General features: G+C 37.3%; 8 protein-coding genes across 10 annotated transcripts; 5 read left to right on the top strand and 3 right to left on the bottom strand.

Annotated features, from left to right (window-relative positions):
- Positions 1 to 6241: 6241 nt before the first annotated feature.
- LOC106082559 (ankyrin repeat domain-containing protein 13C) lies at positions 6242 to 12175 on the top strand. Of its 2 annotated transcripts, none has more exons than XM_013245144.2 (2): positions 6242 to 8166; positions 10770 to 12175. In XM_013245144.2, exon 1 carries the CDS (start codon positions 6320 to 6322, stop codon positions 7955 to 7957), a length of 1638 nt encoding a protein of 545 aa, XP_013100598.1. In that variant the 5' UTR covers positions 6242 to 6319; the 3' UTR covers positions 7958 to 8166; positions 10770 to 12175. The 2 variants fall into 2 exon arrangements, with proteins under 2 accessions (XP_013100598.1, XP_013100597.1); XM_013245143.2 differs by having other exon boundaries at positions 10767 to 12175.
- Positions 12176 to 20877: 8702 nt separating this feature from the next.
- LOC106082565 (glycerol kinase) lies at positions 20878 to 28304 on the top strand. Its single transcript, XM_013245155.2, has 8 exons — positions 20878 to 21124; positions 21233 to 21361; positions 21433 to 21559; positions 21671 to 21885; positions 21959 to 22171; positions 22251 to 22696; positions 23560 to 23921; positions 27206 to 28304. Exons 1-8 carry the CDS (start codon positions 21053 to 21055, stop codon positions 27421 to 27423), a joined length of 1782 nt encoding a protein of 593 aa, XP_013100609.1. The 5' UTR covers positions 20878 to 21052; the 3' UTR covers positions 27424 to 28304.
- Positions 27943 to 31745, bottom strand: LOC106082529 (gustatory receptor 10a). Its single transcript, XM_013245095.2, has 2 exons — positions 30621 to 31745; positions 27943 to 28104 (listed from the first exon to the last, which is right to left on the bottom strand). Exons 1-2 carry the CDS (start codon positions 31692 to 31694, stop codon positions 27943 to 27945), a joined length of 1236 nt encoding a protein of 411 aa, XP_013100549.2. The 5' UTR covers positions 31695 to 31745.
- Positions 31746 to 32454: 709 nt separating this feature from the next.
- On the bottom strand, positions 32455 to 33431 carry LOC106082543 (essential MCU regulator, mitochondrial). The gene has a single exon (XM_013245112.2). The coding sequence runs from the start codon at positions 33278 to 33280 to the stop codon at positions 32984 to 32986; it is 297 nt and encodes a 98-aa protein (XP_013100566.1). The 5' UTR covers positions 33281 to 33431; the 3' UTR covers positions 32455 to 32983.
- A 773-nt stretch (positions 33432 to 34204) lies between these two features.
- On the top strand, positions 34205 to 39679 carry LOC106082562 (WD and tetratricopeptide repeats protein 1). Of its 2 annotated transcripts, none has more exons than XM_013245151.2 (4): positions 34205 to 34562; positions 37089 to 37576; positions 37639 to 37871; positions 37933 to 39679. In XM_013245151.2, the coding sequence occupies exons 2-4, from the start codon at positions 37104 to 37106 to the stop codon at positions 39114 to 39116; spliced, it is 1890 nt and encodes a 629-aa protein (XP_013100605.2). In that variant the 5' UTR covers positions 34205 to 34562; positions 37089 to 37103; the 3' UTR covers positions 39117 to 39679. The 2 variants fall into 2 exon arrangements, with proteins under 2 accessions (XP_013100605.2, XP_013100604.2); XM_013245150.2 differs by lacking the exon at positions 34205 to 34562 and adding an exon at positions 36250 to 36288.
- Positions 39680 to 42960: 3281 nt separating this feature from the next.
- Positions 42961 to 45122, top strand: LOC106082546 (putative gustatory receptor 59b). The gene is made up of 3 exons (XM_013245116.2): positions 42961 to 43119; positions 43224 to 43475; positions 45081 to 45122. The coding sequence occupies exons 1-2, from the start codon at positions 42961 to 42963 to the stop codon at positions 43374 to 43376; spliced, it is 312 nt and encodes a 103-aa protein (XP_013100570.2). The 3' UTR covers positions 43377 to 43475; positions 45081 to 45122.
- On the bottom strand, positions 45077 to 46353 carry LOC106082544 (putative gustatory receptor 59b). Its single transcript, XM_013245114.2, has 2 exons — positions 45307 to 46353; positions 45077 to 45226 (listed from the first exon to the last, which is right to left on the bottom strand). The coding sequence occupies exons 1-2, from the start codon at positions 46351 to 46353 to the stop codon at positions 45077 to 45079; spliced, it is 1197 nt and encodes a 398-aa protein (XP_013100568.2).
- Positions 46354 to 49532: 3179 nt separating this feature from the next.
- Positions 49533 to 50824, top strand: LOC131997691 (putative gustatory receptor 59b). Its single transcript, XM_059368975.1, has 2 exons — positions 49533 to 50543; positions 50672 to 50824. Exons 1-2 carry the CDS (start codon positions 49533 to 49535, stop codon positions 50822 to 50824), a joined length of 1164 nt encoding a protein of 387 aa, XP_059224958.1.
- The last annotated feature ends 5580 nt before the right edge of the window (positions 50825 to 56404 follow it).

The following is a 56404-nucleotide window of genomic DNA, read 5'->3' as shown; positions in this document are numbered from 1 at the left end:
ATTTCTCGTCTTTTATTGCCAATAAAATTGAAAAGCTTATGCAAACCTGTGGATGGGGTACATGACATACATAAACCGGAAGAACCTAACAAAAGTTGTACTTGTTTTTGATGAAAAAGAGAAAAGTAATGTCCGTACATAATAAATTGTTCGGGAGTAATAGGTAGTCGCATCATTTTTTTACTTATGATATCATTATTTCGGCACAAATTCTGCACCACTATCCCCTCTAGACTAGAAAAGGAAGAGGAAACTACGGAGGATATAGACATAGTGGTCAAGCGGATCACGAAGGCCCTGAATGACTTGCTTGTGTCAGCATGCCCTAGTGCCAAGCCAAGGGGCAGACAGCGACCGCCATGTTGGACCTCAGAGCTGGTTGGTCTAATGAAGGACTGCAGAGAACTCTTCAACAGAGCAAAAGCCACAAGAGCACCAAACGATTGGGACATCTATAAGGCTGAGCTAAGAAAATATAAGGGCGAGCTTAGAAAGGCTCAGAACAAATCCTGAGTAGAAGGAGGATACATCTGAGGCCTCTAGGCTAAGAAAGATTCAGTCCTCGAGGTCTATGGGTGTATATCCAGAAGTCAAAGAATTTATGGACAATGTCTAGTGAGGAAACACTAGAACTACTCGTTGATATACATTTCCCGGGAAATTCTCCAACGGACAACGTGGCGCCAGAAGAGATTTTCACTGATATACATTCGTCGGAGGCCATTAGGAAAATTGTGTCTGAGCCGAAAAACCTTTGGGCGATAATAAGATTTGACTCCCTTTAAGTCGCCAGGCCCTGATGATGTATCACCGGTTGAATTACAAGCTGTGTCTGATAGACTGGTTCCCTGGCTTAGGGAGATATACTCTGCTTGTATCAGAATGTCATATATACCTGTGGGATGGAGGGACACTAAGGTCGTTTTCATTCCGAAAGCGGGAAAACCCTACCACCCGAAGGAGAAAGATTTTCGTCCTATTAGTCTGTCATACTTTATGCTGAAGACTCTTGAGAGATTGATAGAAACATATCGTAGAGCAAATATCCCTGAAGATCGTCTGTCGCGGCAGCAGCATGCATATAGTAAAGGCTAATTCACTGAAACAGCCCTTCACGGCCTAGTTGGCTACATAGAGGTTTGTCTCGCTGTCAAGGAATAAGCAATGGTAGCATTTCTTGACATTGAAGGTGCATTCAATAATGTAAAACCGACGTCAATCATGAAGGAGTTGTAGTTTCTAGGCATCAACTCTACCGTAAGAAAGTTTATTAATAACTTACTTACCAAAAAATGCATTACGGCAGGCTTGGGATCTGTGGATCAAAAAGATGGATCAGCAGAGGAACTCCTCAAGGAGGTGTACTGTCTCCTCTACATTGGAATATATCCATTAACAATATATTATTGTCTTTGAAAGAAAAAGGCGTAAAAGTGGTCGCGTATCCTGATGACCTGACAATTGCGGTTAGGGGTAAGTTTCCCAGCACTCTAAGAGATATACTTTAGGAAGCTCTACGTGCAAAGTGTTCTGGGTATAAATCCGTGCAAGACAGAAGTAGTTATTTTCAGCAGGAGATACAAGTTGCCCACAGAGTTACCTGTCTCCTTGGGTGGAGAGAATGTTCCATTTACAGAAAGCGCAAAATACCTGGGAGTTTTTCTGGTCAGGAAATTGAACTTCAAATCCAACATTTTGGAAAGGGCAAGAAAGGCCACTTGCCCTATACATCTGCAAGAGAGCCGTTGGCGAAAGTTGGGGATTTAGACCGCGTGCCATGCATTGTCAGACCTATTATGCTATATGGTGTTGTGGTCCGGTGGACGGCGCTTCAAATATGCACCTACTGCTCAATACTTAACCGGATCCAAAGGATGGCTTGTTTGTGCATCACAGCCGTACTGAGGACGACACCATCTGATGCACTGAATTTAATGCTACATCTTATGTCTCTGGACATTGTTGCTACCCACCGCCGTGAGGTTAAGGCAGCTTTCCAATTGGTCATGTGGCGGCCACGGACACTGTGTTATGCTTGATATAAATAACCGATGTCCCAGGAGGTGTGCATTACACCCTACCTGAGCCGCTTTTTGGTAAAAATTACTGTACCACTATGCTGATGGAACCGATTGGAACTACGATATCCCTGGTAACAGAAGTTAAAAGAACATCCCAAGAAGCATTTCACATAACTTGAAACACGGTCCAAACGGCGAATATTAAACAAAACGTACAATAGAATTTACAACCCTTTTCAGTGTGTTCAGAAAAGTTACCAAATTTCCTGATATAATCTCGAGGCCATAAAGAATTTGAGACAATAAAAGAGAATGTGCCAGCAATCGCCTGAAGCGAAAAGGTAAATAAGCATAAGTTGAATAAATTCGGTGCATTGCTGCCCAAAGTTTGCCAGAGAGTAAATCAATGTGAGATTTCAAGCTCAGTTTACTATACAAGAAAAGACCCAAGCATGTGTGGTGCCCCACTATTTCAATTCCATCGCTGCCTAGGAAAAAATTGAGATTTGGCAAAAAACGGCCAGTTGGACCATTTACAGCCACAAACTGAGACCTCCCACTCGGCAAGCGGTCTTTGAAAATTTATAATCATTTAAAAGTTTAGACACTGTTCTATAAAAACTCACAGAGTTGAAAGCTTTTGATAAATCCAGGGAAGTTAGTGTGATTAACTTGCCTTTGTTAATGTTATCACGGGTAGAATCTGTAAGTTCAAGTAGTGTTATATCCAGAGCGAAAAGCATACTGAGAAGGATAGATCAAATTACACGTAGACTCCAGAATCTGAAACTTAAGAAGGTGCTCAACAACTTTCAACGGAGCTGGCAATATAGAGATTAGTGTAAGATCATAAGCCCCACATACGTTTCTCGATTTGGGAATAGGAACGATACGAGCCTTTTTCCAGGCGCTGGGGAAAGTCTAAGATAAAATGAGATATATGAGGAAAAGTTATTTTAATAAAACACGCCAGAATTTCGTCAACTCCAATAAAATCAGATCTTACTTTGTTAAAAGCTACCAGAACCTCATCTATTCGTACACATCGAAAAGAAAATGAGTCGTTTGATTCAAAAACATTATCTATGTCCACGTCATCCAAATCATAAGAATAATCTCCAACCAAAATAATTGTTCATCTCGTTCACATCCTCATTGACACATAAAGCGCAAGTGCTTACACATCCTGAGCTACGAAGATTACGCCATAAAGGGGCAGAGTCCAATACCCAGAATAGATTACGATAATATTTTCTCCTTTCCCTTCGACTCACCCCTTTAGCAGGATTTCTATATTTACAAAATGTCTTCCAAGTTTCGTTGTGAACGGTCAGAAATGAAGGCAGAATAAGATAAATCAGGAAGAGATCTTGCCTGTTCGACACCTTGAGAATTCTTCCAAAGGGCTTTCCCGCAAATAACTCTCTCGAAAAAAAAGAATAAACCAATCTCTTTGTAAAAAAGGTGATCCGAAAACTTTAAAACTTTTTTTATCGAGTATGGCAGTGACTGGAAGAGTAGACGTTTTTTTTATTTGTGATGCAAACACATTTTCTCGACAAGCTTTCAGTATAATTAGCGATTTTTGACATTGTGAAAGTTTTGGGATCCACCCAGGACTCCTTGTATGAATAGTATAATAATAGTTTGGATGTCTTCATTTGGTAGAAATATATGAAGTGGAGTAATTTTCTTTCCTGCTGCTCTACAAATGAAAATGCTCTTAGGAGCATAGTTCCAACCTAGAAAAAATACCTTTTTGAGAAATCCTACCGACAAGTTTGGGTGGTACTAAACGAAATCGCTATCTAGGAAAAAAGTCAAACAAGGGTTTTTATTTTCAATTTGTAATAGAAACATATTGCCCTTGGGTCTGCAGCCGAACAATATCCGATGGTTATAAAACGCTTATAAATAATAAAAACTAAATTTAATTTCTTGAATTTTTATTTTTTCCTTTATGTTTTCGGGCGAACCTATGTATATTTCGCGCACTGTATTTAGCCGGAAGTTTAACAACTTGTCTTCGTTCCTTCAACATTTGGGTCTATGCTCAGTAACGACCTTGTTCCCTTAAGGAAGCTAGCCTAAGATCGCTGCCGCCACATGCAAGTATGTGGGTACGACAACAACAACTTGTCTTAAGTTATTCTCTACATGGAAAAGAGGCAAACTACGATTTGCATAAAAGCTCCCTTGGGTCTCCAGTTTGCTTCTGTTGTTGTTGTTGTAGCTGTGTGTTATACACTGAGGCGGCAGAACTTGCCGATGAAGAAGTCCATCGGTTCAATCCGGTACGTACAACCGGCTGCCATGGAATTGTTCCTTAATGGAACGTTAATGGGCAAATTTGCATTTGCAAACTCTCATGAGGCAAAATTTCCAAGCAGATTAACGTTATAAAACAAGTCAAGCAGCACGAGCCCATAGAGAACTTAATCGGGAAATTAGTCGGTAACAACTTATAAACTGCGAAACAGGCTTAGCGGCTATTATTTTATAGTGGACGATCAAATCTTTGACCAATGCGCTGCAAAACGTAAGGTGGGTTCGAGCCTTTGAATTCACAAGACCTTGCCGGATATACCTTTTATGTGAGTACCAATCACATAGCAATATTTTTCCTACAGGTTATTTGGTCCTTTGACTTCATATCAGATTTCGTGGGATCAACATTAAAAATTGGAAAAAAATCGAGGTCATCATTTGTGAGGTTACTATGCCATGTAAAACTTCTCTCCAAAGAGGTGTCGCACGCCGTTCAGACTTGGCTATAAAAAGGAGGCCCCTTATCATTGAGCTTAAACTTGAATCGGACTATACTCATTGATATGTAAGAAGTTTGCCAGTGTTTCTTAGTGGAATGTTCATGAGCAAAATTTCCAATTTCGCATCCCTTTAAGGTGCAGGTTTATTTTCAGTTCTTATCAAGTTAAATTTTATAAATTGCTCATTAGATTTACTTACCTTTTCGCTCCATTAAGGAATACTTTGTTGTTGTTCTGGCAGTGTTTTACAATGATGTGGCAACCCTTGCCGACGAAAGGATTTTGTCGGGTCAATCCGGGAACTGGCTGCCATGGGATTGCACATACTGCTATTTTATTGTTTACATCTACTGCGTTAATGCTTTAATTTCCAGCTTTATCTTTAACCCTTCAAGATGCAGGATTATTTTCAGTCTTTATCAAGTTAAATTTTATAAATTTCTCTTTGGATTTACTTACCTTATATTCTCTTTTCGCTACATTAACGAATACTTTCTTGTTGTTGTTCGGCAGTGTGTTTTTGACACTGAGGTGTCAGCCCTTCCGATGAAAGGATTTCTTTGGTTCAATCCGGGAACCAGCTGCCATGGGATTGCTACTACTACTACTTTATGTTGTTGTTGTTGTAGCAGTGCTGAGGCGGCAGCCCTTGCCGATGAAAAGCTCCATCGGGTCAATCCGGTACGTACAACCGGCTACCATGGGATTGACTACTTTATTGTTCACATCTGCTGCGTTAATGCTTAACGTTCAGTTTTATCTTCAAATTTATCAAGTTACATTTTTTAAAGATTTCTTAAGATTTTAAAATTATATTCTTCCTTCGCTTCATTAACGACTACTTTCTTATTCACATTCACTTCTGCTACGTTAATGTTTTACTTTAAGTGCAATTACATGCCATGTTGTTTTTGTTGTAATAGTGTGTTGTACACTAAACGCCAAAACGAAAGTTAAAGAGTTTTCAATTTTGACGACTGCATTTGATCGCCATTCTATGTTGACATATTTGAAGTGGTTTTAGGCGTCAAAGTTAAAAATTGTTACTAATTGTGTGTTGCCATGGTACAAGAACTTAAGTTCTAAGTTCTTGTACCATGTGTGTTGCATTTGTGGGACACATTCGCACATTCTGTTTTCGCCCTAAAGCCTAGCCGGCTCTGTCATGGGATTGACTATCATTTTCTGTATCCACATGACTTTTCTTATTTATAGACATTTGTCTATGCATATGTTCTTTTCGGTATGATTGCCAGTTTTAAAATACATATGACATATCGTCTAACATCACCTTTACGATTTTTGATTATTCGATTATTTGACTTTTCGATTATGTCAATTTTCATTCACAATGGAAAAAATTCATCCCATCGTGAACCCGAGTTCACTTAGAGTGAATTGACCATTGTGAATGAACATCGACAAAAATCTTTGGGAAAATAATACGAAAAAAGTTATAAATGACGAACTTGTAAATTAATATTCAGTTAAAACAAAATATCAAAATATAAATAAAAAAAGTGCAGCGCAATGAAGCTTTCTAAGGCTGCCAAGGAGACAAAAAAGAATAATAAGTTATCCATAAATGGAAAGGAGGACGACAACAAGCAAAGGAAATCGTCGTTGGTAGTGGCCCCATCAACAATAGATGAGAAAAGCGAAAATTCTGAGAATGTCATACAATTTCCCAAAGAGGAGGACACCGAGGACGACGATGAAAGTGATCAGTTCCATTCAGCACCTACAACACCAACGAAATCTTATTGCTCTCTGAAAGATTTTTGTGCCCAGGAGGAGAAAGGAATCGAGAAGAGTAAGGACGACGAAGAGTTGCCCTTGCATAAGAGTATATTTCTAAATGACCATGACATGTTGAAGAGATTATTGGAAAAGGGAACGGAAAATATAACACTTAAAGACAAACATGGTAATACCCCCCTGCATTTGGCCTGTATGTTAGGTCGCAAAAAATGTATCAAATTGTTGTTGGACCATGATGCCACCGTCAAAGTAAAGAATAACGAAGGTTGGACTGTGTTGGCCGAGGCGATATCATATGGCGATAGGGATACCATTGGGGCGTTATTAAAGAAACTACGACAGCAATCGCGGGCTCATTTGGAGTCGAGGCGTGCTTCAATGATTAAGGGTCTGAAACAAATTCAAGACTTCTATATGGAACTTAAGTGGGATTTTACGTCATGGGTGCCATTGGTATCTCGAATGTTACCCTCAGATGTTTGCCGCATTCATAAGTGTGGCACTTCGCTACGATTGGATACAACATTGGTGGATTTCAATGACATGCGCTGGGAAAGGGGTGATATCTCCTTTATTTTCCGTGGAGATCATCCCATGAATCATTCCATAACGGTGCTGGACAACGAATATCAATGTTACCAACACATACATTATGAGGACTCCGACATTGATGATGAGGTCGACATATTAATGTCAAGTGACATACTGGCGGCACACATGTCCACCAAGAGTATACAATTTGCCCGCGCCCAGTCAGGATGGATATTTCGAGAGGATCGAAAAGAAGTAGTTGGTGGACAATACCAATCGGAGTTGTATTCAGTACAGGGTCTGGTGCTCAAACAAAGAAAACGACGTGAACATCTTACCCAAGATGATATACAGAAAAATAAGACCATGTTGACCACAATGTCTCAAGGACGACGTTCTAGCCTCTCCAACAGCAATAGCAATTCGACGGATGCGTCTACCAATGGCTGCAATCATATAGAGATAACCAGACGCTCGTCCCTACCACCACCACCAAAGCCCTCCATATCATGGGAACAATATATAAGTGCGGAGACTGGCAAATGTCCGCTTTTGGGTCGCACACCCGTCCATAAACAATCAAATAAATCCCTAAAAGCCACTGTTGCAATGTGCAAAAATTTCCCTCTATCAGTCGATATGTTACTGAATATTCTGGAAGTTATAGCACCCTTTAAACACATCAATAAATTGCGAGAATTTGTCACACTAAAATTGCCACCGGGTTTTCCCGTCAAGGTCGAAATACCTGTCCTGCATACAGTCAGCGCCAAAATAACATTTCAAAAATTCGAATTCCGTGACAATATCTCGCCAACACTCTTTGAAATACCCAAACATTATGTTGAGGATTCACGCCGCTTTCCAGACTTATGACCAGGTGGCGAACAACAGCAGCAACAGGCGGAAGCGGCCGATGTTAACCGAAACAAACAGTAAAACAGAGAATATAAAGACAATCTTCAGGAAAAAATTTAACAGAGAGCGCTGAAACAAGAGGGAAACATATTTATATCGTATACAACAACAACAATCCTTCAAAATGTAAACAGGGATTTCTTTAATATCACTGACAAAGGAAACAAGTAAGTCGCAATTTCTCTTATGTGGTTATGCATAGCCAAAATCGGCTCGATTTGAAGTAACAACATTTTGGAAAGTAAAACTTTTATTGGTGGGGTTGGTATGCGCAATAAAAGAGTGTATGTATATTTATAGCTTATCTCTTTTTGCTATCACATCGGCCTGCACTTTATTTTATCAGGTGTCATACAATGAATTATTCATATACCTTTGGCAATGCCTACAAGTTATCTTTGTGACAAAAAAAAGAGTTTGTTACTAATCTCCCCGGATATGAGATTGAATATATTGTTCTAATCAGTAACCGTTAATTTTTGATGAAGCATAGCAATAACAAATTTTAACTTTGGATTGCATAACTGTATGTTATTGTATTCTAGATCGATAATAAACTATTATAGAGTGAGATACTTAAATGGTCTTGTCGGTTCGATATGTTAGTTTCGATATGATCTTTTCAAAGGAGTTTAGAAAATGAATAAGAAATGTTTCCATCTTTTATCCATTACAGAAGAAGAACTTTTTTGTTAGAAAACTTCAACATTACTAAAGCTTTAAGCTGTCATGAGAGCTGATTCATAAAGTCTGAAACATGCTAATAATCAAATAAAAATAATTCTCCCCTCTCCCAGTAATCTCAAAGCCGCTTGTACCGTCCAAATAAGTGAGCATCACTATGCCCAGAGTCCATAATTATTTTCTGTATATTTATTCCGGTCTATGCACCGTAAATACCTTGCTACCAAAAGGGAGCTTGTTCAAGATCGCCACTTCCACATGCAATTATGTAGCTACAACAACAACGATAGCCTTTGACACAGTTGTGGGCACATAGACACATGTGCACACTGTTTCCAAGCCCATGGGCTTAAGGTTTTATGCACATGCACAACATGCAATTGTACTAGTATGTGGGACCGTCCTATGACGTCTAATATTTTTTCGGTAATGTATTCATTGTCGTAAATTACCCATAGGTCTGGCAACCAGACAGATAATAGGTCGGCCCAACTGAAGTTGGGTTGCCAATGGTCAAATTTGTTATAGAAATGTCCATTTCTGCATTGAATTGAATACTTGTTTACAATTTATTTAGTTGTTGAACGTTCGTAACACTGATATCGAATGAATCTGACAAAATGTTCAACTTTATACTATTTTTGTTTCATGTTTTTATTTCTTGGCAACGCAACTATAGTTGAGTTTCCATCCATAATCGACCTCTAAAATTCGCGATTCAAAGTTTCAGGCAGTACTTAAAGCAGATTTTAGCAATGTTTTCCAAAGCCTTGGATAGGCCAAAAGCCATGAAGACTGCCTTATGGTATGGCTAATATGTGCGCCATTGGCATCCAAAACAGTTATTCTTGTTGTAGACACATTTTCATGTGGATGTAGCGATTCTAAAATCCCCTTTACAATGCTGTTTAAAATCTCTCGTCATTTATTTGTAAAGAAAAAACAGTTGATTGATCCAACAAACAGGATTAAATGGTTAGTACCATTCTTGGCACAGATGTTGAAAGACATCCCCCAACAATATATGCAAAATTTCAGCCAAATCGAATAAGAATTGCGCTATCTATTGTAGAAGTTCAAGAAGTCTAAAGGGGAGATCAGTTTATATGGCAGCTATATCAGATTATGAACCGATTTGAACCATACTTAGCACAGTTATTGGAAGTGCAAAATTTTAAACAAATCGGATAAGATTTACAATCCCAATCGCCCCAATTTTAAAGCGCCTAGCTTTACTCCTTTGAAAGTACGCATGCTTTCGACATGACTTAAAATGTTATGACGATCAAGAATATATATACCTTGTGAGGTCTAGACGCATATTTCGAGGTGTTATCATTGAGCTTAAACTTGAATCGGACTGCACTCATTGATATGTGAGAAGTTTGCCCCTGTTACTTACAAACGGAATGACGAAATTAGTTTATCCCCATCCTATGGTGGAGGGTATAAAAATTTATCCGTTGGCTATACTCGCACTAACGCTGGCGAAATCTCTGCCGTGTAAAAATGTACATAAAATGTACAAAAACACGACATTGGCTTCAACAATATTTGCATATTTTATTGCTTCTCAAAGGAAATTTTTCATTCTTTATGAAATTTTCATTAGCAAATTTGCAATTTTTACCTCACCTGCCTTTTGAGAATACTGTTGCATATAAGAGTTTTTAGTTTTGTTTAGAGTGATTTTTATCTGTGAAGAGCCTGCTCATAAACTTTTTAGGTAAGATTGAAAAGAGGGTGCGGATATTAATGCGACCCATGCCACTATGGAAATACACCTAAGCCAGTTTCGAATTGTTGTGCGCTCTAAATACTAAAAATTAACTTCGATTTCTTTCTTAATCCAAAGAAGCTTCTATTCACAAATATTATTCGTTTTTTTTATTGTTGTTTATGGGAAACCGAGGTTATTAAAATCTTTGGCTATTTCAAAGTTATAGTTATCAACTTTGGTTTTATTTCTTTACACCTCTTAGGGCCTTGGGCGAAACAATTTAAACAAAATAATCATATTCTTAAAACAGTAAAATCTTATTTATCCTTTTCTATTCTTCTACTTGTTCTCTTATATTTTCAGCAGTAGTAATAAAAACAACAACAAACAATTTGAAGCATTTTTCGTAAATAGTTTGTTTTTTATAAAACAACAAAACAAAAAACAAAAACAAAGAAACAATTAAATGTGACGTATTATTATCTCACAACCTTTTATAAGTAAGAACTGTCCTCACTTAAACACCCTCACATAAACCACACAAAAACAACAAAAATTCATTCTGAAATGAATTTCTATTTTAAAAGTTCTCTCAATCTTATTATCATCATCTCAATATGCTGCATTATATCATTACAATACTTATACACTTATATCTTTATATTTAATAATACGTATATACTGTTTTATACTTAATTACTTAAGTCACAAAAAAAGTTATTCCTAAATTTTTATTTTAAACAAAACCAAAAAACAAATAATCAAATTTATTTTTATGACATAAGCATAACCACTAGCTAAAACAACATACCTATGTCCGAGTATGTATATCAAAATCACCAGCTTACAAATTGTGAAATTATTTAAACCGCGAAAACTTCATATTTCATTTAATATTAAATTCATACAAGGATTATTAAAGATGCTATCAGACGACATGTTTTTACATTCTTGTATATCTGTGCCGTCACTTTCTGTATCCTTATGTTCTCATGCATATCTGCCAAATCGGCACAGAATGAGCTCTATTCAACACACCTTTTACATATGTATGTATTGTTTTTTGTTTTATCCATATATTGCCGCATGTATGTATGTGCGGTGAATTACAGCCCACTCTCGAATCGAAATTACGAGGTTGGTAAAAAAACGTTATTCAATAGTTTTTATTTACATTTATTTATTCTTTAATAACTATCTTGTCCCCTTCAAAGCAATACTTACATCGTCCTTCCGTTTGTAACTCAGTAATGATCTGAGACGCAACAAGCTATACGAGGTCTGATCAAAAAATAACCGTTATTTTAAATTTGTTCAAAAAGTATTTATTTATTGATCAATAACTATCTTGTCCCTTTCCAAGTTATCCCCCTCAGATATTTTTTCCCGTCCTTGAAACACTTTTGAAACGCGCTTTTTGGTTATACAAAACTTAATACAATTCCTTTGATCCATTTTTTCGAATAGTAAAAAAATCGAAGAGCACACCGAAACAATCCAAAATGGCTGATATTACCAACATATAACAGACATGTGTACCAACATGAAAGAGTTAAAAGGTGTAACCAAGGCGGATTTAAATAGGTGATCTCACGCGAAAAGCTGTTAACAGCCAGCCAGCTTTAACGGTATTAAGATGACATATTTTTGTTTGCATTCTCTTTGTTGTATCTTCTTTCTCTCATATTCTCCGCTCATGTAAGCACGCATATACGCACACGCCCACATTTTTTTTGTGTGTGTTGGGAAAACGTCGATCAGCTTGATGACAAGATGGCGGATTGCACTATATGATTTGTGGTTGTTGGACAACTGCCGCTACCTGAAAATGAATATATCTTGGGGCGTCCCCATTGAACGTTTTTCTTTTGACCGTCCAGCTGTTGATTTGATTAACCCATCAGATCGTCGAGAATCAAATACTGGGTTGACCCTCAGAAAACACGTTCAGTTGAAATTTTCCCCTCGTAAATGTTGACGACATTGCTCATGTATTCAGCCATTTAAAACTTTTTCTCTAAAGATGTCTCGTTAAGTTCCGCTTTGCTCGTACTCGGCAAAAATTGGTGGCTGATCATTAGGCTAAAACTTTAATCAAACTGCACTCATTGATATGAAACAAATACATGTCAACTATTCCTTACTTAATGGAATGTTTGTGGGAAAATTTACGTAAAATGAACAATGCTAGTATAAAGCTACCGTGACATAAAACGAGAAGACAAAAAATTCAAACTTACAAAAAGGCTAAAAAGCACTAACATGAAATGCAAAAAGCGTTCACTTAGTGCCTTTTTTCGTTTTGCACTAGGTGGTAATTTTTCGAGTTTTTGGTGACCTAAAATGCACCAAATCTAGTGCGAAAAAGCACTAAGTTGGCATCCCTGATTTTTTGATTAGACCCCGTATATAGGTACATCAACATATTTAATACAACATACTTTTTACACATTCGATATTTCATACATACTATACGATGTGTTAATCTATGTATGTATATGTAAAATAAATGATAGTTTAAGAGCCAATGTGTTGCATTCAGCTGTTAGTCAAAGCTACAGTTAAAAATACTTGGCGCCAAATTTTTTCTATAATGTTAGTCGCAAAAAATATGGACGATTTATAATGAATTTTCTTTGGGAATTTATGGAATTCAACTTAATTATAATTGCGCATCGTGTAGACGCATGTGGTAGCTCTCAGCAGAGATTTTCATGCTAACGGTAAACAACACAAAAGTTCCAACATGTGTGGTGCTCATGGTTATCCCGTGATGAGAGCTGCACAAGTAATGTCGGCCAAATGATTTAACGTGTGTGGCTTTGTGAGTGCAATCCATGTTGTGATGGACGCAAAATTTGGATTATTACAGTGGTATGGCAAACATCCTCACAGCTAACCTCTGTCTAATTCTCTTTTTGTATGGAAATCCATTTCTACAATTTCATTTTTAATTTCCATTTACAATTTTCATATCACTACAATTATTAATCTTTAAAGTAAGAAGCCATTTAACATGCCGATTTTGTTCCTTTTCGTTTTTTTTTTTTTTAAATCCTAGTATGTAATAGTATTTTTCTAATGTTATATAGCCTTAAAACAATTCTACATAAAACAACTTCATAGAAAACTTGCATTATCTTAAAAAATTCAAAGCCTTCATTTATATGATTTTGAAGTTAATTTAGAAATTTTCTTTATTTGTGCAGTACAGTAAAAATATCAATGAAAGTGTAACAAGAAAGTATGGGCCAGAGATTTCAAACAGTAAAATTAGACCGCCAATAAAGAGAACTCGAGTGGAGAGTTTCAGTGAGAGCTCGGGCGGCCCGGATTTTGCTTAAATATTGAGTGCTTATGAAGCTCGATATGACGATGCGAGTTATTGGTGCCCTTAAATAACCAATGGTCACCATTCCCATGGCGATCAATCCTTTAGACCCGAATGAGCTTGCACGCCTAGAGGAGCTTAAGGTTCGCCACCTTACATATAAATTTGACTACAACAACAAAAACTACACCAGTCAGACAAATAAACACTTCTGTATAGAGCTGCCAGATTAATTTGGAGGAAAATCAGCAGTTTTGCCGGAAAAGTATGGCACTTCAATTTAAAAAATCTGAAAAACAATAGAACGCATAGTTTGAAGAGGAAAAAGTAGAAGCGCCTAATTACAGTCGAATCACCATGGGTAAAAAAATACGCGAGATCGTCCTTATGGCAACTATGCTTAAATATGTTCCGATTTGGACCCTATTTGGAGTGGAGTCTACACTAAACCGGGTAGCTTTATCAAGACATAATCTTACGTAAGCTACCTATTGTAAAAACATCCAGTCGAGAGCGAAAATCGACAGCAGTGGTAGTCGACGGCGAATATCACATTTCATGGTATTCTGTAACTTATTCGCCTTCGACATTTTAATAATAGAACAATAATAAAGTTTAAGTTAGGTTGAAAAGAGGGTGCAGATATTTATCCGCCCCATGCTACTATGGAAATACACCTAAGTCAGTAATTGGCTTGGTGTGCTCTTTAAATACAAACAAATCTAAGTTGGGAATTTCGTGCTACTTAAAAAATTCTTAATTGTTTTCCATGCCACTCCCCGAAGTTAGTTTATGTCTGGTTTAGTGTTCCCACCTAAGTACCGGTATCTTTCGAGTCTAACAGATACCGGCACTTAAAACAATAATATAAAAGTAGGTTCCATACTCTGGTGCAATCCGCCACTAGTCATCAAGCATTTCAAAAATGACATATTGTTCTCAACACAACCAAAGAAACTTGCGCTCCTGTGTGTATGTGTACAGGTAAAATGAGAGAAAGAGAAACACGAACAAAAAGAGAGAGAAAACGTGGAAGTGACGTCGGCAATTATGGCGCCCTGCTTGTGTGACTCAAACGATCGTTTTCTTTTTCCTTCAATACTATACACCATATTTGGGATCTCTCTCTCTTTCTCTATCTCTCTTACTTTATCCCTATTACATCCTCAATAAATTATTTTTTATGTGCCATTTGGACATTATTTGCAATAATGAAGGCCTTTACCAAATCCCTACATATTTGTCAATTTTTAACAGATGTGATACAAAGAACAAAATTATTATAAGTTCTAAAACTAGACTTAAAACAGCACCAATTTTCAAAGCTTTAGAAAGTAATAGCCTATTTGTGGACGTCGAACAATGGTACAGACGAACAAACGACGATCGCTGGAAATCGAAATTGTATACCCTACACCACCACTGTGGTACAGGGTATTATAACTTTGTACATTTGTTTGCAACGCTAAGAAGGAGAAGAGCTAGACCCATTGATAAGTACACCGATCGGATTAGAAACACTTCCTGATTTGACTTAGCTATGTCCGTCTGTCTGAAATCGGACTATATATTTAGATAGCTCCCATATAGATCTATCTTCTAATTTTACCTCCTGAGGACACAAAGATTTTTTAGCATTAGATGGCCTTTAAATTAGGAATAATGAGTTGCATTACCACCTCCTATATCTCGTTCATAGATCCATATTCCGACGTAGCCCCAAATAAACCGAATACCAGATATTACTCTTGGGGAGGCGTATTTTTCATACGATTTTGTTATAGTAATGAGTTATATGAGCTCCTCCTAAACATGTTTCAAATATTTTGTATAAAGGCTCACATTTCGATAAAGTGGCCGATAGCCCTCACCCCCCTGGTAACGCCTCTAGCATCAGTATAAGGTTCGCCGAAAATCTATAGACATGGGTATACAAAAGTTTGTTGTTGTTATTGTTGTAGCAATGTGTTGTACACTGAGGCAGCAGCCCTTGCCGATGGAGGACTCCATCGGGTCAATCCTGTACGTACCGGCTGCCATGGGATTGACAAAAGTTTGTAAGTGTCCGATACTGCAAGTAAAATCACCATCTCTGGAATTGAATCATCTAACCCTTGAAGGAATTTCAAGATTTATATCAAAAATAATATTTGGGAAATACTTGAAGAATGAGAAATTAACGTAGATAGCTAATGCTGCAGCTACCGTAGCTTAGATGTAACCATGTACGCCTTTGAGGCTGAACGCCTTAGTTGAACGCCCGACGAGAACATCAGAAAAAATTTTCACCCGTGGTTGTCTCCTCCTAGTGCTGCCTATACTTGTGAGGTAGTTACCATAGGTAATCAGCCGAGTAAACTTCTGTACTAATGTGGTATCGCTCTAAAAGGAGGTCGCTTATTATTGAGCTTTAAATTGAATGAGAAGAGAGAAGTATGCCCGTTGTTCCTTAATGGAATTTTTTTTTTTGGGCAAATTTGTAATTTTGCGATAGGTAATGCCAATGCCAATTATAGAATTTAAACTCCCCTTTGTTGAGTTTCGAATACATATATCGCGGGGATACCGTGGTATTTTCCATGTTTAAAAAGTATCAAAAAAAAGTACCAAATTATCAGAACTAGCATCCCATCCACTGCAATGGCCATTAAGTTCACTTATATTTAAGTTCATGTTTGCCTAGACTACTGACTAAAATCAAGTAGCCTCTACGACGAAAAATCGTGTTAACCTTACCTGTAACCTGGTTACAGTTTCGAGAGGATCGCTGAACGACTGCGTTCGAATACTGGACGTGCAATCGGGTTGCTGCCACTGGCACAAAATCCTCTTCAATCTGCAATATAAAGAAAATATCCTTCTGAAAAACTCCGTAGCTGACACACAGCTACTTTGTCAGATGCTTCGGGCGGCAAATGGTCTCTAAAAATGGAATTCATTAGGTAGCTGTTGACAGCTTTTAGTGCCCTATCCTTATAAATGTTGTTGACTTTCCTGCTACACGACTTGATTTCAATACTCTCTTTTATAGAGTTGAACGTCTCTGGTTGTCCATCCAATTTATCGTTTTCGATGGTTGTTATGCAGGGGGAGGATCTTAAAATATAGGTGGTGCACGTTTTCGATGGCTGTTATGCAGGGGGAGGATCTCAAGATATAGGTGGTGCAAACTGAGAACTTAGGTGCCAATCTGTAGAAAATTGTAGAGTAGCATTTTGTCAGATCTGGTTTTTATTGCACTGCTTCGGAATAGCCACAGTAGCGACACACCAAGGCTTCTGGTGGGAATCAAACCCACGACCCCTGCACTGGTAATCCAAGCACGTTACCAACTCGGCTACCGGGCGTGTTATGTACTGGGGACAAATGAAAATCATTCTTTCACTATCTTATAGAAAATATAACTACTTTTCAAACCGTTACTCACCGCCTTTCACAGACCTTATTTTGTAAAAGTTTATTTAAATAATCGTTTTTTAATTAATTCAAACTGTTTTTTAAACATTTTGTAAATGTTTCAAAAGGTTAATTAAATTCGTTTTTTGCTTATTATTGTAAAACACTTATTATGTAATAATTAAACCTTTTTTATTTGTTTTTTTTAATATTTTACATTAAAATTTTAAGATATCAGCAAATTTTAAAGCTAAATTGTAAAAAAAAAATATTTTTGGTTGTATTTTTTTATAAAAGATGATGTCAGCTAACTAACATATTAATTTAAGTTTTTCGTAACAACTTTGAAGTTTTTAGAATTCAAAAAAATGATTTTACTGCCTTATAATCCTACCATTTTTTCCGTCACAAATACATATAAAATGGGCATCTTTTGCAAACCATACAATTATATTATTATTCCCATATAAGTAATGTCAAATATCATTGTGTAGTTAAATGTTTATTTGCTGTTTATCATATAAGTTGATCAAAACTAAAAATCATTCATGTACTAACATAAACAAACAACATATAATCAAAGAAATACCTTAGAAAACAATCGTCGCCCTCCCCCCTCCATCATTATTATTGTTATAATTGTGCTGCTATGTATAGGTGTATTTATGTAATGTATGGGTACTTACAACCTACATACATATAAACGAAATGACATTTTCATTAAACTGTTAAAGAGAATTAAATTTATAAGAGGAATGTATATTCTCTCGAGATGAGAGAAAGTCATATGTCAAAATTTTAGATGAATAACAGTAGCTGCTGAGAACAAAGTTAACGGCATTATGCCGACTCTTAACAATAGCTTGAACAACAACAACAAACTAAACCTCTTATGCCTTCATTCTCTTGCCACTATTTCTGTTTTTTTTTTTTAAGTACATTTCGATGCCAGTTTTGTATTTTCCTATAATACTTCTTGAGTTGTTTCAAACTGAAAACTGTGATTTAAATTTTTTTACTATGTAACAACAACATTTCTTATATATATATATATACACATACATATATTGCAATGCAATTCTCCCAAGAAGCCCAAGCCGAAGATAAAGAGAAGTGTATTTTTGTTTCAAATGAAAATGCCAACAAAATCCTAAATACGAATACTACGCTGCCATATTAACTTATTTATGAAAACAACATACATACATACATAATATACACACCTACTTATTTAATATAACGGCAAATCATTATTATTGTAACTATTACTATTATGATGATTATTACTATTAGAAATTATTTTGTTTTTATTTTATATATTTTGTTTTTTATTGTCTTAGTTCTATTCTAGCTTAATTATGAAAGTAACACAAAAAAAAAACAATTATTTAATCAAAGAAATATCAAATGTTTTAAATGTTTAGAAATAAACCAATCAACCAACCAATAACACGAAAGAAGTAAAATGCTTGTATGAAACCAATGAAAAAAAATGAAAAACACATATATGTTTTCACAAAAAAGAATAAGAAATAAAAATTTAAATAAAAAAGGTGTGTGTGTTGAAGTTACTAAGAAGTGTTGGGAGTCTATACACGCAAAAATATAACAATAATCAATGAAATATTTAACAGGAAAGCGCCACCCTTAAGATAAAGCAAGCTGTGGCCTACTGTTAAGTCACTCTCGAACCCCGGTGGACGGGATGGCAGGATCTTAGTCGCTTTTGGCGAAGCAACCGTGACTGATGCGAAGAGATGCGCCAGGTTGTTCAACCGTCAATTTATTATGCATCCCAAGAGTGACAGGGCAAGGAGTAGAGCCATTCGCCGTATTCGTGGTCTCCGCGTCGATGGAGAGTCATCACAATTTATCGTGGGCGAAGTGACGAAATCATCCGTGGCTCGAAATCATCCAAGTTTTGGGCCCCCGAATGAATCTCTACATTGATGTTGAAGAATCTGTATTTACCTGGAGTTGAGTACCTTACTACTGTCCTCAACCTGTCTTTGAACACTCTTGTAGTTCCCGATGTCTGGAAAATGGGCAGAGTGATCCCGCTAATGAAGACTGGAAAGGACCCGAGTTTGGGGAAGTCGTACAGATCGATCTCCCTACTCTTACCAGTAGCAAAGACGCTTGAGGCATTACTCCTCCCGAGCCTCGTAGGAGAATTTCCATTCGCCTATCATCAACATGGATTTCAAAGACTGCATAGCACAACAACAGCTTTGCATGCCATCACCGCTCACATTTGCCGTGACTTCAATCAGCCTAGGCCATGTGGTAGGACGGTCTTCGTGGCATTCGACACGGTCACCCATGCCAAATTATTTGAGGACATCATACAACACGTTCCTCCAGCCAGGATTGAAACGCTGGGTCGCGAATTATCTGTGTGGTCGCCAGTCATTTGTGGAATTTAGGGATAAGAAGTCGAAGCACCGTTGAGTGAAACAGGGAGTTCCCCATAGTGAGGTGATATCTCCGGCACTGTTCAAACTTACTATAGGGTTGTATAGTTGATGTCGTTGTTGTTGTAGCAGTGCGTTGTATACTGAAGCGGCAGCCCTTGACAATGAAGGACTCCATCGGCCCAATCCGCTACGACAACCCAAGATATATTCATTTACAGGTAGGAGCAGCTGCACAACAAAAATATTTTGGGTGCGTTATCTCATGATCGGTGATAAGTTTATAACTAGTTCGCGCCATTTTTCGTTGTTTGTGTGTGTATGGTTCTTAACTATAATACACACACACATTCATAACTCGTTGACAGATGGTGCACTTCGCGAGAGAAAATTGTACTCAGCTGTTTGCTATACGCTACTTGGTCATTATGTCATGGTACAACCGGCTGCATAGAATTCCGTTGGGCTAGTGACTTTACCTTGTGTTTAATTTGCCTAGCACTGCACGTTGTACGATAAAACTTGAAAGGCATCCATCTATCCAGCGTCGGTTATCGTCATCGTTTTGCCGTTTACCCTATCATCTGTTTGATTACAATTCTATAGTCGGGGACATCGTTGCCAGATAGGTGGATTTAAAAAGGTAAAGTCATAAGCCCAACAACAACGATAGAAATTCCCACTCCTTTGTCAAACTGACATTTTAGTTTTTATTTGCATTTCCACTTGCAGCAGGCAAAAAATTAAAAGACTTGTGATTAAAACGTATAAATAATAAAAGAAATAACTTTAAATCCAAATAAACCATTTGACATAAGAGTGTATTTGGATACAACTCTGAAATTGGAACAATTTATCAGCTGGGCTTATGCCATACCTTTTTAAATCTACTTAGGTTGCCAGTATTGTTCCGCCCCTTTTCCCAAATTTCGAATCCTTTGTCCCTAAAACTCCCGAATTACATGTGAATATCCCCACACGCACACAAAGAAATTTGTGTGCGTGTGTGTATATGTGTGCGTACATGAGCAGAGAATATGCGAGAGGGAAGATAACAACAAAGAGAATGCAAACAAAAATCTTACATCTTAATACCGTCAAACTTGGCCGGCTGTTAACAGCTGTTTGCGTGAGACCACCTTTTTAAATACGCCTTGGCAAGTCAATTGTTCTGAATAATACACATTTATGTTATCTTAATGTCTATAAAAAATTATTATAAAAAATATTAAAGAAACAACAGAAAATTCCTCCACAAAAAATCATCAAGCCAAAAATGTAGTCCCCATTATCGAAAATAATAATCTCGGGTATTGGCAACACTGGTCGGGGAAAATGCAAATTTTATTTACGCAATCTAGAGCAGAATCAGAATCAAATGCACCCAACAAACACAACACAACATAACATCAACAACAAATTAATTAAACACATTACCAGAGCGCGAAAAAATTAACAAATTAAGCGGTCAAAAATTGTTTTTTTTATCGATTTGGCTACAGCAAAAAATGGCACAGTATGGAAACTTTGGGCCTTTGATTGGTGTTATATATATTAGCAATACTCATTGTACATTTTTGGTAAGTTGTGTAAAAAAAATGACCTTTCTTTGCCAGCCTAAAGAGGTCATATGTCATTGTGTCATTGGGCTCAAGTGATATCCTTCGATTTTGCTTTGTTATCCATAGATTTATTCAACGAGAAATGCTGAAGTATTAACCTCACATGAATTAAAACTCAAACATATTGTTCACCATGCCGGCTGGTCGGAGTATGATCCCAATGAGATTTGGAAATACACGCAGGAGTGTATGGAGGTTTGTAAAATACTTTATGTCTTCTATTAATCACTGGCCAATATATACAATATTTTCTTTTTGTTTCGAAGGTGGCCTACAAGAATCTGGTTATATTAGAGATTAGTCCCCATGACATCATCGCAGTGGGTATATGCAATATGAGAGGGACCATCGTTGCGTGGGACAAAGCGGGTACAATTTTGCATAATGCCATAGGTATTTTATTAAAATTTACTCATGTTTTTACAATATGTATATATTTTGTTGTTATCACCTAGTAATGAACATAAATTGTTAATATTTTTGCTTGTTGTTGGCAAATTTTAGGCTGGACCGATTGTCGGTGTACATCAATGCTAAAGACGTTACTTAACAATGTAAAACAAAATGTTGATTACTTGCGGCCCTTGTGTGGTCTGCCATTAAGTACATGTTTCAGTGCTCTTAAAATAAAATGGTTAATAGAGAATGTGCCAGCAGTAACAGAAGCTTTGGAAAATGATAGTTTATTGGTTGGTACCATTGACACATGGATAATGTGGGTAAGTTGGAAAATTTCTAAACAAAGCCGAATATATTTTCTATTTGTTATCCTTATGTTCTAATATTTTTTAGAATCTTACGGGCTCTGAGACTTGTGGTGTTCATTCTACCGATGTCACAAATGCCCAGTACACCGGTCTTATGAATATTCACACACTGCAATGGGACAAAAAACTATGCGATTTTTATCGTATTCCCATTAATATACTGCCAAGAATACGTTCCAATTCAGAGATTTATGGATATGTTATAGAGGGTTCTTTAAACAATCTACCCATAGCCAGTGTAAGTATTTTTGGCTGAAAGCTTACATAAATCAGTAAGCCATAAGTTTAATTTTTATTGTTTTTCTTTTAATTCCCAGTGCATTGGTGATCAAACTGCCGCTTTATTGGGTCAGCTATCTCTAGAGGCTGGCCAAAATATATGTTCCATAGATGACAGTTGTTTTGTGCTGCTAAATACCGGCGAAGAATATGTGGATTCTGAAAATGGCCTACTCTCATTGGTATCACATAAACTGGGACCTAAGGCCAATACATGTTATGCTTTAGAGGGTGCTATTAGCAATGCAGGCTCAACAGTGCAATGGCTTAAAGATGGCCTGCGTATAAATACCGAAATTAATTCCAATGATAATGTAGTCGAGGTGTTGAATACATTTTTGGGTGAAACCTCTATGATCTCATCGTCGTGTTCCTCAAGCATATTGAATGCTGAGTGTGGTTTGGCAGCACGTAGATCAGAGATAACATTTGTACCTGCATTTCATGGTTTATATTCGCCATATTGGCGATATGATGCTAGAGGGTAAGTTCTTGATGACCTAAAACTTAAAATCATACCACCTGTGAACATTAGCGAAGGGAAGATAGAAGAAAACATCAGTTAACTTGTGCATGGCTAAAGGCAGATGATAAAGTGAAAGAACCATCAAAGTATACAAGATGTATTAAACATGGTGAATCGAATTTATTTACAAAACTATTTAAAGTAATTGGAATGGGAAGGACATTTATTTCTCCGTTACTAGCACGTACTGTCTTATCTCCAATTTTTGACGGAAAATAGTAAGCTGAGGTTCCAATCATCGAATTGTGCTGACAAAATGTCAGTTTGTCGCTTCCGTCCTTAAATAGTTCTGCTGGTAATCCATCGGTTCAAGCTGTCTTTGTATTCTCGTTGCCGCCACTTTAGGATACCAACAGCTGGGAATATGTTATTTCCATATCCTAAGCACACTATCTGTTGTTGGAACCACCTTATCATAACGATCCTCGTCAAGCTCCTGTAGGTGAGCAAGCTCGTTACGGTCCAAGGCCCGATCGCCGAGGGAACAATGTGGAAATTGGTTATTTAAAAGGCGCCAACAACTCGCCTTGTCATATCGAGCATCATAGTATTTGTGCAAAAGCCGGTGTCGCCCGGTCTCTCACTGAGACTCTCCGCTCGAAAGTGCTGATTGTCCGCGACTGCCGTTACAGCTACTCCGTATGGAGCATCCACTATTTGCAAACTATGGATGCGCCCTGTAGCTCGCAGCAATGACGGCATTGAACACCATACAGATCGGACTTCAATGTTTCAGTCTGTGTGGTGCTCACAGCTATCCACGCCGGAATGAATCTGTATCTGTTAATACTATTTTCAATTTTTATTTTTTCTCTTTACAGCATACTTCTTGGTTTAACAAGTCAGACGACAGCCGAAAATGTTACACAAGCCGCTTATGAGGCAACAGGTTTTCAAATACACGAAGTTCTTGAAGCATTTAAGCGTGACACATACACTTGGGATTGGAAAAATATAAAGGATCGTCTAGTCTTTGGTGGTGAATATGCTGAAAATAGCCAGTTTGTACAGTTCATAGCCGATATTGTGGGATTTGTTATGGAAAGGCCACAAACAACATCACCAAATGCTTTGGGAGCCATGATTGCTGCAGGGATAACTATGAAGGTAGTAGATAAGAAATATGCTCGTATTGCCTATATGCCACCCGCAGATGCGGTCAGTCCAACAACAACATCAAATCGTAAGTATAAACATTTGCTTGTATAGAAAACTTTATTTCTATAAATTTTGCATAACGTGTTTCGTAATGACTTCAAACAACTGTGTCAAATAAGGTTCAAATCGTTGAATAACCTGATATAGCTGCCATATAAATCGATCTTGGATCTTGACTTCTTGATCCTCTAGGGGGCGCAATTACTGTCCGATTTGGTTGAAATGTTGTACAACGGCTTCTGATGCAGCCCCGATATAAACCAATGCAAATTTGCCCATGAACATTCCTTTAACGAACAGGGGCAAACATCTCACCTATCAATGAGTGCAGTCCGATTCAAGTTTAAAGGTGCGGCACCCTCTTTTGAGGAGAAGTTGGCATAGTACCTCACAAATGTCCCCAGCATTAGAAGGGCATAACCACCGCGGAAAATTTTAGGATGGTCTCGCCAGGATTTGAACCCAGGCGTTCAGCGTCATAGGCGGACATGTTAACCTTTGTGCGACGGTGGCCTCCGATATCCAATATTACGTCAAAATAAATGCTCTAAATAATGAAAATACAAAATTTCATCCAAATCGGACAAGGGAATCGAGGGTCTGGCGTTAGTCACTTAATGTTGTTATTGCTGTTGTAGCAGTGTGTTGTACACCGAGGCGGCAGCTCTTGCCGATGAAGGATTCCATCGAGACTATCCGGTACGTACAACCGACTGTCATGTATTTCCTTAGAGTCCGCTTATATTGAGACCACTTGGTAGAGAAGTTTTAATATGGCAGGATACCTCACAAATCTAGCCAGCTTTCGTAAGGGGATAACCACAGCTGAATTTTTTGTTTATGTTAACGCCGGGGTTTGACGGACATACTAACCTCTGTTCTGCGGACATGCTAACCCTTGAGCTACGGTGGCCTCCAGAAAATTTAGTAAAAGGTTTATTCTATGGAAAATATTGTCAAAATTTTGTTTCTGAAGAATATTTTGACAACAATTTTGTCTATAATTTTTTCTGTTCAAAATTTTCTAAAAGATTTCATTTCAATGGAAATCGGAGAAGAATTTTTCAAAAATTTTTTTCCACAGATTATTTTTTTTTAAATTTAGTTTTTAACATTTTTATACCCTACACCACTACTGTGGTACAGGGTATTATAACTTTGTGCATTTGTTTTGCATCGTTAAGAAGGAGAAGAGCTAGACCCATCGATAAGTATACCGATCGGCTTAGAGTCACTTCCTGATTCGATTTAGATATGTCCGTCTGTCCATGTATTCTTGTAATCTAGGTACAGTCCGCATTTGTTGTCCAATTTTCACAAAATTTTGCATAAGTCTCTTTTTTGGTCCAAGCACGAACGCTATTGATGTTGAAAAAAATCGTTCCATATTTAGATATAGCTCCCACATATATATTTTTCATCCAATGAGCCCTTTAAAGCTGTAGAAGCCACAATTTTGGTCTGATCCCTACAAAATTTGGCACAAAATATTTTCTTTTGACGTCTCAATATGTATGCAAAATTTCATTGCAATTGCATAAGATTTAGATATAGCTCCCATATATATATTTCTTCCGATTTGATCTATTAAGACTATAGAAGCCCCAATTATGGTCTGATCTTCACCAAATTCGACAAGAAGTGCTTTTTTTGACGTTCCAATATATGTGCAAAATTTCATCGAAATCGGATCTGATTTAGATATAGCTGCCATATATATCTTTCATCCGATTTGATCTATTAAGGCTGTAGAAGCCACAATTATGGTCTGATCTTCACCAAATTCGATAAGAAGTGCTTTTTTTGACGTTCCAATATATGTGCAAAATTTCATCGAAATCGGGTCAGATTTAAATATGGCTCTCATATATATCTTTCATCCGATTTGATCTATTAAGGCTGTAGAAGCCACAATTTTGGTCTGATCTTTACCAAATTTGCCATGAAGTGGTTTTTGTTACGTTCCAACATAAGTGCAAAATTTCATCAAAATCGGATCTGATTTAGATATAACTGCCATATATATCTTTCATCCGATTGGACCTATTAAGGCTGCAGAAGCCATAATTTTGTTCTGATCTTCACCAAATTCGACACGAAGTTATTTGTTTTAGTCCCAATATATTTGCAATATTTCATCCAATTCGAATCAGATTTAGATATAGCTTCTATATATATCTTTCAGCTGATATGGCTTTTAAGGTTGTAAAACTCAAAATTTTGGTCCGATCTTTATAAAATTTTGCAAGAGATGTTTTATTTAACGCTTCAATACGATTGCAAAATTTCATTAAAATCGGGTCAGATTTAGATATATTGGGTTGCCCAAAAAGTAATTGCGGATTTTTTAAAAGAAAGTAAATGCATTTTTAATAAAACTTAGAATAAACTTTAATCAAATATACTTTTTTTACACTTTTTTCTAAAGCAAGCTAAAAGTAACAGCTGATAACTGACAGAAGAAAGAATGCAATTACAGAGTCACAAGCTGTGAAAAAATTTGTCAACGCCGACTATATGAAAAATCCGTAATTACCTTTTGGGCAACCCAATAGCTCCCGTATATATCTTTCAGCCAATATGGCATTTTGAGACTGTAAAAGCCACAGTTTTGGTCCGATCTTTAGACATTTTTGCATGATGTGTTTTGTTTATGTTTTTATGAAAATTGGTTCAAACTGAGATATGGGTTCCATACATACAGGGTGGCTGATGAATATTGCTACAATGATGAATATTGCTACATTTTTTTTTCGGTGTATGGAATACATTTTTCTTTTATTCATGTTAAATTAAATTATTAAATTAATTATTAAATTATTATTAATTAAATTAATTAATTAATTAATTAAATTAATTATTAAATTATTATTATTAAATAGAAAAAAAGTTATTACATTTTTTTTTGGTAGCGGCTTTCATCAGCCACCCTGTATCTTTCATCCCGTATGGCCTTTTAAGGCTGTAGTCGCCACAATTTGGGTTCGAGTTTTAGTGTGAGTTTTTCAATAGGTTTCATATATTGAAAGTAGTATGTATGTTGACACGGTGGTGTAGGGCATTATATAGTCGGCTCTGCCCGACTTTTGTCTTTCCTTACTTGTTTAATTTTAATTTAATAAACAATTCTGGCAACATATTTTATCAAAATTTTGTTTTATCCAAAAACTCTGTCAAAATTTTATTTCTAAAACTAAAGTTTAAATCTACTTTAATTTTGTCAAACTATTTTGTATACCCATTATATATTTTCTTTTAATATTTATTTCTTAAATATTCATATTTTTCTTTTCTTGTTTATTTTTTAAGGTCGCGCCCTGCTATATAAACGCTGGGAGTATGCTGTGAAGAAATGTTTAAATTGGAACAACTATGAAACTTTTGAGGCAGACATTGCCCTTTTTGCTCAACGTGAACGTGATACAAATCTTCCAATACGTCGTTCCCTGCCGGGCAGTATATTTTTGACCAGTGCATTTGTATTCCTAATAGTAGCCAAATTTCTAAGCCAGCATAATATATCTTAAGAGTTATGTATTCATATTAAGTTATCATATAAAAATAGTTGTTTTCTCTCCTAGCTGTTTAAGTTTTAAAACGCGTACAAAAAATGTTGAATAATTTTATATATATTTTATTATAAATGATTTTATTTGAAATTAGTTAGGTTTTTTTTTTCATTATTTGCAGTTCATTTGTTATCTAGTCATCATATGTTAGAAATTAATAAAATTTGGTAATACAATTTAATTTTTTGAACAAAATGAAAATGAAGAAGATGTGATGATTTATCATACATCTAGGGTACCTTTTATTTTTTTAATGTCTTATTAATTTAGCTTAAAAAACTAAATATGTTTTCCTTAATGACTATTTTTTTTTATCGAATATGCTGCATAAATTGAAAACAATGATCTAGACAATATGTATTGAATTTTTATTTTTTGATTTTCAAAAAGAAGAAAAACACAAATGTATTCGAATTACTCTCATAGATGTTTGATAATAATCGTTAAAGATTTGCAAAGGAAAGGAAACTAAATTATTTATTTAAAATTATTCCAATTTATATCAAATTGTACTAAAGTTATAAAATATGCTAAGCCTGCTGAGGCAGTTAGAAAAGTTAAATGACGATCCAAATAAAACAAGCCACAAATACGAAAACGACCATCGTACGTTAATAGAGAAAAGGACATGTTCTCAATCTGTAAAGAAATTGAAAAAACAAAACAAAATGTTTTTATTGAACATTCAAGGGATAGATATACAGTAGTTTGTAATTGTTATATGCTTAAGTGGCAGTAAATCGAAAAAATTTAGAATGTTTCAATAAACAATGGGACTGCTAACATGATCAATGTTTTGATGCTAAACACAAATAAAAACGATTCCAATTACAAACTTACGTGAAACAGCCAATTAATTGTTATAATTAAAATTGCTTCAATCAAATGATGGTAATCATCATATTTTGTTGAGCAAAGAAATAATAAAATTTGCTTTTAGTAATTATGGAATAAATGGATTTTTTATTCAAACTGCTCCAATCCCAAATAATAGTCATCTTCTTTTTTTTTACAGGCTTAAAAAACGAAATATTTCAAAAAAGTTGTGAGGAGTTAATCCTTTGAACAGAAAACTGGCAATTTGCAACAGTGACGAAAGCCGAAAGAGTCACACATGATTTGCAATAGAGCTGGCAAAATATCGATGGTACTTTCGATACTATGGAGATTTAAGGTTTTTAATGAATTTCGATTGATATTTTTCCGATGGATACTATTGCAAAAGTTATGATACCAATAGCCATACTGACCTCCTTCTTGCTTCCTTTCAGTAATAGCCTCGTCTTCTCACGATCTGGATTCCCCCATAGAATTTTCGCCGTCCTACCGACCGTTTCGCTGTTCCACAATGTTGCATGCGCATTCGTCGCCAACTCCCTTAAAACGGACTGCGTCGACCCGAAAGGCTTCGGGTTAACCAAGTTTATTGACGGCAGTCCTCTGGCTCTGGCCTTCACCGCCAAATCGTCTGCCCTTTCATTTCCCCTTACTCCTCTAGGTGAGATCGACAATATCGCTATTTATTATTAAAACTATCGAAAATATCGATTGTTGCGATTATCGATAGTTTGCAACCAAGATAAATCGGTACAGGTAAGTGTAGTTGTCCAACAACAACAAATCGAGTGCATTATCTGTAAAAATCAGCTACCCTGCAAACATTTTCTATCCCAGGAGTCACGTGACGTGTAGGCGTTAAGTTTCAACGTCGGGATAACTGTTTTTTCGTCGGAAAATTTACTTCAATCGGGAGAAATTGTTCCCCGCCTGAGACAGTTTTTTGGCGTTACTTAAGAGACACTTCATATAGTATCTTTGTAGTGGCTCAAGGAAGGAATCACAAACGATCCTACTAAGAGTGCCGCAAAAAAATTTGTATTCAGACTTGTACAATTTCTGTTTGTGATTGTAAATGGACCATATCGGTCCTTGTTTTCATATAGCTGCCATATAAACCGATCTGGGATCTTGACTTTTTGAGCCACTACAAGGCGCAATTTTTGCTCTGATTTGATTTGGCTGAATTTTTGCATGAGGTGTTTTGTTATGACTTCCAACAACTGTGCCAAGTATGGTTTGAATGAGTTCATATCCTGATATAGCTGCCATATTAACTAATCTTGAATCTTGACTTCTTGAGCCACTAGAGGACGCAATTCTTATCCTATTTGGCTGAAATTTTGCATGAGGTCTTTTGTTATGATTTCGGGTGAAATCGTTAAATAACCTGATATAGCTGTCGTATAAACCTATCTGGGGTCTTGACTTCTTGAGCCTTTAGACTGCGCAAATCTTATCCGATTTTCCTAAAATTTTGCACGCCGTGTTTCGTTATGTCTTTCAACAACTGTGCAAAGTACGGTTAAAATCGATGCATAACCTGATATGGCTGTCATATAAACCGATCTGGGGTCTTGATTTCTTGAGCCTATAGATGGCGCAAATCCTATTCAATTTGGTTGAAATGTTGCATGAGGTGTTTTGTTATGACTTTCAAAAACTGTGCAAAGTATGGTTCAATATAAATCGATCTGGGAATTTGACTTCTTAAGCCTCTTGGTTGAAATTTTGTACATCGCTTCAACATACGTGTCAAATATGGTCTGAATCGGTCCATAACCTTATACAGCTCCCCTTTAAAACGAACTCCCTATTTTACTTTTTGAACCCCCAAATGTTGAAATCCTTATTCGATTTGGCTGAAATTTTACACAATGACTTCTACTGTGGTCTCCAACATGCATTCCATTATGGCCCGAATCGGACCATCACTTGATATAGCTCCAATAGCATAGCAATTCTTTTCTTTTATCCTTTTCTTTCCTTTGTTTTTTCGGAAAAAGAACTCGACAAATGCGATCCATGGTCAAGGGTATATAAAATTCGGTCCGGCCGAACTTAGCACGCTTTTACTTGTTTTCTTCTATCTTCTTCTCAAGCGAATACAAAGATCTCCGAGTAAAGCGGCCAGCAAGCGAGATTGCTACTCGGCTGCCCTCCAACCTAACCAATGCTCTTTTTCTTTCAGATTTTGTCCAGAGAATCTGACAATCGCAATGGAAACTTGTATAACAGGCGCTCTGGTCGAACATATTTGAACATGTTTTGCTACATTTTCATTTGGAATTACTAATGGAACATTATAAATTATTTACCGTTTCTTCCAATCTCCAATCCAAACGAGGCAGCTCACTAAATTTCTGCACCATTAGACGTATGGCATCCATTTCCATGTATATGCGATCGCTTATCAATGTCACAATATACGTATCGATATAGAAAACTGTAGCAAAAATACAATTGAGCGCAATGTCAGTGAAACGATAGCTTTTATGCTTCGACAGCAGGCTGAATAAGGTAAAAAAATTGGTTAGATTGCTTATCAGAGTGGTTAGAATTAAGCCAAGTATTTGAAATTGGTGCATTAGCACACTGTCCTTGTAGAGTTTACAAATTTGTCCATAACGCTGATTGAGTGAATCCAAATGATCACTTAATACACAACACAAATGACCCACTAGGCCGGTGCGTCTATAATGCCGACGATAGCGAACATAACGCCTGTTCTTCTCGTAGGACTTTTGTATTCGCTGTTTTAATTGGTGTAAAAATTTCAAGGCCGAACAGTTGATGAAGTAAAAGTAATCAGCCATATTCTCGGTATAGTTCCACAGGAAAAAGGTATAGAGCTGAAAGTATACCCTCACCGCATTGGAGCCCATAAAATATTGATATGAAATTTGGGCAATTTGCACCATCATCATGGCATTGATCAAGCCGAACTTAAACAAGAGCATAAATTCGAATTTTGTGCGTGGCTCCTCGCTTAGGCCTTGGCATATACGATTGAATTCCTCTTCCAGAGACTGTCGCCGTTTGGTGACATAACGTATATCCTTGTAGTGCACAAAATTGGCTATGTATGTGACCACCACCATGCAATATTTGATGAAGGTATTGGAAAAATTCACCAGCAACTGTATTTTCCAGCGACGATCTTTGGTCTCGACCAAATACTGTAGGTTCCAAAAGAAATACAATGGCAATAGAATGATTATGGCAAAGCTGAGCACATGGCAATAGATGGTGGCCAAATAATATCTCAGAGATTTGGTTGAAGTAGTGGGTATATAGTTGATAACCATCAGGCCATTGATTGTGGCATAGATATTGCCAAAAATGTAGATATTGACCTTGTGTTTTTCCCAAAAGCTTAGTTTAATGGACATATTCGCGGACCGTTTGTATTGAAGCAAGAAATCAAACTAGAGCGGATATGAAGTCTGCGTTTAAACACCACAGCCACATGCGTGTTGTTGGTATGCATGAAGATAATCTTAGATCTCACATGCTTAGTAGTTGTACATGATGATATATACATGTCGCTGCCATAAGCTGTTTGTATTAGCACGCACCTCATATTGGTTAGTGATTTTGGAAATAATGGAATGCAAGAAGAACCAAGGAATTTTGTGTATTGAATTGAGTTTTGAAACTAACAGAAAACAGGACAGTATTGACCTTGAATTGAATGTTGTTGTTGTAACATTATGTTGTGCCTTCATACATAATCGTTAGATAAGGTTATGTCTTATTTCGATATCTTGGACACTCAATCCTTTGGTCAAAAGCAAGTTGGTTTCTATCCCAAACATCTGCAGAATCTTATATGATCCAAGACTATTGGCATTTATAATGAGAGATTAACTTCCTCCTTTTGCCTTTTCGTTTCGCGCATATGTTTGTGCAGTATGATAAGGTCACATTAATCAAATGTTAAGATATTTTTCCAAACTGTAGTCTCAACACAGCTACGTGTTTGAAAAATATATTTTTTACATTGGTTTCAAAAATTTAATTTTAATATTTTTTTTAACTTTAAATGGTCACATTGGTTACGCATCTATTTGAAAAACATTGTGGAATTTGAAAATTCCAAGATGTGAATCAGTTGTTATAAATAGCACAAAACAACAAATAAACAAACAATTTTAGCTATACATACTAACATAATTCATAATTTATTTGATTTCGTTGATAAGTTTGTTTGCTATTATTAAGGATATAATAGATTGCTGAAAATATATGTATGCACTTTTAAGACATAATAGTAATGATAATTAGTTATAAAGCAGAGCATGTAATAAGGGATTTTAAATCTGAAGAGAGTATAGGAAGATGTAGAGAAAAGGAGAAATTGCTGATGAGCCACAGTGAAAAACAAACAGGTCGTTGCCCATCTTCAAGGTAATTATGGATGATGTTTTGTGCAAAATGTTGTTGTTTTGCCAACATATAGTTTTGGTATAGCCGTTGATGATGCGTTTTCTTTTTCTTCCATCTGTGTGATGTGTGTTAACTTTATTCTGCTTCCTTATGAGATAACTATAACAATTATATATGACTAGTGTTGTGCTTCGATAAAAATTGTGCTGCTGCTGCTGCTATTGTCTTGGGGATGGTGACCAATTCAATTTCAACAATACATATTCCAATATACTTTTATGGGCAAAATGTTTTAATCTTCATCATCATCATCGTCCTCTGGCACAAACAAATCGTTTTCTTCCAGAAAGTTTGCAACACTTTTGCTGATGGCCGCCCCTATAAAGAGACCCGGTAGCACAGAACATAGTACACCAACCATGCCAAATGGTGTTTCTTCTGGTTTAGGTTTTAAAGCACCACTGCGAAAATGTGTCGCCTGACGTCTTTGTACTTCAGAAATAGTTCTTCCCAGCAATTGTCTGATTGTGGGTGAGGATGAAATGCTGGTTGCAACAGCTTTGATTTGTGCGATGCGTGTAATTAACATTTTATGAGATTTTCGCAGAGTTTTTCCTTAATTATAGTATGCTTATGAATATAGTGTAGTTCCAATTATATATATTTCGATTTTTCGTTTTTTCCTCGAGCCTCCAAATATACCAAAAGACAGGTGTAAATATAGATGACAGATGATGATCTTCTTCTTCTTAATTTCAATTCGTAATGGTGCTATCACACTATACATGTGTTCATGTAATCAAAAATATGTGCAATAAGACTATGTGAGAGCAAACTAAGTTTTGAGAGGTTTGTTTTCATAAACAAAAAAACCCGTTTTTTTTTAAATCCAGCGGTTAGAGGGCGGCTCCTTACCATTCTCAGCACCCATCTTTCCTTTTGTGATGGCTATGGCCTTATTATTTATATTTAAAAAGTATTTTCTTATATATGCATCCACAAACACTTTATTTTTTCACCCAAGTAAATACATGTGAGCAACATCACTAACTCTAGCACACACTCAGTAACAATTAGAAGTTTTTTTTTTATATGAAGTTTCAACCCGAAACCCGAATATAGTACCGACCCTAAAAAAAGTTGACGTCTTAAGACAAACACATATAGTGTGATAGCATCATTAGGATATTTCTTATAGAATTGAAAGTTTTTTCAGAGCTGCATACTGGCCTTAATTCCGTTGACATGTCTCCCACATCAAGGTTGCCACATCTATGCGTTTACATAAATTCCTATGCTCCCCCAAAAAAGTTGTTTTTAATTGTTTTAATTGTAAATTACTGTTACTTTATTTATAATTATTCTTTCTTACATCTAATTTCTCTAGAATTTGTATCTCAAGTAATTATTGCATATATGCAAACATGTATATATTGTACATAAAGCTTAAAAGTCAAAGGCGATTTAACTTTTGCCCACTTTACTAATCACGAATCTGGCATTTCGATGTCATAACAAAACAATTTACCTTATCAATCAGGCAGTGATTTAGATATTTGCGAGTTTTTTAATAACAATAGCTTAAGAAAATTCCTTCGTTGGTGTTGTTTATTTGCCCCAAAATTTGGCCAATAATTATTATTTGTTTTATTTGTGGAGTCAGCCAATCAGCAGCTGAATAATGTTATCACGTTTAGAAGATGATTTCACCAAGACAATAAGAAATAAAAAACATTGGGAGTAGCAAAATATATAGATTGCATCAATTCCAGATTGTTTATTAGCGCATAGCTTGCCGGGAGATAAGCTTTCGTTGAAAAAAGTAAAAACAATCATCAGACAAAGAATTGGGAGCATATACAAGAAAAGAGGTAATATTGTGGACCAAGAGATGGTGCCTAAAGTCACTAGGTTTCCTATATATATATGTGTGTATATGTTCTTTTAACAGGGATTAAAAAGAAAAAAAAAAATAAAAGATAATAGTGTTTTTATATACAATTTGTATACAAGATACATATGAATATGAAACAGGTCTTAAACCTCCTTTGAAAGTTGGCAATGATTTCATTTTTTGTTGATAAGATAAGACAAGCCATAGCTTCTACGTGTAACGGCTAGTTCTTACGGTACAAAATTTAGCCGCAGAGTTAAAGAGAAGAGAAAAAAGAAGAAGAATACAGAAAGAGGTATCCATCGATCCATCATAGTACGGTGCAAGGCAATATAACGACATAGGAAATGGGCAGAGTGATGTTGCTACTGAAGCCTGGAAGTGATTAGAGTAAGATATAATCACAGGAATAGATGTGCCATCGCCTCTTTTAAGTACCATCACAAAGATTACACATAAACGAAGAAAATTAAGAGAAGAGAGAATTTCAACATACAATGAGTTTTCAATGGATTGTGGACATTTTCGTTTTCAAACTTTAAATTATTTTTACAAAACACTTTTTAACTTTTTTTTTGTTAGTAAACACGGTATAACTATCAGCACCACACAGGCTGGAACTTTGAGCTCCGACTTGTGTTGTGTCCATTGTTATCACGGGAAGCTTAGCGAAAGCTACCAGGCACGTCCACAGGTTGCGGATGGCGGAAAGCTCCGTTTTTATGCGGAGTAGCTGCAAATGCGACCGCGGGCAGTCAGCGATTTTCGAGAGGAGAGGCTCAGTGAGGAGTCAGGTGGCCACTGGCTCTTAAATAAATACTGAGTGCAAATGATACTCGAGATGACAATAACCAATGACCAACATCAGCTTCCCAGGTTGGGGGCGGCTGGAGGCGAGCGTCGGATCTTGGATCAAGCGGCTCGCCACTACGAGGGATACATGTGCAATCCCACAAAACCCATGCGGTTGGGGTGCTGGGCCAGTAACCCGCTCCCGGAAAACTGTGAGAACTACTACGAGAAACAAAGGAATAGGAAAAAGGGACCTCCCCCAACGTTGACGACCCACGCAAACGATAAAAGGACCATGATTTGCGCCACCACAACACCAAACGGTGACGAACTACACTATAGTTGCCATAACATGGGGCATGAATTTGGCTGTGGATTTGTGGTTAGTCGGAGACTGAAACACCTTGTCTCCAGCTTTACTACGGTGATTGAGAGGCTAGCCACAATCCGCATAAAAGCCAAATTCTACAACATCAGCCTTATTTGTGCCCTTGCCCCGACGGAAGACAAAGACGAGCAGACCAAGGATATTTTCTACGAGCGCCTAGAGAGAGAATATGACCGCTGCTCCGCCCATGATATTAATATCGTTCTGGGAGATTTTAATGCGAAGATAGGCAAGGAAGACATTTTTGGTCCAATAGTCGTAAAGTTTAGCCTCCACGAGATAACGTCCAGTAATGGGTTGAGGCTGATTAACCATGGTAGTTAATAGCACCAGATTTCAACATAAAAATATTCACAAAGCCACATGGCTGTCACCCGATCAAAACACGAGGAATCATATTGATCACGTTGTGATAGATGGAAGGCATTCATCCAGCGCGTAAGATGTACGATCGATCCGTGGAGCGATTATAGATTTGAACCATAACCTTGTTGCAGCAAATGTTCGCACTCGTTTGAACATGGTAAGGAAAGTACGATCTGACACCGAATGGAAGCTGAGCATTGAAAAGCTGCAAACACAACAGATGGCAGCGGCATACTCCACTCGACTGACCCAACTGCTTGATGAAAGCACTCCTTGTTCCGATGATATAATGGCGCAGTGGCAAACCATTGCCCACTACATGGAAATTGCCGCGAAATCCGTACTTGGGTACCGGAAGCCTCCTCCAAGAAACCCATGGTACGACCAAGCGTGTCGAGACGCTACTGAAGCCAAGAATGCGGCATATAGAGCAACCCTGCAATCAGTAGCAAGGGAGAAAAAGAGAGAGGAGAAAGGTCTGTTCCGCAGAAAGAAAAGGAAAATGGAAAGACGTGAGTGTGAGCGAACTGAGTTGTACAGGAGTCAGAATGAAGTCCGGAAATTCAACCAAAGAATATAACATCAAACCGATGGCTTTGGTGCAGGCACATCCTCCTGCAGAGATAAAGAAGGAAATCTGGTAATTGACACAGATAACAAGCGGAGGAAATGGAAAGAACATTTTAGTGGAGTACTTGATCGGGGTCCACAACCTGCCTTTGAAACTTCATCGTAGCCGCTGACTGGAAAATTAACAGTTTAATCTCGCTATTGAAATAATATTGGGATTAGAATAGAATCGTTCCAAGCAGCGTTACTAGCCACTAGCCTTTTTAGGAGAATTTCCATTTGCTGATCATCGGCATGCATTTCACAAAAGTTTGATGAAACATTTTTTAAAAAAATGACATTTAATTCAAACTTTTTTTTCTAAACCTTTTCTCTTATTTTTTACAGTTTGAATTGAGAAGCATGATCAACTCCAAACGATATGAAAACAAAAGCAATAACATCGGTCACCTGTTACACGATCGAATGTTGTACACCGATTTTGGTTCACAAGTACGCCGCCGCTTGCAAGCCTCACCGCCATTCTTGCAACGTCTTGAACTGGACTCTGTGTTGAAGGGGCACGAGGGATGTGTCAATTGCTTGGAATGGTCCAGCTGTGGTCGTATACTGGCCTCAGGTTCAGATGATTTCCATTTGATACTATGGAATCCATTTGCTCAAAAGATTGTGCGTAAAATTCTTACCAAGCACACTGGGAATATGTTTTCGGTGAAATTTATGCCGAAATTTAATAACTTAATAGCCACTGCAGCAGCTGATAAGAAGATACTGATATTTGATATAAATGCATCAGAGTCCTTGTACACCTGTGAGTGTCATAGTTCAAGGGTTAAGCGATTGGCTACGGCTCCAGATTCACCATATATTTTTTGGTAAGTTGAATGAGTTGAGTTGAGCTATTTGGTTATAAGGATTTTTTGTTTTGCTACCACAGGTCAGCTGGTGAAGATGGCATTGTACTGCAATTGGATCATCGTGAGAAGCACATTTGCAATTCTGCCAACAATCGCCTTATAAACTTAACCTCTTTTATCGATGCCAATGCTGAAGCCAAATGTATTGCAGTCAATCCCATAAGAACGGAATACATAGCGGTGGGTGCCAATGACCCCTATGCTAGAATCTATGATAGACGCATGTTAAAGACTTTCTCAACAGCTGCAAATGGTATAGATATTTACCTTGGAGGGAGATTTAAAATCAACCACTGTTTTTGTTTCCTTTGCAGATTCACCCGAAGCCGATGGTAGACCCAAGGAAAGTGTTACCTACTACTGCCCCGGTCACATTAGTCAAAACAATGCCAAACGCATGGAGCATGAGTCGCGGGCCATAACATATCTGACTTTTAATGCCACCGGCACTGAACTACTGGTGAATATGGGCGCGGAGCATATCTACATTTATGACCTCATTAACGCCGAGCAACCTGTATTTTTGAATTTGCCCGAATACAAAACGACAATCAATAACACCGATAACAATGCGGATGGCGCTGGTGCAACTGCAACGCCACAGAACCAAACTCATAGTCGCCGCAAGTTGCCAGAACAAATTGAGGAATACAAGAAATGGGGTAATGAGTTTTTGGAAAACGAAAAGTATTATCTGGCCATTCGCACATACTCGGATGCCATACGTTTGGCTTCGTTCGGTTCACCAGTTTTGTATTTGAATCGTGCCACTGCCTACATGAGAAGGCAGTGGTATGGTGACATTTATGCCGCCCTAAGGGATTGCCATACGGCTTTGCGCCTGGATCCGGCCTATGTAAAGGCTCATTTTCGTTTGGCTCGCTCCCTGTTGGAATTGGGCCGTCCCCAGGATGCCGATGAGTGTTTGAAGGAATTGATAAGGCGCTTTCCCAGCTATGCCAATAATCATGGGGTGCTAATGCTGAACAAGGACATTAGGGAGAATTGTCAAACGAACAGCTCCTCCTCACAGCAGCATGAACAATTTGCCGTGGCCGATTTCTTGGCCAGAGGTGAAATGACCGACGAAGAGTTTAATTGGCGCTGCAAGGCCAAAGACTATAAGGAACGTTTACTGGGACACTGCAATACCACCACCGATATTAAGGAGGCCAATTATTTTGGCAACGAAGGTCAATTCATAGTGGCGGGTTCGGATGATGGCAACTTTTTTATATGGGAACGTAAATCGGGCAATATTCATAGTATCTATAAGGCGGATAGTGCAATTGTCAACTGTGTCCTTCCTCATGCGGAGCTGTGTTTAATGGCCACTTCGGGCATTGACCATGACATAAAAATTTGGTCACCCATGAAGGAGAACGAGAGGCCGAATTTTATTGACCCCCTTGGCCGTTGTGTGGAGGAGAATCAAATGAAAATGCGAACCGATCCATTTGCCATTAGCAATCGCAATGCCTTTTGCTGGAATGGATAATGTTAAGAAAACAAAACAAAAACAAAAACTTTTATAATAGAACTTAGACATAGGCATAAGTAAAACACAATACTTGTGTACAAGTGGATGTGAGAGGGGGGAAGTTATGGGTATTTTCATATAAACCAAAACCAATAAGACCTTCCCTTCTCATCCACAAAATACTATTGTAAAGGAATTATTAAGTTTACCTAGCTTAAAAATTTTACATATTTTTTTTTTGGTTTTATGTTTTTTTTTTACATTTCTTTTTATGTTTAAATTGAAATGCGTTTATCCTAACACAAACCTGCATAAACCTACGAGTACATAGATTATCTGAAAGATTTGCAAAGTCTTCACTCATCTTCCTCTCCACATAGCAATGCCCTAATCCTAATTCACCAACTCTTCCTAGAGACCAACTCAAAGTTTAGCATATTACATATTGGAGCACTAAAGCATGCATGGCAAACAGTTAAGAAAGAAGACAATGTTGATGAGATATAGATATTCGAATATTTTTGTGGAATTATAATTAGAATTATTTTTTGAAATAAATGTTATATTATGTTTGTAAAACATTCAAAATGCCCAGTGGAAAAATCAGGCCTATCCTGCAGTGAGTAGCCGAACGTATTGAGAGAGGAAATCAAAGAGGAAAAAGAGAGAATACTAAAAATTCTAATGATAGTGATAGTGCGAGCTAATTAAGGTAGACAGTTGTCAATATGAAGACTTAGAGGTCGATAATGGATTGCAAGCCAACGGGCCAATTTGTTATAAAAATTTATTTTAGTGAATTTCTTACTTTTTATACCCACCACCATAGGATAGGGGTATACTAATCTAGTCATTCCGTTTGTAACACCTCGAAATATTGATGTATCTTCTGGATCCTCTCGACATTCTGATTCGATCTAGCCATGGCTGTCCGTCCGTCTGTCGAAATCACGATAGAGGTGGAACGTGTAAAGCTAGCCGCTTGAAATTTCACACAGATACTTATTATCGATGTAGGTCGTTGGGGATTGCAAATGGGCCATATCGGTTCAGATTTAGGTATAGCTCCCATATAAACCGATCTCCCGATTTGATTTCTTGAGCCCCTGAAAGCCGCAATTTTCACCCAATTTGGCTGAAATTTTGCACATGGTGTTCTCTAATGACCTCCAACCTCTGTGTCAAGTACGGTTAAAATCGGTCGATAACCTGATATAGCTCCCATATAAATCGATCTCCCGATTTGATTTCTTGAGCCCCTGGAAGCGGCAATTTTTGTCCGATTTGTCTAAAAATTTGCAGGTGTTGTTCTTTTACGACTTCCAACAATTGTGTCAAGTACTGTTCAAATCGGTCTATAACCTGATATAGCTGCCATATACATCGATCTTCCGATTTGACTTCTTGAGTCTTTACAAGCCGCATTTTTGTCCGATTTGTCTGAAAATTTTTGCGATGTTTTGTTACGACTTTAAACATCTGTGTCAAGTACGGTCCAAATCGGTCTATAATCTGATATAGCTGCCATATAAACCGATTTTCCGATTTGACTTCCTGAGCCCCTGGAAGTCGTAATTTTTGTGCGATTTGGCTGCAATTTTGCACATAGTGTTCTTTTATGACTTCCAACAACTGTGCCAAGTACGACTCAAATCGGTCTATAACCTGATATAGCTCCATAAAAACCAATCTCCCGATTTGACTTCTTGAGTCTTTACAAGCCTGCATTTTTGTCCGATTTGGCTGAAATTTTCTTTGAGGTGTTTTGTTACGACTTTCAACATCTGTGTCAAGTACGGTCCAAATCGGTCTATAATCTGATATAGCTGCCATATACACCGATCTTCCGATTTGACTCTTGAGTCTTTACAAGCCGCATTTTATGTTCAATTTGACTGAAATTTTTTTTGTTGGAAATGTTGTTGGAAATGAAATCGGACTAGAATTGCGCCCTCTAGAGGCTCAAGAAATCAAGACCCACGATCGGTTTATATAGTAGATATACCAGGTTATGAACCGTTTTGAACCATACTTAGCACAGTTGTTGAAAGTGATACCAAAACACCACGTGCAAAATCACAGCCAAATCGGAGAAGAATTGCGCCCTCTAGTGGCTCAAGAAGTCAAGACCCAAGATCGGTTTATATGGCGGCTATATCAGGTTATGTCGATCTAGCCATGTCCGTTCGTCTGTCTGTCCGTTCGCGGTCCGTCCGTCTGTCTGTCCGTCCGTCTGTTCGTCCGTCTGTCCGTCCGTCTGTCTGTCCGTCTGTCTGTCCATCCGTCTGTCTGTCCGTCTGTCTGTCCGTCTGTCTGTCCGTCTGTCTGTCCGTCTGTCTGTCGGTCTGTCTGTCCGTCTGTCTGTCCGTCGCTCCGTCCGTCCGTCTGTCCGTCCGTCTGTTCGTCCGCCTATCCGTTCGTCTGTCCGTCCGTTTGTCCGTCCGTCTGTCTGTCCGTCCGTCCGTCTGTGCGCCCGTCCGTCCGTCCGTCTGTCCGTCCGTCTGTCCGTCCGTCTGTCCGTCCGTCTGTCCGTCCGTCTGTCCGTCCGTCTGTCCGTCCGTCTGTCCGTCCGTCTGTCCGTCCGTCTGTCCGTCCGTCTGTCCGTCCGTCTGTCCGTCCGTCTGTCCGTCCGTCTGTCCGTCCGTCTGTCCGTCCGTCTGTCCGTCCGTCTGTCCGTCCGTCTGTCTGTCGAAAGCACGTTAACTTTCGAAGGCTAGGCGCTTGAAATTTTGCACAAATACTTTTTATACTGCAACCAACTCATTTGCCTTCCTTTTGGGCCGCCACCCATCAAGATTTCGTTTCCTTGCATAAATAATTCAAAATTAATTAATTTTACTTTTTAACAGCAAATGAGATACATATCATAGCAGCTACCAAAAAACGTGCCTTAGAGAACAAAATATAGGCAGGTCTATGTGTTTATTAGTTGTTCAACCTTTGACTCATTCACTACAACACTACATGCATGGAAATGGTATACCCTACAACAGCCAAGCAAAGTTTAAGCAACTTCAGCAAACAAATTCTCACTTACTATCACATTTTAATGGGCCTATCATCCTATTGGTATTGCAAGGAGAAGAATAACTATCAACGCAACATGGGTTCACGCCTAATTCTGGTGGTCGTCAATGTTCTGGGTATGGCGGTGTTGTTCTATAAGCTTTACAATTTTTTAGAGGCATTCCGAAAGGCTAATGCCCTAACTCCGCTAATGTCACTTGTATTCGAAATGAATAATGGGCTTAGGATTTTTCTAGTGGCCCATACTGTGCTGCATGTAATCCGTTATGACCGGTTAATAACCAGCATGAAAATGCAGCTTCAGAGGTTAAAAATACAATGCCTGACAAGGATCACTTTGCGGCCAGATATTGAAACAAGATTTAAACATTTATTTTGGGCCAAATTAATATTGCTCTACTACATCTACATCGTATCCTTAGTGACGAACTTTACGGAAGCCACCAACGTTTTGAGTATATGGCAAATAATGATGACCATTGCCATTGTGAATATTAGTGAACTGTGGTATTTTGTATTATTTCAATATTTTGAAATTATTTGGCAAATCTGCTGTCTTTTTTACTACATAGAACAGCATATATGCTATATAGCCAAAGAAGCAGATGCAACAGCAGCGTCACTAGGAAGTTCTTACGAAAATATGGAGAATTTTGCAGGCACCCAACTTTACTGGTCATTGAGAATGCATTCCAAATTGTGTCTGTATTGGCTGCAACTTGAAAATGTTTTTAAATGACAAATACTTTTAAGTCGCCTGGTCAATGTGATCAGCAATAGTACCATTATCTACTATGCCTTTGTCTTTTCCGACTCCATTTACCAGTCTTTGGTTATGTTGGGCATTGGTTTCCTTACCTATTTACTAAAAACCTTGGACTTGTACATCAACGATTATATGTGCGATATGACTGTTAACAGTTTTGAGGGTCTGGCGTTGGCTTTGAAGGAATTTAATGGTGTGCAACAAGTTTGGACAGAACTTCATCAACAGGTAAGCATTTCGTTAATAGTTTAATACATACACTAGGGAGGGCGGTATAAAAATTTCATTTTCAATTTTATTTCTAAAATATATTTAATTTTATTTTTTTTCAGTGCGAAGAATTCTCTTTGTATGTATGCAATCGTAAGGTTAATTTGAAACTTGCCGGCGCCTTAAATATGGATCGCAAAGCATGGTTATCGCTGATGTCTACCTTGGCCACATATTCCATAGTTTTAATACAAGCTCATATGAAATCCCCATAGAGAGAGAGAGAGAGAGAGAGAGAGAGAGAGAGAGAGAGAAAACAAGCGCGGAGAGAGAGAAAGAAAGGGATAGAGAGATACCCTAAAATATTAAATTATGTAAGAAAAAAATAATAAACTTCCTCAAAATTATTTCTGTATAGAAAAAACTTTTAACAAAATTTCCTTAACTAAAATTTTTACCAAATTTTCCTATTCATTCATTAATTTTTACTTTACATTGATAGATTTAAAAAATTTCAAGTGATTATTTTTAAAGGTCAGACCTTTAAAAGTTAACCTTTTTATATTTAGGACAATTTTTAGAGAGAGTGAGAGCGGGAGAGAGAGCGAGATAGAGAGAGAGAGAGAGAGAGAGAGAGCGATATAGAGAGAGAGAGCGCGAGATAGAGCGAGAGCGACATAGAGCGAGAGAGAGTGAGTGAGAGAGAGAAAGAGAGAGTGAGTGAGAAGAGAGAATGAGAGAGTGAGTGAGAGAGAGAAAGAGAGAGTGAGTGAGAAGAGAGAAAGAGAGAGTGAGTGAGAGAGAGAAAGAAAGAGTGAGCGAGAAGAGAGAAAGAGAGAGTGAGTGATAAGAGAGAGAGTGAGTGAGAAGAGAGAGAGTGAGTGAGAAGAGAGAGAGTGAGTGAGAAGAGAGCGAGTGAGTGAGAAGAGAGAGAGGTAGTGAGTGAGTGAGAGAGAGAGAGAGGGCGAGAAAGGAATAGAGAGATATCCCAAAATATTAAATTATGCGAGAAAAAAATAATGAATTGCCTTAAAAAAATGTCTGTATAGGGAAAAATATTTTGAAAAATTTCCTTAACTTTAATTTAAAAAAAAAATTTTCCTTTGAACAAAAATTTCAACAGATTTTTTTTTTATCTGACCTTCAAAAGTTAACCTTTTTATATGTAGGACAATATTTTAGGAATTAAATTGAATATTGAATTTGCTATAGAAAAAAAGCGGACAAAAAATTTGGACCAATAAAATTTGGAAAATTTGTTTAAAAATAAAATTCACATGTTTGCGCTACATCTATTCGGTTTGAAATAATTCATACAATCGGATATTGTCCGGATTGTCGATTTTTTATACCCACCACCATAAGATGGGGATATACTAATCTAGTCATTCTGTTTGTAAGACCTCGAAATATTGATCTAGGACCCCATAAGGTATATATATACTATTTGTCTGATTCTGATTCGAACTAACCATGTCCGTCCGTACGTCCGTCTGTCGAAATCACGATAGCGGTCGAACGCGTAAAGCTAGCCGCTTGAAATTTTTCACAGATACTTAACATTGATGTAGGTCGTTGGGAATTGAAAATATGCCATATCGGTTCAGATTTGGATATAGCTTCCATATAAACCGATCTCCCGATTTGACATCTTGAGCCTTTGGCAGCCTTGATTTTCATGCGATTTAGCTGAAAAATGCATATAGTGTTCTGTTATGACTTCTAACAACTGTGTCAAGTATGGTTCAAATCGGTCAAGAACCTGATATAGCTCCCATATAAACCGATCTCCCGATTTAACTTCATGAGCCCCTGGAAGCCGCAATTTTTGTAAAATTATGCTGAATTTTTTTTTTTTAATTTTTTTATTTTTTAAATTTTAAATGTTTTTTATAGAAAATTTTTTAAGAAAATTTGTTTATGTTTTTCTCTCACACACTGATAAGATTATGTTTTTAATTGTCGCTCTCTCTTTTTAGGTTCCCAATTGGGCTTGTATTAAAACTATGGAATATGTGGCCAAGGTAGACATCAGAGATAACCATGCCCTGCGATCCATATTTAAGGCGCCGGCTAGTTTCAGATTAACCCTACGATTGCACAAATATAAAGAGAACTCTTCGCACTACAAAAAGAAATACAAGGTAAATATTAAAGAAATAAATCGGAGTAGAAGGACAAAATCTTGTTATTTTCTATGCTTGCCAGTTGATGAAGTGTGGTCCATGTTTGCTGCACACCATTAAAATCCTTCAAAGCCAACTGCAGACCCTCAAAACTATTAACCGTCATATCACACATATAATCATTGATATACAAGTCCAATGTCAGCAATAAATAAGTAAGGGAGCCCATTACCGACAAGACCAAAGACTGATGTATAGAGTCGGTAAAGACAAAGGTATAGCAAATGCTGGTACTACTGCTGGTCACATTGGCCAGGCGACTTAGTAGTATTTGCCATTTAAAAACATTTTGAAGTGTCAGCCAATACATGCACAATTTTGTATGCATTCTCAGTGACCAGTATAGCTGCGATCCAGCAAAATTGTCCATATTTTTATGTGAACCTCTAAATGATGCTGCTGTTGCATTTGCCTCTTTGGCTATATAGCATATGTGCTGTTCTATATAATAAAATAGCGAGCAGATTTGCCAAATAATTTCAAAATATTGAAACAATACAAAATACCACAAAACATTGATGTTTACAAAGCTTATGTTCATCACTATTTGCCAGATACTGAAAACGTTGGGGGCTTCTCTAAAGGTCATCACTAACGTTACAATATGAATGTAATAGAGCAAAAAATATTTCAAACAAAATAAATATCTAAATCTTGTTTCAATGTCTCGCCGCAAGGTGAACCTTGTCAGGCAATGAATTTTTAACTCCTGAAGCTCCATTTTCATGTTAGTTATTAGGTGGTCATAACGTATTACCTGCAGAACAGTATGGGCTACAAGAAAAATCCTTAGTTTGATATTCACTTTGAATGCAAAGGACATTAGGGTATTTAGGACATGAACATTTCGAAGTTCCTCTAAATAGTTTGGAAGATTCAAGCACAACATCACTGTACCCAAAACATTGACCACTATAAGAATTAGGCGTGAAAACATGTTGCGTTGATAGTTGTTCTTCTCCTTGCAAAACCAATAGGATGAAAGACCCATAAATATATGGTAGTAAGAGATTATTTGTTGGCCGAATTTTCCTAGACTATCCTTGGTTGTTGTAGAAAATAACATTTCTATAGTTTTGTAATGGGTGCCATGGAAGTTAAAATACTACTGAGCACATAATGTCAGTCTATGGTGTTTTCCAAAGCCATAGGTTTTTTGTTTGTTTGTTTATTTGTATGATACTTAGATATGTATCTTATGCATTGTCAAATTGTTTAATTAATTACATTTAGTTCTATGCTATATACCTCATAGTATGGTGCAAAGCAGTAAAACGTAAAGTAAAGTGGAGAGCTTAATATTGAATCGGACAGCACTCACTGATTTGTGAGAAGTTTGCCCCAGCTTCTTAATGGAATATTTATGGGCAAATTTGCATTTGCAAATGGAGAGAGAAAATCAACGCACTAGAAAATGACAAAAGAAGGCAGTCGGACCGTAGAAAAGTTCTCATCGGTGAGAGTTTGTTTCTGTCAGTCTCTTGAGGCCTCTATTGCTTCTTTATCGAAAAAAAATGTCTACAAAAAATTTTATAAAATTTATTTCTACAGAAATATTTTATCGATTTTTTGTATCGATGTGCCCAATATTAATCTAATCATCCACTTTCCTTCATTTATGACCAAACTGAAAAATATCAATTTACTTTTAGTAGTTATTTGTGATCGATTTGTGTTATACCGTTTTGCCCATGAGCAGAAAATTCCTTATCACATTTGCTTAAGCCACATAGGCGTATGAGTGCCACCATTCACTCTCTGTGTTGTTCATACGCACCAAGGTACTCAAGGCATAACAAGAAAATATGTTAATGCTTATTTCAGCTAGCATATCTCTTATGGCCAAAAATTTGTTTACTCATAAAAGATTTATTGAAATTTTACTTCTAAAAGAATAGTTTTTTTTGTTTTTTTATTTGTAATAGAAACAGAGAACCGTATGGTATGTATGTATGGCCATTTTTTGTGAAAATTTTATTTATTTGAATTTTTTTTTTGTGATTTGTGACTTATGCCATAATTTTCAAGATAAGAAAAATGTTTGATACTTTTATTATCTTAACAAAAAAATTTTGTATAATTAAATTTTTAGTCTTTTTCTGTTAGAAAATATGGTACCATAGGTATAAAAAAATTCTTACTGACAGCTTTCTTTGAAGTTTTCTAGTGTTTTCTAATTGCCTTTTGTTTGTCAAAATAAAATCACCCACGGTGGTCAACCAATAAATAAATTGGACAACCATTGATTTGGTAGTTACCCCTGTGATGAACGCAAATGCAAATTTGCCCATGAACATTCCATTAAGGAACTGGGGCAAACTTCTCACGATCCAATTTTAAACGCTCCACTTTACTTTTCATTTTACTGCCGATTCAATGTTAAGCTCAATGATAAGGGACCTCCTATTTATAGCCAAATCCGAACGGCGTGCCGCAGAGCGACACCTCTTTGGGGAGAAGTTTTAACATGGCAAAGTATCTTACAAATGTCGCCAGCATAAGGAGGGGATAACCACCGCTGAACATTTTTTTGATGGTCCTGCCAGGATTTGAACCCAGGCGATCAGCATCATAGGCGGACATGCTAGCCTTTGCAACTGATTTTAAACGCATAGAAAACAAAAAGAAATATAACAAGTTAAAGCGTGCTATGTTCGGCCGGGCCGAATCTTGGGAAACCCCCACGGCTTATATGGCAGCTATATCAGGTTATAGCCCGATTTGGACCGTACTTGCCACAGTTTTTGGAAGTCACAACAGAACATTATGTGCAAAATTTCAGCCAAACCGCATAAAAATTGCGGTTTCCAGGGGCTCAAGAATTCAAATCGGGAGATCGGTTTATATGGAAGCTATATCCAAATCTGAACCGATATGGCACATTTTCAATCCCCAACGAACTACATCAGTATTAAGTATCTGTGCAAAATTTCAAGCGGCTAGCTTTACGCGTTCGAGCGCTATCGTGATTTCGGCAGACGGACGGATGGACAGACATGATTAGATCGACTCAGAATGTCGAAGTGATTAAGAATATATATATTTTATGGGGTCCTAGATCAAAATTTTGAAGTGTTACAAACGGAATGACTAGATTAGTATATCCCCCTCCAATGGTGGTGGGTATAAAAAGGTCGAATTTTTTTCTAAAAAAAAGCAAAATTTGAGAAATATTCTATTGACATTTTTTTTTCTAGAAATTAAATTTCAATAAATCGTTTAAGAGAAAAAAAAAACCTAATGAAAGTTTTTTTTAATAACATTTTTGTGATTTTTTTTTATTAATTTTATGGTGCTAACATACCCAGATATGCTTGCAGAAATAAATATTTATAAACATTTTTTCTTGTTATGCTTTGAGAACATTGGTGCGTATGAACAACGCAGAGAGTGAATGGTGACACTCATACGCCCATGTGGCTTGAGTCAATTACCTAAATGCAAAAAAGGGACTAACACACATTGATTGCGAACGATTACTAAAAGTGAGTTGAAATTTTTCAGTTTGGTCATAAGCGAAAGAGAGTGGAGGTTTCAATTAATATTGGGCTTATATTTTTATAAGTTCCAACATAACTTGGGCGGTGTTTTAAGTTCATTAATCAGTTGGTAATGTCTCAAAATATTAGTTAACGTCTTGTCAAGGAATAGGGATCTCAGGATGGAGTTATGTAGTAGGGAGTTATGTGCAGCAAATAAGAGAGTCTCCGGTGGAGGTCTGATATGGCATCTGGCTCTGGGCAAATGTGTCCTATACAGGATGATTATCGGGAGTATTCTTGATAGCGCTATGCGTGGGCAGTCAGGCAGCGCTATAGTCGCTAGCTTAGTATCCGGTGGGGTCGACATTGTTGATGAGATGCTAGGAGAGTTTTCGCACTTTGGGGAAGGAAACTGTAGAGGCCTATAGTGGCTGACTGAAGCAAGTTCTCATTGAAGAGAACTTTTCTTCTGTCCTTCTAGCTACTTTTGTCTTTGCCGTTGGCGTTGGCTTCCCCTTCTCTTTTTGCTTTTGGTTTAAGATTATCTTTGCTTTTGGGCCACCAAACTTCATAGCTTTTGCTGCTTTCAATAAAAATTTAATTAATTAAACAATTGTGTTGTCAAATTGTTGTCAAATAAGATACATATCTTGGTATCTAGCAAACAAAAAAAAAACCTAAGGTCTTGGAGAACCACATTGGCTGGCGCACGTGCCTAGTAGTTTTTCAACCTCTAAGGCATCTATTACAAAATTATATAGAAATGGTATTTTCTATAAGGTTCAGCATATACCGCCAACAAATTATCTCCTACTATCACATATTTATGGGCCTAACATCCTATTGGTATTGCAAGGAGCAGGATAAATATGAGCGCAACATGGGCTCACGACTCTTCCACATTATGCTCAATGTTGTGAGTTTGTTGGTGATGTGTTTTAAACTTCAGAATTTTATAGAAGAATTTCGAAAGGCTCAAGCCTTGCATCCGTTAATAACGCTCCTATTCGAAATGAATAATAGGCTAAGGAGTTTGCTAGTAGCGCATACTGTGCTGCATGTAATACGTTATGATCGGCTAATAACCTGCATGAGAATGGAGCTGCAGGAATTAAAAAGTCATTGTCTGAGGGAGATAACTTTACGCCCCGATATCGAAGCAAGATTTAAATATTTATTTTGGGCAAAATTATTGTTCCTCTATTACATTTATATCATATCCTTAGTGATGACACTCACAACAGCCAACAACGTTTCAAGTATATGGCAAATAATGATGAACATTGCCTTTGTGAACATCAATGGACTGTGGTATTTTGTGTTGTTTCAATATTTTGAAATCATTTGGAAAATCTGCTGTCTCTTTTACTACATAGAACAGCATGTATGTCATATAGCCCAAGAAGCAGTTGCAACAGCAGTGCCATTGGAAGGTTTAGCTAGAAAGCTTTACTGGTCATTGAGAATGCATTCGAAATTATGTGTATGTTGGCTGCAACTTCAAAATGGTTTTAAATGGCAAATATTTCTAAGTCGCCTGGTCAATGTGACCAGCAATAGTACAAACATCTTCTATGCCTTTGTCTCTTCTGCCTCTATTTATCAGTCTTTGCTCATGTTGACCATGGGTTCTCTTAGCTATTTGGTGATAACATTGGACTTGTATATCAACGATTATATGTGCGATATGACTGTAAACAGTTTTGAGGGTCTGCACTTGGCTTTGAAGGAGTTTAATGGGGTGCAGCATACTTGGACAGCACTTCATCTACAGGTAAGCATTTTGCCATGGATTTTATATATTAGAAGGGTTCCTTTAATGTGTAGCAAATAAAAACGTAAGCTTTTGCCCTTTCACACAAACTAATTTCTTTTAAAAATTTTTTTTTGTACATTTTTCAGTGCGAAGAGTTCTCCTTATATTTGTGCAATCGCAAGGTTAATCTGAAACTAGCCGGCGCCTTAAACATGGATCGCAAGGCATGGTTATCTCTGATATCCACTTTGGCCACATATTCTATAGTTTTAATACAAGTCCATTTGGCAAATTTATAAAGACAGAAGCTGATAAAAAATACAAATTTAAAGGTAAAAAAAAAAATCTAAAAATTAATTTCAGAAAAAAATTTTTTTAAATAAAATTTTGGAACAATTTTCTGCTGGTAATACTAAAATTTTTAGAAATAACGTATTGCCAAAATTTTTAATTCCACCATGAATCGCATTTGTGAAGTTCTTTGAATGACTTTTTTAAGTAAAAAAACACCATTCACCATCTCCAAAATTCCAGGCAAATCGAGTAATAATTGCATCCTCCATTTAGACCATACTTGTAACAATTGTTGGAAGTTGTACCAAAACGACATATGCGAAATTTCCACTAAATTGGATAAAAATTGGCCTTTTTAGAAGCCCAGGAAGTCTAATCGGGAGATTGGTTTATATGGGAGCTATATAACGTTATGGACTGATTTTGGCCATACCTTGTACAGTTGTTGGATGGCACACCAAAAAGATATGGGCCAAATTTCATCCAAATCAAATATTGAAAATTTAGCCCTCTAGAAGCTCAAGTCAAGACCCAAGATCGGTTTATATGGCAGCAATATTAGGTTATGAACCGATTTGGACCATACTTAGCACAATTGTTGGAAATGACAACAAAACGTAAACTTTCGAAGTTGTAAATCTATATGCTTGAGATTTTTCACATATACTTCCTATTAGTGTTGGTTGGTTGAGATATTAAATGGGCCATATCGGTCCATATTTTGATATAAACCGGATCTTGACTTCATGAGCCTTATTTTTAAATAATTTTAAATAATAACTTCTCCTATAATCTCCAATATACGGGTCAATTATGTTCTGCATCGGTCTTTAACATGATATATTGGGTTGCCCCAAAAGTAATTGCGGATTTTTTAAAAGAAAGTAAATGCATTTTTAATAATACTTAGAATGAAATTTAATCAAATATACTTTTTTTACACTTTTTTTTAAAGCAAGCTAAAAGTAACAGCTGATAACTGACAGAAGAAAGAATGCAATTACAGAGTCACAAGCTGTGAAAAAATTTGTCAACGCCGACTATATGAAAAATCCGCAATTACTTTTTGGGCAAACCAATAGATCCCATGTAAGCGGATATCCCGATTTTACTGCTTGAGCATCTAAAGGAAACAATTCTTAACCGATTAGGCTGACATTTTGCACAATGTCTTTCGTATGACATAAAAAATGCGTGTCAAATATGGTCAGAATCGGTATAAACCCCATACACACCGATCTCCCGATTTCCCTTTTTTGAGACTTCTGAAGGCGCAATTCTTATCCGATTTGGCTCAAAATTTTGCACAACGACTTCTTCTAAGACCTTAAACATACGTGCTAAATATGATCTGAGTAGGTCTATAACCTAATATAGCTCCCATATAAGCCAATACCCCGATTTTACTCCTTGAGCTGCTAGAGGGCGCAGTTCTTATCCGATTTGGCTGAAATTTTGCACAAGGTTGTTTGCTACGACCTGCAACATATGTGATAAGTATGGTCTGAATAGACCTTAAACCTGATATAGCTCCCACACAAACAAATCTCCCGATTTTACTTCTTGAGCCCTTAAAGGGCGCAATTCATAGTCCATTTGACTGAAATTTTGCACAATGACTTAACCGATATGGTTGAAATTTTGGTCTATGACTTCTGCTATGACCTCCAATATATGTGCCAAGCATTATCTGAATCAGTCTATAATCTGATATAGCTCCTATATAAACCGATTTTACCTTTTGAGCCCCTAGAGGGTGCAATTTTTATCCGAAATGGCTGAAACTTTGCACAAGGACTTCTGCTATGACCTCCAATATATGTGCCAAGTATGGTCTGAATCGGTCTTAAACCTTATATAGCTCACACACAAACCGATCTCCCCGTTTTTACCTCATGAGTCCATAAAGGGCTGAAGTTTCCCACAATGTCTGACCTTTAACATACGTGTTAAGTATGGTCTGACTCAGTCTATAACATGATATGGCTCTATGGCAATTCATATCCATTATCGGCTCGGCAGAATTTAGCACGCTTTTACTTGGTTTTTGCAAAATTGATTTTTTTAATAATTTTACGGCTGCAACATACAAAGATGCTAGCTGAAATAAGCATACAAGTTTTTGCATGTCATGCCTTCAGGACCATGGTGCGTATGAACAACAAAGAGGCTAAGTGTTGGCACTCATACGCCTATACGGCTAAAGCAAATGCGATAAGAAATATTCTAAAAATGTGCAAACCAGTGTAACACACATTGATTGCGAGGGCTTGCTAAAAGTACATTGACATTTTTAAGTTTGGCCATTAACGAAAAAGAGTGGAGATTTAAATAAATATTGAGCACACAATTTTATATCCTCCACCATAGCTTGAGCAGTATTATAAGATCATCAATCAGTTGGTGAAATCTATTAAAAAAACTAGTAAGGAAAGGCAAAAGTGTACCACAGTGGTTGTGTAGGGTATAAAAATATGGAATAGGAATCAGATGATGGGATAGTTGTAGTGAGTTATATGGAGCAACGAGGAGAGTTTTTGATGGATGTCTAGGTTTTGGGCAACTGTGCCCTCCACAGGATGATCAGGGAAAGTACAGAGTGCAGGAGCGGCTGCCTTTTCGCACTATCATGATATACGTGGGCAGTCAGGCAGCGCTGAAATCGCAGCACTGCGTCTTGCGTGCATAACAATCCACTCCGTTCATTCGACCTCACTGAAAAATTGCCAGCCAGTCATGGTGGTGTGTATCATCCATTATAAGCCACATGTACACAATCTCTCGCAGACTCGTCCTATGGTCGATTGAATATGAATGACAAAGATTGTTGTCATCCCCAAATGAATAGATTCGATTCGAAGTGTGATTTAATAGATCGTCAATGAAAATAAGAAACAAGTAAGAGTGTGCTAAGTTCGGCCGGGCCGAATCTTATATACCCTCCACCATGGCTCGCATTTGTCGAGTTCTATGCGCGGTATCTCTTTTTAGGCAAACAAAGAATATTGAATAAGAACTGTTATACTATTGGAGCTACATCAAGTTATAGTTCGATTCGGACCATAAATGAATGCTAAACATTGTAGAAGTCATTGTGTAATATTTCAGTTAATTCGGATAAGAATTGTGCCTCATAGGGTCTTAAGAAGCAAAACCGGTATATAGGATTATATGGGAGCAGTATCAAGCTATTGATCGATTCAGACAATATTAGTCACGTATGTTGAATGTCATGAGAGAAGCCGTTGTACAAAATGTCTGACAAATTGGATGAGAATTGCGCCCTCTAGAGGCTCAAGATCCCAGATCGGTTTATATGGCAGCTATATTAGTTTATTTACCGATTTGCGCCATTCTCAGCACAGTTATTGAAAGTCATAACAGAACACTTCATGCAAAATTTCAGCCAAATCGGATGAGAATTGCGCGCTCTAGAGGCTCAAGAAGTCAAGATCGAAGATCGGTTCATATGACAGCTATACCAGATTATAAACCGATTTAAGTCATACTTAACACAGTTATTGGAAGTGATACCAGAACACTATGTGCAAAATTTCGATCAAATCGGACGAGAATTGCGCCCTCTAGAGGTTCAAGAAGTCAAGACCCAAGATCGGTTTATATGACAGCTATATCAAAACATGGACCGATTTGAACCATATTAAGGACAGTTGTTGGAAGTAATACCAAAATACCACGTGCAAAATTTCAGTCAAATCGGACGAGAATTGCACTCTCTAGAGGCTCAAGAAGTCAAAACCCCAAGATCGGTTTATATGGCAGCTATATCAAAACATGGACCGATTTGGCCCATTTACAATACCAACCGACCTACACTAATAAAAAGTATTTGGGCAAAATTTCAAGCGGATAGCTTTACTCCTTCGAAAGTTAACGTGCTTTCGACAGACAGACAGACGGACGGACGGCCAGACGGACGGACGTGGCTAGATCGACTTAGAATGACATGACGATCAAGAATATTTTATACTTTATGGGGTCTCAGACGTATATTTCGAGGTGTTACAAAAAGAATGACGCAATAAGTATACCCCCCTCCTATGGTGGAGGGTATAAAAAGGAAGGAGAACGGTAGGCCTTGTGGTACATCTGCCACCTACAACATCTCGTATAGTGCGATCCTCGAGAAAATCGCTTGGATATATCCAGTGCCACGAGTTTACTCTCACCAAACTGGTATATAGAGCGACTCCACAGTGCCGACAGAAATGCTATCAGATCGCCTTTGGAGTGATTTCTGCAGAAACCATTCTGTCGTTCACTGAGAAAGCTATTGGACTCTAGATACATCCCAAGATAGTGGTTTTCCATGCTCTCCATAACCTTGAAAAGCGCGGAGCTTATCGCAATGAGCCGGTAATACGCAAGGTTGTTCGCCTAACCCTTTTTGGGTTGAAAGTTCTCAACATTCCAACACGCTGGGAAGTCTGCCGCACGATAAGCAACGTTGAAAAGGTTGCATAATGGTCGAGCAAGCCTCGAAGAACACTCGCACAGAACAGACACTTGTTCCCCCTCCTGTGAGGGGGACAATGTTAATGTCGCTTTAGCCAAATTTTCGTACCTTGGGGAAGGTAACTCTAGATGCCTGAGGTAAAAATTGCAAATTTGCCCATGAACCTTCCGTTATACCCTCCACCATAGGATGGGGTATACTTATTTCGTCATTCTGTTTGTAACTACTCGAAATATTCGTCTGAGACCCCATAAAGTATATATATTCTTGATCGTCGCGACATTTCTGTCGATCTAGCCATGTCCGTCCGTCTGTCTGTCGAAAGCACGCTAACTTACGAAGGAGTAAAGCTAGCCGCTTGAAATTTTGAACAAATACTTCTTATTAGTGTAGGTCGGTTGGTATTGTAAATGGGCCATATCGGTCCATGTTTTGATATAGCTGCCATATAAACCGATCTTGGGTCTTGATTTCTTGATCCTCCAGAGTGTGCAATTCTTGTCCGATTAGAATGAAATTTTGCACGACGTGTTTTGTTATGATATCCAAAAATTGTGCCAAGTATGGTTTGAATCGGTCCATAACCTGATATAGCTGCCATATAAACCGATCTTGGGTCTTGACTTCTTGATCCTCCAGAGTGTGCAATTCTTGTCCGATTAGAATGAAATTTTGCACGACGTGTTTTGTTATGATATCCAATAATTGTGCCAAGTATGGTTCAAATCGGTCTATAACCTGATATAGCTGCCATATAAACCGATCTTGGGTCTTGACTTCTTGAGCCTCTAGAGTACCCAATTCTTATCCGATTGCAATAAAATTTTGCACGACGTGTTTTGTTATGATATCTAACAACTGTGCCAAGTATGGTTCAAATCGGTCCATAACCTGATATAACTATCATATAAACCGATCTTGGGTCTTGACTTCTTGAGCCTCTAGAGGGCGCAATTCTTATCCGATTTGAATGAATTTTTGCACGAAGTATTTTGTTATGATATCCAACAACTGTGCTAAGTATAACTCAAATCGGTTCATAACCTGATATAGCTGTTATATAAACAGATCTAGGGACTTGACTTCTTGATCTTCTAGAGGGCGCAAT

The sequence above is a fragment of the Stomoxys calcitrans genome, chromosome 5, assembly GCF_963082655.1.
Source record: "Stomoxys calcitrans chromosome 5, idStoCalc2.1, whole genome shotgun sequence".
Classification (NCBI taxonomy): domain Eukaryota; kingdom Metazoa; phylum Arthropoda; class Insecta; order Diptera; family Muscidae; genus Stomoxys; species Stomoxys calcitrans.
This window is presented reverse-complemented; position numbering and strand designations above follow the sequence as displayed.

Coding starts and splice junctions, on each gene's coding strand:
- LOC131997691 (XM_059368975.1), top strand. CDS start 49,533: ATGGTATTTTCTATAAGGTTCAGCATATACCGCCAACAAATTATCTCC. Junction 50,544..50,671: donor GGACAGCACTTCATCTACAG/GTAAGCATTTTG, acceptor TACATTTTTCAG/TGCGAAGAGTTCTCCTTATA.
- LOC106082559 (XM_013245144.2), top strand. CDS start 6,320: ATGAAGCTTTCTAAGGCTGCCAAGGAGACAAAAAAGAATAATAAGTTA.
- LOC106082565 (XM_013245155.2), top strand. CDS start 21,053: ATGGCACAGTATGGAAACTTTGGGCCTTTGATTGGTGTTATATATATT. Junction 21,560..21,670: donor AATTTTGCATAATGCCATAG/GTATTTTATTAA, acceptor GGCAAATTTTAG/GCTGGACCGATTGTCGGTGT. Junction 22,697..23,559: donor TGGCGATATGATGCTAGAGG/GTAAGTTCTTGA, acceptor TTCTCTTTACAG/CATACTTCTTGGTTTAACAA.
- LOC106082562 (XM_013245150.2), top strand. Junction 37,577..37,638: donor GATTCACCATATATTTTTTG/GTAAGTTGAATG, acceptor TTGCTACCACAG/GTCAGCTGGTGAAGATGGCA. Junction 37,872..37,932: donor TTTCTCAACAGCTGCAAATG/GTATAGATATTT, acceptor TTTCCTTTGCAG/ATTCACCCGAAGCCGATGGT.
- LOC106082543 (XM_013245112.2), bottom strand. CDS start 33,280: ATGTTAATTACACGCATCGCACAAATCAAAGCTGTTGCAACCAGCATT.
- LOC106082544 (XM_013245114.2), bottom strand. CDS start 46,353: ATGTTATTTTCTACAACAACCAAGGATAGTCTAGGAAAATTCGGCCAA. Junction 45,227..45,306: donor GGACCACACTTCATCAACTG/GCAAGCATAGAA, acceptor TTCTTTTTGTAG/TGCGAAGAGTTCTCTTTATA.
- LOC106082529 (XM_013245095.2), bottom strand. CDS start 31,694: ATGTCCATTAAACTAAGCTTTTGGGAAAAACACAAGGTCAATATCTAC. Junction 28,105..30,620: donor ATTGGAGATTGGAAGAAACG/GTAAATAATTTA, acceptor ATTTCTTTACAG/ATTGAGAACATGTCCTTTTC.
- LOC106082546 (XM_013245116.2), top strand. CDS start 42,961: ATGTTGGGCATTGGTTTCCTTACCTATTTACTAAAAACCTTGGACTTG. Junction 43,120..43,223: donor GGACAGAACTTCATCAACAG/GTAAGCATTTCG, acceptor ATTTTTTTTCAG/TGCGAAGAATTCTCTTTGTA.